Genomic DNA, 63,018 nt, shown 5'->3' with positions numbered 1-63,018 from the left:
CCAAAAAAAAAAAAAAAAGAAAAACACTATAGTCTGCAAGAATGGCACATCAGTCTATCGTTTGATGATTTGGCATCTCAATAAATTGTTGAAGTGTACTTTTCAAACTTTAAAATTACAATTTTCTACCGATATTAAGTTCATCACCACCCTCTATCTCCATTAGGGATATCAACAATTCAAAGCCTCCTAAGAAAGAGAATATTATCAATTTCAAATTTAATAGAGGTTGGAAACTTGGCAGACTTACACAAAAACGGCAACATAAATTTTAATTTTACCTAAGCTGGGAATAGTATATTTTCAAATTCTGTGGGATGTTTGCAGATGTACACAAAATTTCAAAGGTAGGATAGAGAAGTTTGGCTATAAATCATTTTTCAAATTTGAAATGATGAAACTAAGCTACAGTACGTGGAATAACCTCAAATGCAAAAACATGTACCCAGTAAGATGTCACTAGCTTACTTACAGTGAACAATAACTGTGTCTGTAAAAGCCTTCCCAAACTGGCTTGCTGCAAACTTCCAGTCACTAGTGCTGCATATTAAATCAAATTAAAGAAGAAATTGGGTTAAGTGCAGGGAAAGGTTGTGTTTTTGAAAGTGGAAAAAAAAAACAAAGGGTCATCAAAATCAAAGCCAAGAAAAAGTAGAAGTATTCCAACAGTGGGCACTAGCATGTAGAGATAAAAATATATATGAAAGTTAAGAAATAGTTAGATCAAGCGCACACATTAACAAGAAGAAATAAGAATCACCATCCAAAACAATCTCTTTCCACTATCCTCCCACAGCCCAACTCCTCCCCACGCAATCCACACGTCTGCTTCAACAATCATTGTTCCCCCACAAAGACAAAAAGTCCCAAAAGTTACCAAAAAAAATAAAATAAAATAAAATAAAAATAGAAAAGATGAGCAGGATTCCCAAAAGCAGACATAAAAGATATAATAAGAAATAGACTCAAATTTAGTTCGATCCTATACAGCAAAACATTGCACTATAAATGAGTATCATGAATTCATGCAATGATAATATCTATTAGGGTTTATCTCTTTCTCTATACAATAATGTTATGATAATATGAACAAGATCACTGATTCATGATTTTTTTTTTTAAATTTGATAAAATTTCCTCATGTTACATTTTCTACAAAGTTGTTCTGAATGACACTGAGTGTGATAAGTTAATGATTCGTGAATATAAAAAAACTAACAGGAATTGGCATAAGCAACGCGGAAATAGCATGAACCTATAACAAAGGCATACATTAATTGAGGCATTAGTGAAACAGAATGCATATAAACAGCACGAGAATGAACTGAAGAAGGAAACCCAAAATTTACCACAATTAGTCATTATGAAGGTACATGATGCTAATTCCAATGATCATCTCCACCTCCAACTTCACTAATCCCATTCTAGTTCTTCCTCCTCTTTGATCAAAAGGTATTTTAGGAAAAAGATAACTCTGATTATTAATGACATAGCAAACTTCAGCTAAAGATCCGAATTAAGAAATAAAAAATATATATCATCGCATCCTATCCTATCAATCCAAGATTTTTTTATTCAAATCTGTTTAGCTTGGTCAAACCAGTTGCCCTACCCATGTTTATCCATATCCTAACAGAATTATAAAATTATTATCATAATACTTATTTTTCTACCACTCATCAATATAAAACTGAAAATCCAGATGTCTAGCGACACATACGCGTCACCAGCCAACCGTCATACCAATGCCATTGAAAATCCAGAAAACATAAAACATAAGAAAAATAAATAGAGGCCCGACTTCTCCGAACAACTAAATCAACAAGAGGAGAACAAGTATGATCCCATCCACAGTAACAGAATGACAAGCAATCAATCCAGGACCAGTCAAATTCTTCTTCTAATATCATCCAAAATCAAACAAGAAAAAAAAAAATAAAAAAGAAGGATGAAACAGAGAAGATCATAATAAAACCTTCCAAGTATTCCATGGACCATTACGACCAGATGGTCAGCAGAGGAGGAGACCTCCGAAGAGCTGAAATCTCGGGTTCCCTCGACGCAGGATTCCTCCACATAAGCTCCACCATCGCTACCCATTTCTTTTCCTTTGAATCACAACTACGTTCCAGTAACCACTGTCGATCGCAAGAAAAGCAGAATCGCGCAGAGGGAAAGAAAAAAATCACCAGATCGAGAACAGAAGTAGGTTTTATAGCCTTCGGACGGGGCCCCATGAGTGAAAAAGGGGTCTTCTCTGACCTCCGCTTTACATCACAACCTGATAGTAAAAGAAAGGGGCGGCAGCCGGCAAATGTGGAATAATCAAATCTTACAAGTACTTGTTTAGAATGAAAAATATATTTTTTATTTTATGGGCATTTATGTAGAGACCACCTAATTCTTATGTATTTACAAACTATACAACTTAATTTTATTATTTACATTTGTACCGCCTAAATTTTAGATATCGCATCAAATATATCATCTTTTTAATTTTGTAAGTGAAATACATATGAAATCAAATATAGATAAGCTGTTACGGATGTAAAAATTTAAGGTTTGGTGTTAGATATGTAAATGCATGATAATTTGGTTTATTAATTATGTGTGCTAAAAAATTCGTGGTGGTAAAGTATTGGATTAGCGTCTTAGTGGTTCATGAGGATTCAACAGACACTCAGATGAAAGGAAAACAACCTGTGATGATAACAAAATTTTTTACGTGGAAAACTCGTGAAGGAAAAAACCATAGCGTCTGGCCTTGTTGCGAAAATCTACTATTGATTGATGATTACAAAAATCACTTGGCCCACAGACGGAAAAGTGTTACCAGATTTTCAGATTACTACCTCGACTGACGGCGTCTAGAGGATTGGTGGTGATCCATGATAGATGACGGATGTCAACGGAAGTTGAAAGTGAGCGGTGGTCGATGGGGGTCGACGGTAGTTGACGACTTGCGGTGGTCGGCGGTGTTCGATGACGATCGACGGAGGTCAGCGGTGATCTGTAGTGGTCGACGTCGGCCGACGGTGGTCGGTGGTGGTCGCTAACAGTCGGTGGCGGTCGACGACGATTGACGATAGTAGGGATGATTTTGGACTTGAAGTCCTTTTCAAAGCCTCAAGTTTTCTATGCCGCCTCCCTCTGATGTGAGAGGTAAGACTCTATTTATGGTGTTCTGAGTGCAATTAATACAAAAAAATGAACTATTTTGATAGAACAGTCTAAAGAGTTTCCTCGATTAGATGACGTTTGATAGATATTTGAGTGTCATAACGATGTCGGAATTGACCAATCTTGGTTTTGTTGGATTCGAATTGTCGAGATGCCTGATTAGGCTACGAACTCGCTAAATTCGACATTTGTTTGATTTTTCAAATGTGTCCGGAAATCCTCCAAGAGTTGTTTAATGATTTAATCTGGGCTTGATCTAACTCGGATTGGACTAACTTTGACATCATTAGGTTTGTCTCATTGAGTTGGTCAGTTTGACTATAAGTTTGTTGAAATCAGAGCTTTGGATGACTTTTTATCAAGATTTTAATATTTCTTGCTCAAAATATTACCTCGAAATTCATGTCGAATAATGAAAATTTGTTAGTGGCGCATCAATTAAAAATAATTTTAATTTCATCCACAAAGCATAGAAATAAAATAATATTCCAATCTATATGAAGCTTTCAAAAGTACAGAGTCTATTATCACGGACAAAAAGACCCACATCGGCTAGGTGTAAGACCGAAAAATATTATTTAAGTTATGGGCTGTCCATCACACATAAATGCTCTTTTGGGAGGGGTCAGTATGTACTTCATTTTAAGTATGTTTTATTGAACGTGAACAACTAAAATAATTCGTTTTTTATTATTTCCCCCGTAATTGGGACTTCGGAGAGGTGGAGGAAAGGATGCGTGGACGCGTCAGCATACGATTGGACACTTCGCAGCCTGTCGGCTGCCTGTGAAAATTTTGGAGTAATTTATCTTTCCACCCGACGAAATCGTAAATTGACACGTGAAAATTGATCTTAATTAAATTTTAAATAAGTGACCATCATACATACCGTTCGAAATTTTTTAATTAATATATTTAAGATCTAAAATTTTTTAGTTCACTTATATACCACGAAACATTTTCATCCAAAATTTAAACTCATAAAAAAAATTTTAAATTTTGTTTGAGAATAGAGAAAATCTTTTTTGAATTTCGGAAGATGTATATAAAGTATTTCAGATAACATTCTAGAGCACTATTAAATTTAATCAGAATTATTTTATTATTACTATAAATTATTTAAAGTAATTATATATTATTTATTAAATTATCATTAAGGGGAGACAATATTATAGTGTATATATGATAGTAAGAAGTTTTAACAAAATTTAGAAGGGATAATTGCCTCTTCCAAAACTCCCCTTGGCTGGGCCGCTGCTCCAGCGAACCACAAGAAAAATGAGCATACAAACGATTCCATGGTTGCATAAATGAATAATATGTTGGCCCTCAAATTATGAAGCCTTAAGTGGACTCCGCACTTCTTCCCCTATAGAGAAGAATTGAATAGACCAATCAAGTTTACAACTAACTATTTTTCTTGAGATTTGGCTAGAATTATAGAAGATGACCCCCACCAAGTACTGGACTGCCCGTCCTCCCCATCTCATTTTGGGCATCTTCTCCAACTGCAAGCCCGTCATGAAAGAAACATGAAAGAAACACTATCTACAGGAACGGGCCCACACTGAATAATGTGATAGTAGCTCATTTTGAAATTTAATACTTTCTAATAAATCAAACTATTTCATAATTTATCTCCCTCAATAAATCTTTGAAAGATTTATATTCATACCACTTAATTCGTATGCATTTACATATCTACCGGCTAAATTTGAATTTTTTCTTATAGGTCACATTACCTTGAAAATATATGTTATGCATTTTAAAAATTAAATAATAATATTTTTGAAGTGGCATGAAAGACTTGAGTGGGATAAATCTAAAATATAATATAACATTTAAGTTAAATACTTAAAAAAATATTTGACCACTGCCTTCTAATATGTCGTTAAAGATTGCAGAACAAGACTATGAAAATGCATAAGAAATTTACACAGCTACAACAAACAACTAACCAGCTTCCCGGCATCAATTTCCCCACAGCAGCTTTTTGAGACAGCTGAGCTGTAACCGAAAAATTAAGAAACTGCAGCTGCCCCAAACAGACCCTAACTATAGCCTTCTGAATATTATTATTATTGTTTGGAGTACACTCAAACATCAAGAGGTAAGATTTTGTTGCTTGGCTCATAAAATCATAAGCACCATATGCAGCCAACAACGTACAAGCAAAGATAACAGAGATGGCTACCGGCTTCCGCCTCAAACTTACCCTGAACAACAAGAAATAAAACACATACCGCTATCACCCAAATTGATAAAACAAATAAAATCCTCCTCAAACAAAAGTACTTGAAACATTCTATTTTCATTACACCACCTGAAACATTAGCCCTAGTTTTTTTTAATAAATCCCTTGAGCATAGCAATATTAAACCCAAACCAGAATTCTGAACTATCCATAGAATATTAAGCAGACAGAAAAAAATGATGAACTGATTACATCATTGTTAGGCTTGAGTGTACTCCAAACAATAATAACAATTGCCATGAAAATTATAATACACGCTTATCCCTTCATAAAAGCAAAATTAAATTGACTAAAATTTTTAATTATTCCATCCTGAGCACGAAAAAAAATTTTTTTATCAACTCAATCGATAGGAAAAATAGGAAAAACTGCCCGCAGAGAAAGGGAAGAAGCAACCAAGGCCCCAAAGACGCAAACACTTTCTCCCACTAATTTCATTACGTTCATGTTGAGGATATTACACAATCAAATTTAAAGTCAGCTAAACTTACAAATAGCACATAAAAACAAAGTTGATTACAAATAAAAAGTGTATGCAATATTGCTTTTAATCTCTTTCAAATTCACTAAAAAAAATAATAATAGCGCAAAACTGACGGATACTGGTCTACTTAAGAACATCCAGCACCTTTTACATGGTAAATCAAACATATTAAAAAATAACAAGAGTAACAACAACATGCTCACCAAATTAAAGATTACAGACAGCCAAACCACATCAAATGTCTAATAAACATGACATTGCAGGCCAAAGTTTCGTATTATTATTTGGCAATTCACCAGGACCCTTGCAGAATCCTTAGAAACTGGCAGTAACTGCAATTTTTGGGGGGCTTCTATTAGCGATAGAGCGAAGAATTAGAAGAAAAGTACTGACCTCCAAAGCAAAGTAAAAGAAGAGAGATGTGTTGAACAACTTCTACACAGAAGCTTCTAACTGATGGTGTTCGAGATTCCTAAGGACTATCCTCGCAAAGACTTTGGCTTCTAAAGGAGCTGATGCTGAAGCAGCAGCTCCGCGTAAGGCTCTAGTCACCCCAGCTTTCTGCAAGAGACTAGCATGATGCATCGCATGCCTTCCGCCAGGAATAGTGAACTGCATTTTTATTTTTATTTGGGTTAAAAAGCAAGAAAGTACAATAAAAAGATCAAAACATTAACTTTAAAAATTTATAAAGTATTTAAAAAAAAAATTGAGAAACAACAGCAGAATTAGTTTAAAGTTTCAGAGTTCACAATTTATGATAACTAATATGATGCAGGCTTTGCAATGACTTGAATGATTTCATTGTCATTTTTCTGATACATGCCTATAAAATATAAAAAATCATGTTTAAATTTAATATGAAATAAAATTTTAATAAAAGGAGTAATTTTATGTATAACATAAAAAATCTTACATATTTGTAAAATAATCATCCAAATGCTTCTAATACCAGTAAAACTATTGACTACAATTCTTAGTGATTTGGTTGTATTGCACACATAAAAATTAACTTTTGTGGTTCAGTTTATATATCACAAAGTTTAATTAGTGCAATCCGTGCTAACTCAACATTTGTGCTTCACACACACACGCACACACACACTGTATATATATATATATATATATATAAAGATTGATCGTCGATCAACCCCATAGTTTGACTGAGGGGCGGACCCTCCTTTCAGAAGGTGTGCAATCCGATCCTATGCAGGGATCGAACCCCCGACTCGAGGGACTTACACCAAAGGCCACAACCAATGAGCCAGGCTAAGGCGCACACAAAGACGCGCCCGCGCGCCCTCGGAGAAACAGCCTTCTTTAACTAGCCATAAATCCTTACACTCCACCCTGCTATTCAATATAAAGTCAAATAACACCTGGTCCATGACGTTTAAGGTCACACATTGATACCTAAAGTTTAAGGTCACAATTGGGTCCCACACATTCAGACAGATTCTCAAATCATTACACAATGTTGAGTACTAATCTAAAATACCAAAAGTAAATTTAGATTATTATTTTTAGGTCCTTCAAAAAGAAGATAAATTTAGGGTAATAAGTAGACATTATAAACCACAAGCCGGGACCAAGTTACCTTTGATGAACATGCTCATAACAAGCAAGGACAAAAAACAAGAAAAAGAAGAAGACAAATTATGAGAAGAGAAGTCATAAGATTCAAGTTAGACATACAAATGGTCATTAAATCTGCATCCATCAGTCATCTTTACGAAAAAACATGAAAATAATTTCTCTAATTACCTGCACAAGAGCAAAAGCAGCACAGGCTCTAAGTATGCTAGAGGAATTACGAAGCATAACTACAAATCGACCAATCTCTGCACCACTGCAATCAAACAAAAAATTTCAATGATGAGCCTTCTTCAGCTTCATTAGTTTAGCCTTCAACAAATGATAAAGTAGGCACTATTAAAACAAAAGGATCATATTTCTGATAAAGGCGTAAATAGACATAATTCATTGTCAAGTATGTACAAATCTTTATGGAAAAAAAACATGAGCTTAATCATTTAAAAGAAGTGGCATCTAAATACATAGCACACAATTCTAATGCATTTACACATCTCACATCTAAAATTTTCATATTTAAACATATAACCCTCAAATATTTGATATCATATCACTATTACCACTTTTTTAAAGTTAAATACATATTTTCATGCATAGGTGTAAGACACCAAAGTGCTGCGTATGTAAATATGAAAGTTTAAGTGTTTGATAATGTAAACATATAAAAATTGTGTGACAGGTATGTAAATTTCCCTTGAAAGAATTGGATGACGTAGTCAAGCTAAGGGGTCATTAAGAAAAGGAATGCGTACTTAGCAGGCTTAATATAGAAAATTATCTAAACCAACATTAACTGGCATCAGGTCAACAGTGAAAAAAATTAATTAAACACCTTGCTTTTGACACAAGACAAATAGAAACCTGCATCTTAGATGCCCTGCTTCTTGTATGCGAGTCACTTCAAGAACTTGTGCCAAAGCCGTTGGAGCAGAGGACGCAGCGGCCATGGTGAAAAGTTGATGATCTGAAAATGAAAGGACAAATGCTTCTATATGCTTTAGCGCCATCTTCCTCGCACCTTCAAAGCTAACGCTCTTTGAAGTCCCTTCTGATGAAGAACCAATCAATGCAAACTCATCCATCCTACACAAAATATGGAAGTTTTCAGTCATTTTAACAAAATAGCTTCCATACCCCAAGGTCCTTGAGAAATTGATTGATGCAAATTATTGATGTGAAACATTTAGTCTGCAAATAAACTTGATGAAGATAGCCGACCATCAATAATTGAGCCTCTTATCGTGCCTGATAAAATAGTTGCTACTCCTGAACCTAAATTCAAGATCCTGCTTGAGCTTACTGATGAGAATCAAACAGGGAAATCTTCTATTACTAATATTATTGAAATGAAGAAATCAGATTTCCAACAGAAGACTTCTATAAATCTATATAAAATTAAGGAGGACAAGAGATTATTCCTAAAATTATCACGCAATTCAAATAAATCCCTGGTTATTTCAATTTTTCTTAGATTTATTTTGATTTAAATAGAATAAATTATCCTTTTCAACAATGCTGTATTTAAATTTAAAATAGTTTTAGGGTTACATTTCAATTTGGAAAGAGATTAGTTTTCAATTTTGGTCGAAATCCTAATTCTATTAATGGGTATAATGGATGTATATTGATTATTTTTTTAATTAAAATAAATGTCGTCTAATATATTACATTTTTTTTTCTCTCCCCTCTCACTATATCCCTCCAAGTTCTTTAACACAACGTGTTTACAGATCTCCAATGATAGAAAAAAGCAATGCCAATCCTTTTTATTCTACTAAAAATAAACAAAGCATCATTCTTTAGATCATAAAATGCCTAGGGCCTCCGAGAATGATTCCTCGCAGAATTACTTCTTCCTGTACATCATTTAATGCCAACTCTCCTCTCCATATTCTCAATTAAATCAAATTATAATGACAGTTTGTGTCATAGCATCCCTCGTATGAATCAAATCTATAATAATCCATAATAAGAAAAACATTCATTCCTTGAATATACTTATAAAAAGAAAATCTATCCAAGGCTTGGGAACTAAAATGTAACAAGTAATCCCCTACTTCGCTCAACTTGACAAGACTTTAATGCTATAATTTCATGCAAGTATTTAATAAGGATTTGAATAAAATATATTTTCTTATCTCACTAGATTTTTTTCATTATCCCTCTCGTAGAATCTCCTATATAAGAAGAGAGCCACTATATCATGACCCCTTCTTTACCTCAACAAAATAAATTAGCTCTACTGGGAATCAGTAATTCTCTCCTTTAACATATTTTTACTCTGAAGCGTACATCAATCTCAATCTTTCAGTCTTAAATCTAGACTCTCTCTTTTGATTCCAACTCTCACTCTACAAGTTAGATAGCTATTGCCTTGAACATATTTATTAGAACTTCTTATATTATTGGACTGAGAAGATTTTGATTTAGATGCCTTCAACATTAGCTTTATCCCAACCATTGAGGCACAATTTTATAAACCTTTATGCAGAAAAACCAGTGCCTGTTGAAGCTGTCAATAATTTTTTCCTAAAAAAGATACATGCTTCATCTCATTATACATACAGGGAAAATTCATCAGTAAGTATTGAAATAGTTGCCTTCAGATATAATTGACTCTAAATATTTTGGTTGATATCCATCTAATCTATCATTGCAGCCTTAACCAAAAAATTAAGGCTGGTTTTATGAATCCTCATTTTCTACTCAGTTCTATCAAGATGAATATAAGGTGTTGACTCAATTATGCTTAATATTTTCACAATTTTTAGCCCTTGTTGAATTCTAACTCGAAGTTTCCTAAACAGTACATTTTGCACTGCATATGCATGGGTGAATAAAAAGCCCCAGATGAAGCCAACGAATAGGTAAGTATTGTCTTTTCCATTTAAAATTAATTAAAAAAAAAGAAACAGATGAACGGCAGTGATATATTTTCCTTATTTAACATATGAAAAAAGTCTAGAATTATTCTGTTAAAAATGTGACTGCATTGAGTTACAAGAAGAATTGGTACTGGAAATAAATGTCTTGCCTTCCATCAAACATATAAGCAAGTGCCAGTGCAGCCATGAAACGAGCCATTTTTGACCCCGATGATGAACAAAGATGTACAAGAGCGGGAACACCCCCCTCTTCAATTATACGAAGAGCATTGCCAGGATAAAATGCAAGATTCCAAAGTGCTCCAGCAGCAGTTTCGTGAACATCCTGCAAAAGGAAAGCAGATGATCATTATGATACTGATATGTTCAACATGAAACTCTTTTCTTCAAAATACACAAAAATATTAAATGCTTGGTCGAGTAATAGAGATAAGACCTACTACTTGTCCAGTACAAGCGTCAGAGCAATGGCATAGAGGAAACAGCTCATGTCAGGCTGAATAGGTGCATCATAAGAAAGAAATAAAATACAGCCTAAAGGTCTAAAACTAAGATAAGATCATAAAATCATCTGTTTTCAACAATTACCACAAAGCACGACAAGACGAATGTTCTTGAAAAAAGCACATCAAACAGCCATTACTTGTAAAAATAACTGCAAAAATTGAAGCTTACTTCAGCATCCGAGCGTGCCAAAGCAATAAGAGGTGCAACACCACCTTCTCGTCCAATTGCAACACTAAAACAAATATCTTCAATTTAGCAAAATTTATAGTTAAGAAAAACAAAAAAATTATTTCACGGAAGAATAGCAAACGATTACCATAACATAAAAATGAAAACTCTTTTATACACTCAAGAATATAATGCACATAAATGTATATTGTGGTAACTGAGAAACATTCGCGCTTTCTGTCCACATGAAAAGAGAAGTTCACAAGGATGCCTTGTAGAACATCTATAAGAAACCTCAAAATGAATCTAGTGAACATACAACTAGCTCTTCAGAATTATTGAGATGATAATTTCTGTAATAAGAAATCCAAAAAAAAATGTTCTTCTAAACTAAACCTTCAAATAATTTGCATACATTAAAATATTTGAACTAAAAATCCTCTAAGAGTTCAGGAATCATAAGTGATGATACAAATAGTTTTTTAAATAAAAGTTAAGGATTGTCGGTAAGTTGATAGATCAAATGTCATTAATGTTGCCAAACAGTTTGGAAATTCAGGGCTCTGTACGCTAAATTCAATTAGGAAATATGCATTGCATCTACTAAGTAAAAGCTTATTTTATTAAGAACGTTCTGCTTAGTTAAGCATATTCATTTTGAAATTGCTAGTTTACATAATCAGCTAACCATGAAAAAGCAAAAGAAATAATTCAGTAATATAAAAAAGCTTTTTAAGTCTAATATGAGAATTTTCAATCAATAATTTTAAATAGTCAAGTTTAGTCCACAAAAAAAAAAATCGTTTTACATTAAAATAAATGATTTGCAGAAAAGAACAACCTGAACAGAAATAGCATTGTAATTATAAATGATACCTAACTAAATTATGGTCACCATACAAAATCTTGCATTAAAGACAGTATTCCATTGAAATCCTATCAAATCTTTTAATATTTGTTCGTATTCATTGGGGGGGTCGAACACAGCCCCCGCCAAACTGAGCTCAAAACATTAGTAGAGACGTTCGCAAAAATTGGAAATCCTATGAAGGCGGAAATAAATTTATGCAAGAAAATGGCATCAAAGGTAGAGCCTTTGTAAGTATATTTACTAGAAAGCATTTACTCCTGATATCTATGAATAAACATAGGGATTAGAAATGTTGTCTCTTTTTAAGCTTCTTTGTATGATTTCTTGCAATGTAAGTTAATATTACTGGATTGTGACACCCAGTTGATATTATGGCTCCCAAATGAGTAAAATAAATTAGTAGATTGAAATTCATCAACAAAAAAGTTCAAGATAATGAGTAGGAACCACAACGAGTAGAGAATAGGAGCTGAATTCATCTTCAATATTGAGTGAGACAATTTCCGGTTTCAAGTTCAAAAACAATCTTCGCTTCAAATCTGAGTTATCTACATCAGCAATTACTCCCTCTTCAACAAAAGCCTTTCAGCACTACAAAACGTTATGCATCAAATCCTGCTAAATTATTTAGAGCCTACATGAGGGTCAATCATTATTGATCCTTGATTATTTAACATAAAAGCAACCAAAACTGCACAGAACTCATCATCTCAGTTAAACCATTGATCCTGATGCCAATTTTTAAAGGGATGGAACACTGATAACACAAATTGAGTCTAATAAATTAATAGATGAACACCCAAAAACACAAAAGCTTAATCCAAAGTATAAGAGACACTACTAATATGTTCAAAACTCAAATATTATTTTCACTTTTTAAGACAGGTTAAAGCTCAAGAGAATGAGTTTCACAGCTTCAGGAACCTAAAGCAATTCCTCATCACTCATAGCATCAATTATCAGCATGACAGTGTACTAAAAAAATCACTCCTTTAGAATGGATGCAAAAACCCATGAATTGAATTCAAGGAATTAAGAATGATACCTCAAGCAGAGTCCCATTAATCCAATAATAAAAGGCTATGTGAGTTTACCACACAAGTACAATATTACTTCATGAATTGAAGTGTAGTTATATCGACCAAAAAGCAAGAATACTGCCAAAAAGCCCTGAATCTCTGTTGATGAATGTACGCTACAACAAAACCTAATCACTTGCTCTAAATTTGTTTCCCTATAAAAAACACCACAAGCTCTAAATTTTTTGCTCTTTGATATTTAATGGAAATAGAGAACGGCACGTTAGTCACCAAGGGGAAAACGGAACTCCATCAATGGTTTATTACTAGACGTACCAGATTATCAAACCTAATTGAATGAAAACTCTCAAAGTTGAGCTTGCACCTACCTAGACAACATCACACTTTCAAGTTTCCTCTTCGTCCAACAAAGCAGAAATAAAAGCAGAATCTAATCATCATGGCTCTACCTGTCCAGCATCTCAAAACATACTCCACCCCATCCATCACAGATACACAACTCAAACAAATTAAGGGAAGGAAAAAAAAAAACCATAAGCTATCACTACAAATATACAAAGTTATAAGCAAAACGTTTTTTATTTTAATGTGCTTCCCAACATTCAAATGCCACCAAAGGAAAAAAAAACCTCTCGATGCCATTTCATCAGCCTATTAATTCCTGCTTTTGACCGGCATCTATATAATTATATTGACTGACATGCTGCTGCTTCCCGCAATACCCCACCCCTCAACACCAGCCACTAGAAATTCCTCTATAGCAATAGCACAAGCAAGCTCTTTGCAAACGAGACAAAGAAAGAGATGTTCATAAATTCAATAAATCTTTCTATTTTGTAAAGTTTAAAACCAATTTTTCATCATGAAGAAAATAGGCTATCACCCAAGGCAACTATGCCTTTGTTCTCAATTGGTTGATCCACCAAGAAATTTCTTCATGTTTCTAGCAACTCAATGCCACCATCCTCCATCTTCGTTCCTCTATTTCCTTGTTCTTTCTTTCACAGCCGCTGCGCAACCGCTACATCCCTGCATCTACTCCACCATTTCTCCTCCACAACCTCTCCTCTTGTTGTTGGTAACCCATCTTCATTTTTGGGGCCATTTTGACATTTTTATCTTAAAAATTTATTTTATTTTAATTTTTGCATTTCCTATTTTCTTATGAGAATTCAGTTCTCTTTATTTTGAATAAGGGTTTCAATTTAAGGCTATTTTCAAATGGTTAAGAGATCCTGAAAAAAGTATAATGGGAAATGCAAAAGATTTGAAATGGAAATATAGTATTCAAGCGCAGGTTAGAGGGAATAATAAGATTTACATTTATTCAAGCTACTAGGATCAAATGGTAAAAGAACATCCCAACATATATAAAAAGATAAAAGAAGAGATTCCTGCTATTCAAATAAAGCAATCACATCAGAATATTTAGTGCAACAACAATTTGATGATCGAGTTGATAGTGACTACCATTATGGCAATGGGCTTGGTGAAAAAGATTTTTCTTCTCCATTATTTCAAATGTCCAATAGAGGTGGACCTATAGATCAATATATCATGAATGTACAGGATGCCAACCAATGTTTAAAAAGGCAAAATTGGAAACTGGCACGTTTTTTCCCTTAGCGATGCCAAGTCGGAACAAGAGGTAAGCCTTGAAACTAGCGAATTAAAAACACTTAAAATTAAACATAATTCATAAATATGAAAAACCACAAATCTTAATTTCCAATGTTAATAGAAAATAAAATTTTGAAATAAGATTTAAACATTAAGCTTAAAGTACTCACATAGAATCAACATATGCCACACGAATCAAGATTCATAGTAGCAACATCATCATTTTCATCATATTCAAAAGAATCGTCACATGTAATAACTCTATCAGCCTTGAATTTCATATTACCATCATCTTCAAAATCTTCTTCAATCTTCAAATCTTACTTCCTATATCAATTAACATTGAATTCAATATAATTTTAAATAAAATAAAAAATTAATAATACAACCACGTTAAATTACCTTCTAAGTTTTTTAAATCTCCAAACCTACTGTGTTTCTTACTTTTAAATGATTATGGAGTAGAAGTTCCAAATTCCTATGGCCCCTTTCAATGTTAACATTGATATTTTCATTGTCATCAGCATTAAAGATTATTTCTTTATCGTCAAGTCAAATTCTTTCTAATTTTTTGGTGTTATCCATTCATCATAAAAAATACCATTTGTTTTTGTTTTTTTAACTTTAGGTGTATCTTTCAATTCATTATTAAACATAAAATAAAGAAACTTTTTCATTTGACCTATAGTCAATCAATTTCTTCTCTTTATACGCAATTGATTTAATATGCTCCAATTCGAAAGCTAAACAAGTAAAACTAAAAACTTTAACAGCAATGTTTTGACTTCAGGCATGACATCTCCAACCGATTTTCTAGAATAAAATGAAATGCAATTAATAATATATGTTTTGATAGAAAGCATAAATATAAATCATAAACTCACAGATTTAAATTACATGTAAATCAAATTTACCTAGTGAGCGCATCTAATAGCACGCTTAAGTTGCTCCAGTTCCAAACATTCTATTCTTTAAACAAAAATATTTAACTTAATCATTGGCTTTAAGATAATTATGTTTTGATAGAAAGCATAAATATAAATTATAAACTCATAGATTTAAATAACATGTAAATCAAATTTACCTAGTGAGCGCATCTAATAGCACGCTTAAGCTGCTCCAGTTCCAAACATTCTATTCTTTAAACAAAAATCTTTAACTTAATCATTGGCTTTAAGATAATTAACTTCAGAGAGTTTTATTCATGCATGCATATAAACAATCTTAGCCGCTTTATCTATATGAAATTGAGGATTCAAATAATATACAACAACATACAAACATTGATGTAGTTAACAACCCAATTTTTCGTCAATGATTTCCCATATATTTTTACAAGACACCACATTTACTCCTTAAATCTCTTGTTACTTTCTCTTTTGCTTTATTCAGAGCTTCATAAATAAATTTCATAATCGGAGTGCTCTCATTATTTAACTATTCATAAAATCTTCACAAAAGACCTCGTGGTTTTCAGAGCATAATTAACATTATGTCAAAAAGTATCATCTTCTATGATAATTTTCATCACTTATCTTTCCATTATGTTTTGCCCAAAAACTTTTATCTAAAACAAATAGAATTTGAAAGGTTATCCTAGCTCTTTAAATCTTTGCAAAATCAGATAAGTCGAAATAAAATTTGTAATTATTGGTCGAATAAGTTTCTTATCTATATGAATTTTCATTTCAAGTTTAAAACTCAAGAATAAATTTACTTATTATTTTTGTTTTGAGCAAAATAGACTTATGTTGTGACAGTTATCCTTACTCTTCAAGTATTAAATCAAGACACTAGGATCACATGGAGTCAAGTAAAGATGCTTCTTTTTCTCCATTAACATCCACCCTAAAGCCTTACAGCCCGTTTGGGGCAGTGTTTAGGGGGTGGCGCGACTAAGGAACGTGAATCTCTCTCTTCTTCAACGCGGCTGCTTATATGAATAAGCTGAAGAAAACGTGGTTGCGGGTTCGAAGCCGCGACCCGCATTTCTTCGTATACATGTGACAGGGTTGCCCCTCTCCTCTCCCACACTCCTTTCTCTAGTGTGCCTTGCCCAAACACCCCTCTCCTCTCCCGCAATCCTCATCGGGCTACCTCACGATATTTGAGCTAACTCCCCTCTTTCTCACATGCGATTCTCACGGATAGTGTAGTGTATCTCTCTCTCACTTCTCTGGATCAATTGTTGCGGGAAGTTCTCCTCTCCCTCTCCTCTCTGCTCTTCGACTCCATTTGGATATTTTAATCTGTGTGTGTTGGTTCTTCAGGTGATACTTTTTGATTGAAGTTTATCTGAGTTGTGGTTTCTTTGCGCTGTAATTCCTCTGTGTGGTGGTTCCTCTTCGTGTTGGGTAATTTATAGCTTAATTATGTTCTTGTTTTTCATTTTATAAATGTGTATGTGCCCGAGATTTTTGTGGTTTCTTCTGTGTGGTGGTTCTTCTTCGTGTTAAATAATCTTTACCCAAACTATGGTGTGGCTTTTGATTTTGCTAAAGCCTTTGTGCTCGAGAAACTGTGGGTTCTTCTGTGCGGCAGTTCCTCTTTGTGTTGGGTAATTGTTATTTTAATAGTCATTTTGTTAATTTTAGTAATCATGCTACTCATTGTTTAGTGATGTGTCTATCATAATTTGCAATGTTTTGCACTGGATATTTGCTTTCAAGTTTGAAATGTACTTGGTATGAACAGTTTTGTTGCAAATAACATTACAATAAAAGAACAAAATGGGCACTTATCAAGAGGTAGTTGTCGCACAGCTGCTTTCAAGCCGTAAAAAACAAACAGACAACCAACTTATCCGCAACAACTTTCTGTCACAATTGTTGTGCAACAACTTATTAATAAGCTGCGACTGCCCTTAACAGACCCTTAAAGACACTTGCATTATCTATAATAACATGAATAATTAAACTCGCTTTAACTTCAACAATTTGATCAAACAGTTTAAAAACCAATTGTACCTCTTTACAAAGGCAAATGCATCAACAAATTCAAAAGTATCATCTCCTAAAGATTGTTAAAAAGAAAATCTATAATACTTCTTTGTAGGGCTGTCAAAACAGCTTCTTGTTCACGAACAATTCGTGTTCGGCTTTTTAAGAAGTTCTTGTTTGATTTGTTTGTTAAGCAAACGAGCCGAACACAAACAAAGATTGACTGTTCCTGTTCGACTCGTTTTGGATCGAAAAAATAAAATAACATAATATATATATATATATATATATATATAATTTAATTGACTATAAGGCTACAGAAATCTATAATCAATTAAAAGTATTAATTAAAAAAAAAAATAAAAATATATTAATTATATTTAAATGATGTTTGAATATAAATAATAAAATTTAAATCTCACCCCAACCCTTAAAATCCTACTGCTACGTAACTAAGGTTGCAAAACGACTATTTGTTCGCGAACAACTTGTGTTGGGCTCGCTAAGCCGAACACAAACAATTTTTATGTTCGAAAAATAAACAAGCCGAACACGAATAATGATATTTTTTAATGAGCCGAATACGAGCTGAGTCCAAACTCGCTCGTGTTCAGTCTTTTACACCCCTACTTTGTCTAATATTTGACCAACCACTTGACATTATTATAACTTCTATTAATTGAAATTCTATTATCATAAAAGAGTCTTGCAACATCTAAGTATTCTCTATTTAAGGGTTCTTTTGAGAAGTCGAAAGAGGAATTATTTGAGTCATTATTTTCATTAACATCAATATTCAAAATAAATCTATTCACTGGTCACCAGGTTCTACCAAAAGAAAATAAACGACTTCCACTACTAGAATCATCACATTTGAGAACTAAAATAAAAACTAGTCCCAACCATCTCTTCTATATTTTTTTGTGTTGTTTCTTTTGAGGTGAAAAACTTTTTAAATATCCAGCACATTTATTATTGACTTCAACGGACATTTTCTCACATACTCCAACATTTTTATACGTGCAATCTAAGTGATCTTTAAATCTCTTAATACTACCAAAAATTAACTTGTCACAAATTTTACATTTCAAATAAACATATTCCTTCTTTGCACATTCTCCTGACACTTCAATTGAGTTCAAATTTCTAAATTAGATATTTTCTTCTTGCATTGTTGCCCATTCTAATTATAAATTAATAATAATAATAATAAAATGAAAAGATAATGAATATAATAGTATAACATTTATGGAATGGGAAAGTTCACATTTAGAAAAAAGACTACAAATGAAATAATAAAAAATGAAGCACGTGAAACCCTTATAATCAGACCAATACCTCATAGCTCACACTATGCCTATACAAATGAATGAACAAATAATGACATACATAAATTCAATCCCAATGAGTTTAATAAGACTAACGATGATGATGATAAACAAACCTAATTAAATAAATTTACTAAATTTGACTATTGTAGATCACACAAACAGCCAAACAAGACCCAAAATATCTTATGCTTCTTTACAAAAGTTTCAATTCTTATCACAAATGAAAGTTTTGCATCATTATGATAAACACCAAGGTTATTTATGTTGTAAGATAGATATTTGTAAGAAAGTATCAATATCATGCCAAAAAACAAAGAAATTTGAAATGAAGAACGTGTAGAGAAAGCTATAGCAAAAGGATTGGTTAATGAAACCTTTACTGTACTTATTTCAAGCTGTTAAAAATAATCCTTATCAAGATATCATCTAATTTATTACTTTAAAGAATCATTGAACAAAATAAAATTTGATTAAGTTATTGATAAACTCAATCCAGACATTAAACCCTAACTTGACCATTTTAGTGAGCTTAACGTGAAAGATGCAATTGCAGATAAAAGAAGGTTTTTATAGATGTGTAAAATAATGACTTCATAGAAGTATGGGATCAACACTCACACCATTTAAACGGACAAGATCATAATAGTTCATTAAATAGATGATTAGAACGAAACAAGAATGTCTTCATTAAAATATTAAGAAATCATTACCAATACCCTAAATCATTAAAAAAAATTATATTTAATCATCAAACCTCAAAGGCTCAAGGGAAGAACAAGAAGAAGAGGAAGACTCCGTTCGGAGGAGAAGAAGATTGCGTTCAATAGAATCCCTTTGGCAGTCAACGCTACAAGGCTTCGCAAAAGGGCTCAAGACGCGACTTTGAAGCTCGACAGAGAGACCAGCCAAAGCTGGGACACATGAACATGCTTGAGATGACCCTCAATAGAAAACAAAGAGGCGAAGTGAGAGTTGTGATGTTCGAACAGCTTGAGACGATGCTCGACAAAGAACAAATAATAACTCACATGATAGCTGCTGTGCCATAAGAGTATGGGTGTATATTATATAATGCATAATATTATATTAATTCTACTAATAATATAAATATATAATTTTATTTTATTTAAAAAATGAGGTAGCTGCCTAAAATGTCAGAGATAATGTTCCTTGAGGCATATTGCAAGAAAATGTAAGCTTCTTCTGCACCGGTGAGACTTGAGCCTCAAGGTACTACTCTTCTCATGCCTCAAAGTGCACGCCTCAAATGTTTTGTAATCATTGATGCCAACAATGTTGACATGTGGGAAACTAGTGGCTTATCAAATGTCCCCACAAAATTCAAGAGAGGCCAACAAGTGTTTACGTGAATATTGAAAGAATCTTCATTAAGAATACTATTACGCTTAGGGCATGACTGGCAACTTTAAGCATAATCTTGCCAAACGATCATTTTGGACAAAATAAATCCTCAGATGCTATAAATAAGGATTCTGCAGACTTTGGTTGTAAATCCCGTAAATCCTAAACCCTACGAATCAGTGGATTTAACTTCGCGTGGCTTGGCTTTTAACTTTTCTGGTTTCCAACTGTCTCCAACGACCATAAAAAATTCTTAAATCCTTGTGGAAATTGCAAAAAATTTCTATTGGATTTACAAGATCTAGTAAATTCATTGCTAGACAAATTTCTGGATTTAGCCGGTTCAGGATTCAGTAAATCCGGATTTATGGGATTCACTAAATCCTAATACCTTAAATCTCAATTGTTGTCAGACACACCTTTATACGAAAAATTCCCTATCATATATCAACATGTTTTGCTCTCTGTGCCCATGATCAAACCCTTAAATAAGGAACGTGCAGATCCTAAGTGGCTTCCCATTGATCCAATGACAACGAATCCATAGACGAAAATTCAAACAAGCATTTTTTTGGGACGGTTCATAACTCGAGGATTCAACAAGCACATTCATGGAGGCCCTTGGAAGCAGTCACTCAAGATTGAAATGCAATAATTCAAGTCCTCGAATAAGTGTCTGTTTGAGGCAGCTTATTGGGCGCAATGGCGGTTTGAAAACGCCACAATGGCGTTTGGAAAGAAAGTTCTCACGAGCGTTCTCGTACCGTTGATACGCAGTATTAGAGAAAATATGCAAACTTTCACAAGCTCGTCCTGTGTTTAGTTCGTGTTAGGGTGAAAAAGACTTCTCGTGACCCCTCTTTGGTCCCCCTCGCCCTCGCCTTCAACCACCTCTTCTCTCCCTCGCCCTCGCCCTCGCCTTCAGCCCCCTCTTCTCTCCCTCGCCCTCGCCCTCCTAACGAAACCCTAGTTTCCCGCTTGGTATGCACCATTGTTTTCGACCCTTCTCTGATTTTGCTAGATCTGGTTCGACCATTCACTTGTATCTCGTTGCATCTTTGTTTGGATGCACTATTGTTGGTTTCGGAGGTTATAACAGTTTTTATGGAATTTTGGATTGGTGATTTTGCTAGATCTTAAATTTAGAGGCAATTTTTGTTTGGATGTTTTCGATCCTTCTCTGATTTTGCTAGATCTGAAATTTGTATGCAGTTTTTTTTTCACTTATGCTTTCGACCCTTCTCTAATTTTGCTAGATCTGAAATTTGGATGCAATTTTTGTTCAATTGTGCTTTCGACCCTTCTCTGATTTTGCTAAATCTGCAATGTGGATGTAATTTTTGCAAAATGCTTGTGGCATGAATTCATGTATACTTCTCGTTGCGGTTTCTATAGAATTGGTGCAATTACCATTGTGTTAGAATAATCCTATACATGGAATAGCATATATCATTTTTAAAATTTGAGCGCTTTGTATGTTAATATGAAGGTTTAGGCATTAGACATATCGATACATAAGAATATGGTGGCAAGCCATACAAGGATAAAAGTTTTGGTGTAGCAAGAGAATGAAGCCTCATAGCAGTGAGAGACAGTTCTACGGTTGTCGCAGGAGTGTTTCAGGTCGTTGCAGTTTCTTCCGATGAGCCAAAACTTCCACATGTTACACTGCCAGCAGTGATGGAAATCCGATGTTTTCCCAGGTTGATAGTGCAGCTAAAGACAGACGTAGCCAGAGTTTCAAATCAAATATTTTAATATTTCTCATTATAGTTGTACTTGTCTTTATCCTTTTTTTTATCTTTTCTGATACTAACGAGAGTGTGAGAACTGTAAGTCATCTTTTGGAACTCGTATGTGATGATTTTATGTTTCTGTACTATATGCTTATGTACTACCAATAAGCTATTCTGAATAAGCTGCCCTAAACAGTTTTACCAGACAGGGGCAGCAAGGTCATTTATACAGTCATAACTACCAATAAGTTATTCTGAATAAGTTGCTCCAAACAGCAAGCAAAATTATTTTGATAATCTGATAAGATTATCAGATTATCAAAATAATATGTTTATTAGCAGATTATAAATAATCAACAGCTGCCCCAAACAGACCTTAAATTTGAATGACATCTAAAATTTAAATTTAGTTTTAGGGTTAAATTATTTGAAGGAATATTTATGAAAAATTATCGTAATTATAACATGTTGAGGGTTATTTAAAGGTACAAATTAATAAAAAAAGGGCTTTAATTTAGTTCAGAATTTATTTTTTAGTTCTTGAAGCGAAATCGAGAAATACAAGTAGACTTATCAATCAACAAGCCATAGTTTATTGTGGAGTCCTCCCAATACAAATATTCAAGCTTCTTTGAAGGTTTGGGGCTCTGGTTCTTTCTCAATTTTATGATTTTCCCTATTTTCCTCTAGTTTTCATGGAAACTCACCACCCACCCCCTCGCCTGGGATGGCAAGTCTAGCTTGGATCTTTCCGTTGACAGTCCTTGTATAAGGCAACTATTAGGGAATTTTGGCATATGATTGTCATTCCAACAATAAAGGTAACTACGAGATGGTTCTTTTCCTGTCGATTTAGAGAGTTTTGGTAGCGGCCAAAGGCATTTACACCATGACCATATCAGAAATTTTTCCCTAGGTAATTTAAACAATTACTTGTTATATTCTTTTTTAAATCTATATACTCTGCTGATTGTGATCTTTTAAAAATTACTTACATGATGAATTCAATTTGGGGATATCATACCTTAATTGCAAATGTTTGCAATCAAAGTATTGGTCTTACACGGTCGTCATCAAGGTGCTAGTGAAATTGAAGCACTTATAATCACTTTTATACCGAAGAAAAGAAATCAATTAATTACTTTTAAGGATGATCTAATTGCAATATATAATGCACAATAGAAAATTTAAAGAAGACATTTTTAGAAAAATCAAAGTATTGGTCTTACACGGTCGTCATCAAGGTGTTAGTGAAATTGAAGCACTTATAATCACTTTTATATCGAAGAAAAGAAATAAATTAATTACTTTTAAGGATGAGCTAATTGCAATATATTATGCAGAATAGAAAATTTAAAGAAGACATTTTTAGAAAAACGATAAAGTTCATTTAGTTAAAAAGATGTGCTATCAAATAATGAATAGTTTGTACAAAATTTAAATTATACCAACATCACAATTACAAGAGAAAAATAACAATGTTGATTTCTTTGACAAAGGAAAGAACAAGACTACCACAGTCAATAATAGACTAAAAAAGAAAAAAATAGTAACACTTAAAATACTAGAAATTAAAATTGTCAATATAGTCATTATTTAAAAATTTAATTAATATTTTTATTATTTTTATTACTTAGAAAAGAGGAGGAAAATTAAGATAACATTATTAGTACTTGGGATGAAGGAGAAGATAAAGCAGTTAACTATAATGAGAATTCTAATGAAGTCATTCTGTGCAGAGGAGATTTTAAAATTCATAAATAATAACCTTGAATTATTTATTTATGCTGAATTGTAAGTCAATATATTTTTATTTTATTTATGGGTGTACATTGCCTTGTACAACTTTAATGTTTTATTTAGACTTATTATGATCTTCCTTTGACATCCTGCATCGATGTTAACATTTTATTTATTATTTCATATTTTTTATTAATTTAATAGTTAGCTCTTCAGGCCTAAGAGTATCTATGGGACAACTGCAATTTTTTGAAGAGGAAGTTGTGAAGTTGTTGCAGAAGAAACTGCTGTTCAAAAAGCAGCGGTGGCTATTATAATTTTTTTTTTAATTTTAAAAGTCAAACAGTAGCTTTCTGACAATCACCGCACCTAGCCAGTTTAGGTTGTAAAACGCAACTTTTCCCACAACAACCTCTTAAGAAAACAGACAAAAATTCAACTTTGCAATTGGATATGCGGTGCGGTGTGGACTGCACCACACCTCTACCGCCGCCCTAAATGGGCCCCAAGTCTCAAAGCATCAAAAGGCTCACATAAAGAAACATAGTTATGCAAGTGCTCATGACAAAATAAAAATGATAACATAGTAGCAGGTGTATTTCAAAACCAGATGAAAAATCTCAATTTCAATTCTCACTTTTCCAACCCAGCACACACATACAAACTCGAAATACAATAAAAGGGGAAAAAAGGCAACAACATATAAGGTTTCACCATGAATGCATGGATACATTTCAACCATGCCTCTCAACTACCTCTCCTAAGCCCCCATGTCCTATCGTCACCATTCTCACTCTCATCCCCAATAATATCATAAATTAATGTATTCATCTAACTATACTATCCTCACTTTCCCAACTACTTGTTTGACCTTTATATTGATTCATGTTAGTATCCCATATTAATGGTACAAGAAGCCAAAGCTCTTTAGATAGTTACCAGCTGAAATAGAACTACCAAACCAAATCTAAAACCACCATACAATGAATGTAAGAAGAAACCGAAGTTTTGAAAGAATTATTGTCAAATAACAAATGTCCTACATCTTCGGTTTATGTTGCTAGAGACCTAGTAAGATTTCTCCCTCTCATCTATCCATCACCACTACCTTCCTTTATTTATTTCTCCCTAAACACATCAGCCATTGCCTTCATCTTTTTCTCTCACTCACTTAGTTCTACTTATCTACCCGACCAATGTTTCTTTTCTCCACCATTAAGCCAATGTTGTTACTCACAATATTTTCACAATTCTAAGCCCAGACATTTGTATCATACAAAGCTCACTTTATCTATCTTTATTCTCTTTCCACGATGAAGCATACACATTCAAGCAGCCAAAAGAGAAAGGTTTGAAAGTTAAAGAAATTGATATGGTACTTATCCAAATCCTACAATACCAATCTCATTTCAGCAACTTTATTTATATTTCTGTAATCTTAGTTGTGGCGGGAATGAGGTGTTCAATTTTTTAAGTCCTGGTCCCATCAAATGCACTTCTAGTTGATTCTATCGCTTATCCAAACTAATTTCGCAATGCCTTTTCTTCAAATGAGTGCTTCCTTTGCAGGCTTCTTTATAAGAAATATTAGATTTAACTTATCTTAAAATAATTAGGTTTTTTTCACACTTTGTTGTTAGATTTACAACTTCCAAGTTTATTTGGTCTTCCTACAATAATATAAAGATTCCTCTATTTAAAGATCCCTTATACACGAAGTTTTCATTATAAATGATTGTGATGATATGAAATTATTTATTGTCCAACTCTAGACTCCAAGCTTTCTCCTTTCTTCCTTATCTTCTTTTTCCACTCCATCTCTTCTTTAAATTGCCCCTCTACATCATTTTGACATCATAGCCACCAATCCCCTATCATGTATTGTCTATTGACTTCTAATTCATAATGAGTCTCAACAATTATATGCAACTATTTGCAACAACACTCCTCATATGACTATTATTTGATGTTTGCAACAAGTTAAGGACCCTCCACAGCCAAAGCAACAAACTGAAACTACCTACACCTAATGTCATTCATCATGTACATTCTACAACCTATTGTACCCAAACACAACTCACCTTCCAATTGTGCGTCTTTATAGCAAATTTTTTCACTTACCACAAACTTCGGTCATGTTAAGCATAGAAGAATCACATCTGAAGTTGCGAACTCCCACTGAAGCCTCCACCCATTACTCTTGCAACCTACATCATCAATCTTGTTACATTCTATGACCAATAGCAACCAAACACAACTAGCCTCCAATCACATCTTATTGCAAGCTACTTAAACCGTTACAATGTTCGCTCACATCAACTCTTAATTCATACCGCACACCACAATAATGATGGCCAACCTTCAAATGCATGTTGCTACCTTCACTCAAAATTACATGTTCATCTACAAATATCATTTGTTCCCGCCAATTTTAAATACTATACCAGATCCTCATTGTTTCCTCTAAGGTTTCAATTTCTTGTCCCTTCATCGTTCCCAATAGCCAACTATTGCTTATGATTGGTTCTTATTTAATGCCCCACTATCATAGAGGCCATATACGTACTATTGTTCCAGCAATCACTTCCCACATCACCCCATATTCCAAGCCTATCATTATGATATATCACATATAACTAATTGCATGTAACACAATCAAACTCCTCGCCCGATCGCATCCCAATCCACTAGGCTCATTTCCTGCTCACCAAGTAGCACCAAAAACACCTCTAGCTTTGAATTAATCTCCTACTATTAACTTGCAAGTGAAACGTCCCAACCACAATGTATAATTACAATCCAATGCTCAACACTTGCCTATGGAGTCTCACCACTTGAACCGCATCATCATCCTATTTTGCACCAGATAACACAAATGTCTTACAAATCCACGGCCTTGTAGTTGCCGCCTCCATAGTCTTGCACATGCAACCTCACCTTGCCCCCACATACCTCATGAATGCACCTATGACTTCACGCATAGTTCCACCACTAATAGTTTTACTGGCAAGCGCTTCTATCAAACTATTTTCCACCATGTAAATGGCTCAAAAGTGTCTTAAATAAGAAAGAATTTTTTAGAGTTTTGATATCCTTCTAAAAAGTTTGCATTGTTGCAATAATCAACATAGTTCTCAAATCTCACAAATTTATGACTCATTACCATTATGATAAAATTTCCAAGATTAGTTTAGAGATTATCACAAAGAGCAACAGCAACTGTGATGATTATCATTATCATATACATGTAAATTCACATTATTTAAGTTCAATAATAGATCTCCTTGACATTGAAGCTCATATCAGACTAATATACATGCAAATTTATGACTTATAATAATGACACAGGTATTATCATACTCAACTTTAATAATTTACATAATCTGACTGTGAACCATATCATGGTTTACATAAACATAATCAATATTGGTCACAACTTCAATAAAGCCAGCAAAAAGCTTAAGGTTAAATGAAAGAGAGTTCGATAAACTCAGCGTTATGAGCAAAAGAAAACATATTTGTGGCACTCTGCAATTTGTGCATGCAACATAATAGTTCCTTCCACGAGCAACACCCGACAACAGATGAATATCCATAAGTAGGTGATAACAATAAATGTGAAGTTAAAGAAAAGGGACTACAAGTGTACTTCAGTCTAACCTTGAGACCCCATTTTTTTTTTTTATAGTGAATGGTAATGAGTCCAATATTATGTACCAGTATGTACCATTTATGAAGACTATTACTGCTAATGAGATGGTTTATACTGCACCATAGAATGACCTACCTCTTCCATGATGTGCTACCAAGAAACCATTTCATTTAATCCAGTCCTAAAATAATTCTCAACTATTAGCATTTATCTTATTCCATGCATGTATTTTTTATCATGCACATCTATATAATCCCAGAAGGCCTCATAAAAGTTGCATGTGGCCCAATTCCCGCAACTTGATTGTGGTCTTCAGCAACCATCTTTCAAGAGAAGGTTCTCCCAATTCTGTGTGAATTGGATGGTATTTCTGATTTGTCATTGCATTTGTAGATTACTATTTGTTTAGATTATTTTTATAGTATTGCAAATGTTTCCTCTTTATAGGTATCCTTTATACCCAAAAATTATTGATGATTGTAACGAAATGAAATCACTTTGTCTCAACCCCTAGCCTCTAATTTTCTCCTTTCAACCTCTCTCATCTTTCTCCCACTCTCTCTTCACATGTAGTGGTTGATTCTCATTCAATTCTCTTGAAGGGAGGTTGCTGAAGACCACAATCAGGCGGAGGAATTGGCTCACATGCATTTTTATAATATTGCAAATGCTTCCTCTTTACAGGTATCGTTTATACTCTAAAACTATTGATGATTTTAATGAAATGAAATCACTTCCTTTCAAAACCTAGTCTCCAATTTTGCACCTTTCAACCACCCTCTTCTTCCTCCCACTCTCTCTTCACAAGTAATGGTTGATTCTCATTCAATGGCCGCTTCCCTGAATGATTTCCTCTGATCCCAACGGCACCACATGAGCTTATGATTATGTGTATCTGACACGTTCAATAACATAATTTAATCAAGTACTAAACTTCGAGCATTACTGAACAAGTCATCTCCTTGTTCGAGTGTAAGTCTCCCTTATATATTGCTTCTTTCATTTGGTTGAACCTGTGCTTCAATCTAATTGTCTAATTACTTTCTTTAGGATGAAATTTCAGGAGTTCGTGCGTCCTTCATAATTCTTAAATTTTAGTAGTTATTTCTATTAAAAGACAGACATTACATGGATTGGATATTTTTAAACTTTACATCAAAAGTTGTAAATAAATGCTTTAGCATTAATAATTTGTTTTCCTGTGAAAGTTCAAACTAGGTACCATCGGTTAATCATATTAAATATGCCTTGCATGCAAGGTGTGCATTATAAATCATACAAAAACAACAACAAAAAAGAACAAGTCTTTATCCCACTAAGTAGGGTCGGCTACATGAATCCTTTTCTCCATTGCGACCTATAGAGTGGCGTATTTTTATTAATTGTAATAAATTAAGATCATTTTTTATACAATATGCCCTAGTTCTTTCATAATTACCTCTGGCTTTCATAACATAAGTCGAATCTAAAACATCTACTCTCCTAACCAGATCATAAGATGATCAGCGTTTAATGTGACCAAACCATCTAAGACGACTCTCTCTAGTCTTGTCTGCTACTGGAACTACACCAACCCTTTCACGGATACATTGCTCCGCATTTTATCTCTCGAGTGTCAAGCCACTCATCCACCTAAGCATTCTCATCTCAGCAACACTTAGTTTTATGATTTTCTTTTAAAGGCCAATATTCCGCATCATAAAACATTGCAAGTCTCATCATTATCTTATAAAATTTTCCTTTAAATCTAAGCGGTACGTTTCTATCACACAATAGGCCCGATGCATACCTCCACTTCAACCAACCAACTAGAATTCTACTAACAACATCCACATCTATATTACCATCACTTTGAACAATAGAGCTGAAATATCTAAAATGTTCACACCTTTTAATGACTTGATCACCCATAGTTCCATCTCTACCACTAGATCTATTACTATAAAAATTACATTCCATGCCTTCAGTTTTAGATCTACTCAAGCAAAGACCTTTAAACTCTAACGCGGACCTACATAATTCAAGTTTTCCCTTTTTTTCTCTAGTCTTATCTAAAAGAAGGATATGATCAGCGAAAAGTATACACCAAGGTACATCATCCCGTAAATGTCCAGTAAGACCACCCAAACCTAAAGCAAAAAAAATATGGGTTTAAAGTTGATCCCTGATGTAATCCAACTAAAATAAGAAATATTTGGTCAATCCTTCTTCTATTTGAATATAAGTAACAACACTAGCATACATATCTTTAATGACTTGAATATAAGTACTTGAATATAAGTCATATTTAACACCTTTCTTTTTTAGAACTCTCCAAAGAACTTCTCTTGAAATCTTACCGTAAGTTTTTTCTAGATCAATAAAAATAATATGTAGATCAACCTTACTCTCTTTGTCCCTCTCCATCAAGCCTTTCAATAAATGAATAGCTTTCATAATAGACTTGTCTGAAATAAGTCCAAACTGATTAAGAAAAATCTTTGTATAATCATGAACCCTAAAAAACTCTACATCAATTATGCATAATAACAATCATCCTAAAAAACCTGTAAACCTAATTTAATAAATTTTGTAGTTTCTTGTTTACGCTACTTATGTTATAGCTATTTCAATTATGAAAAAATTACTTTCAATTCATTACAATAAAAAACAAGATCAATAACTTATCTCTATTTTTAAATATAGCAAAAATCAAAACAATAAAGATTTATGAAAGATGATCAAATAGGGAATAAAGCCTTACATTTGTCAGCACTTGGGGTTTCAATATTTAACAAGGGATTAATGATGCTTTCGTGAAGATAGAATCCAGTGAATGCGAGGTAGTGATTCCCAAGTAGATGTATCAATAAATTTTATATCGAGTCAATTAACAGAGGGTTTTCACTTCATCAACTAATCAAATAGCACAATCACCTTAAAAAAAAAAGTAAAAATAAAAAATATAAGCTTTTAAATATTAAGCATTATGCTTAATTATTTGCAACTAGCAAAAGGACAATAAAAGCATAATATAGCTAAATACAATAGATTTAAGAGATTCCAACAAATTTCAATTTACATTAGCATATAACTAATCGTAAAAATACACAAATTTCATATTTACGGAGAAATTAGGACATCAAGAACTCATATGACAAACATACATAAAAAGAAATACATATGTACACACACACAATATATATATATATATATGCCAATACTATTCAAAGAGTATTATCGTCTAAAAAGTGCTAGAAATCCTTAGCAAAAAAAAAAGAGTCATTAGGGATGTCAATTTAGATCAGCAGGTCGGGTTCGGGTCCGACCCATAAATGACCCAACCTTAATAGGGTCAACCTAAACTGTACCCAAATAATAAACAGGTCAAAAACTAAGACCCAAGCCCAACCTGAACCTGAGCTTGACCCGCTAACACGAACCTGACCCGAAATTTCGTGCTTACTCGTGTCATGTTTAGTTTTTTGGGTTCAACCGAACCCGATCCGAATAATAAACGGGTCGAATTCTCTGGCTTGGACCTGATTCAAAAAATATTTGGGTCAACCCTAATCCAGATTTTTCAAGTCGAGTTCAAGACTGGTTGGCTTGTCGGGTCAAATTTTGACACCCCTGGATGTCGTATGAAATTTTTTTTATGGTATCCAAGAGTATACAAGTGTCATCAATTGGAGATAACCAACTAGAAGTCTATGACTCAAGTGAGCTGTAATTAATATTGTATATCTGACAAAGAACGGTATTAATGCCCATTGTAAATCATGAGATATAGATGAGATGATATTGGAAAAAAAATATGCATAAAGAAATGTCAATTCACACCACACAAAAGAAAAAATCAATTTAAATAATAAGAAAAAGAAATAAAATACGGAGTAACATATTTTATCTTTAAACAAAAAAGCTTAAAATTCACAAGTTTCTACTTACATTCAGAAATTTATTTATTTAAGCTTTTAATAACAAATCATTAAACAACTCAAAAAAAAATCCAATAACAAAAAGCCGCTGCCCAAGACAAATTCTTTTAAATGAATTACTAGAATTATATATATTTTTTGAAATGTACAAAATGCGTCTACATGTATGTGAGATACTTATTCTAGTTTGGACATAATTAAACACTAGTAATTGATACCTAGAACATAACCTAAACTTTATGGTTGGAAGATAAATCTTAATAAACTACAGCATGACCTTTAAATTTTGAAGTGCAGCCATCAAGCCATAGTTTCAAAGCATTTAAGAGAAGCTCCGGTTAAGAACACAAAAATGTGAGTTCCAATTATTGATGATTCCAGGTTATTTATGAATGCCAAGAGCTTGTCAACTTTACACAAGCATGATGAAATCAGAAACAAGGAATAACAAGATTGATCATCATTCAGAATCATAGGGTGGAAAAGCAGCAGTTAGCATTACCTATTGGCTTCTGACACTGACAATCCCCACAAAGCTCCAGCAGCCCTTTCTTGTAGGCCATGAGAGGCATTTGCACAGGCATTGGCAAGGGTAACCTGAATAATAAAAGCAAAATAGAAGAGTGTTGCTTAAAGAAATAAAAGGTTTCATCAAGGAGAATGACGGAAATTCTTCAAGTGAAAATAAGCACTCCCATGGCCTTAATAAGAAAAAGAAATGATGCTTAATTGGAAGTGATGAATAGGTCAACAAAATGGTCTTCCAACCCCCAAAAAAGCATTAAACTCATAGTACTCGGTCTTTTGCTTTAAGTACATATGCCAAACAACAGATAAAAACCCAAAAAGAAAAGATTAGTTTAAGCTCAAAAATAAGTATGATAGATAATAACATTAATCTAGTTCAGCCTGTTATTGAAAGCTCCTACAAGCAAGAGCAGATGGAAGCACTGCTGCTAGAAATGTGCATATAGATGACTTAGCGATAAAGAACTAGTTTTAAAAATCAGATAGACTCAAAAATAAAAGAGGATAGATCCATATAAGACAAATAAAAGAATAACATACAGGAATTCCAATATTATTGTATGCATGAAAGAAGAGCAAGAACGTATTATAAGGCTCCACATAGAATCTACAGGTTCATTGCGGAGATAAAGAGCAGCATTCATTACGTCCCGATGTGTGGAATGCCTTGTCATTTCAATAATACAGTAAGGTAAATAAAATTTTAGCATTTTCAAGGCTAAAAACATGACAAAAGATGACCAAGTCAAAACTAAGCTTCAATTGAATCTACAGAAACGTACTTAAATTTAACTGGCACAATGTTTCATTGAAAAAAGATTAACTACCAACGAGCTTGTAGCAAAGCAGTTTAGGCATCTGTTTATTATGGTGAAATTTAAAAAGAGCACTTCAATTATTACATATCCAGCTGATCCTCATATTTCCATAAGAAGTTTTGCGCATTCCGAATATTGAGATATGTCCATTTTTAAACAAGGTAAAAGAGATCACCTTTTCATTGAAAGATCACTAAAACCAGGATAAATAAGCAGGTATCAAAAAATGGCTACTTCACACTAGTGATAAATAAGCAGAACTAACCTCCAGCGTAACTATTTTAAATAAGAGATCCTAGCCATCCTTATTCTCATCCAAAATCTAGATTAACTACCAACAAGATTAACTGGCACAATGGTTCATTGAAAAAAGATTAACTACCAAAGACATTGTAGCAAAGCAGTTTAGGCATCTGTTTATTATGGTGAAATTTAAAAAGAGCACTTCATTTATTACATATCCAGCTGATCCTCGTACTTCCATAAGAAGTTTTGCGTACTCCGAAATATTTAGATATGTCAATTTTTAAACAAGGTAAAAGAGATCACCTTTCCATTGAAAGATCACTAAAACCAGGATGGATAAGCAGGTATCACACACAATGGCTACTTCACACTAGTGATAAATAAGCAGAACAAACCTCCTGCATAACCATTTTAAATAAGAGATCCTAGTCATCCTTATTCTCATCCAAAATCTAGATATGCCACTGCCACATCTCAAGGAACCCCCTTCCAGCCTCCATTCCAATTGGCAAGCCCGCTGAAATGTGAGCGATGTAGGGCTTATATCATTATCTTAAAATATTCTACTCCAGCAACTAATATCATTTTTGTCACTTCTCTTACTGCATCTGCCTTCTATTGTAGCCCGATAAGGTTCTTCTACAGCATCTGCATGCTTCCACCACCATGCCTCCATTTGTGAATGCAGAATTTTTCAAATATTTACTCTTATATTGCGAACTATGTGGAACTTACACTCTGTTTCCACTTTACTGTGATCAAGGGAGTTGTGATCCTTTCCTTCTTCTATTGTGAGAATGCAGGAATCTTGGCTTCTTTTCAAATTCTAAGGTAATAAAACGCGGGAATTGCCTTGTAGCTATCATGGCTGATCTTTTTGTGAATCATTGCACTATCATGAATTTTAAATTTTTGATTTCTTTCAATAAAACGCAGGAATTGCATTTAATTTATTTCAATAGTTGTTTAATACTTTGACTGATATTTAGCTCAAATTCAACATAATCTGGTTTTCAACAAATGCACAAGTGTATTGATTTCAATCTGTTGTGTCACTTTCTTAGTCCTAAATTTATATTCATTATATCTAGTAAAGAGCTATTGAATTTTCATTTCTATCAATTCTCAACATATTTTTTATTGTAATTAAAAGTAACAAGCAATTGTTAAAATTAATGTGACCCACGAAGTTTTGAATTCATGTTGCATACTTTTGTGCATTCCATAGTAGGTCAGCTTTAAAAAAATCAAAATCCTAAGGCATCCTGCATAAGCTTGATATCAAGAGTTTTTAAAATGACTCGTAAGGTCTTCTAAATGCAGGATATAATATCAAAGTGACTTAGTGGCAAAATTAAACATTGATATTAAGTAAAATCTAGAAAACTATGATTCAATGCAATTTTAATGAGACTAATATGAGGTTAATAAAGATATATTGCATTTGATATGAGGTAATTTTGAGATGTTTTCAAATTAAATAAATATTTTAGAAGAAATATTTGAAAGATATATGGTTAATTCCTACAGAGTTGAATTTTTAAATAGTTGAACTCGATCAACTAATTTGGCAAGCAATATTCATTTTTCATTAATAATAAAGATACTTTATATAGTCAATTTAAAGAGTTAAACAAGGTGATTATAATGTATTTGAAAATTTTATAAGATTAAAAGATTTAGTAGCAAAATATTATTTATTTATAGATTACAATATTATCAATAAAAGTTTTATTTAAAATTTTAGGCAGAAAATTAAAGATGAACTAAGTTATGAGTTGGCAAAAAACAGTAAATGAGGACACATAAAAGCTTTACTTCTTGAGAAAAGATCATAATTATCTTCCTGTTAAGACCATTATAATGTTGGATTTTTTTTTAGGAAAAATAATTAGCGTCATATCTAAAGCCTGATAAGCAAACACAAATACAAGAATCATCTATACTTAGATTTGATATTATTAGCAAACATGTAATTCATTAATATTATTTATATGATGAAATCAATATAGAAAAAATATTGAAAAAAACCTAAAAATGATTTTATTCAACAGGAATTTGCATCAGAGTTATAGTAGAATATATTCATGAACTATACCCTATACTGGAGCACAAAAGTCTAAATCCAAAATTGAAAGTAATTTTGAAGTGCACATTTATAGAACAAAAGTTTAATTAAAACTTTAATCTAAAATTGATTTTAAAATAAGAGTCATACATCTAAATGTTGATAAATAAATTGAAGAATCTTTACATAATGAAGAAACAATCAAAATTATCCTTCATCTACGAATCAAATTGAGATTAATTTTACTTTTATTTCTTGGTTTGATAGATTTACAAATTCCTAAATAAAATTATGAAGAAAGTAAATTGTTCTACAAATCTGAAGATTTATTAATGATAATTACTTCAAGAATATAAAAAAATTAAAATTTCATCTATCCTATTGAATCAATCGATAAATAATTAATAATACTTATCATTTATATTAAATTTTTTAAAATATGTTCTATATCTATATAATAAATACATTTTAAATAAGAGTCCATTTGGAGCAACCGCAGATTTTTTTGTAAAAATGGTTGTAGAACTGTGGTGAGGAAAATAATTCTTAAGAAAGTTGTTGTAAAATTTATATACATTTTCTTTTTTCACAATTCCAGATAGCAACTTTCTCACTTTAACAGATTTGGTTGCAACACTAGTTTCACATTATATCAATTTCGAAAAAAAAGGGAAAAAAAACAATTCCCCAAAAGCCAAACAAGTATCTGGCGACAGTCTGAAATGCAAAGCAGGTAAAAAATTACCCTAGGCAAACCCTAAGCCAAATATATGAATGTGGTTTGTTATTTGACAAAAAAAAATACGAGTTCAATTTTTTTCTAATCTTCTACGCATCTAGGCATTAGCATAATATATTAACTAAGAAACAAATTAATATTCTAAACTTTTTTCCATACATCACATTGACATGCATCATCCATAAGCAACATGCAAAAGACTAATTGAAGATTAATTTGTATTGTAGAAAGTGAAGAGCTAGATACCTCAAACAATCAACCAAATCAACTATTGTTTTCACTTGCTCACTCAGCTTGCCTATTTATACCCTTTTTTTTTTGGGGTGAATCACGTTGTAAAGAGAAAAAGCTATAATTCATCGACTAAATATGATGATAGCCAAAATAATATTGAAAATATAAGACAAGAACACATGTTGGATAAGTCAATAATATATATCTTTAAGAAAATAAAAATATGGTTTAAATCAATTATATAAATATTAAATACATAAAATCAAATTTATATAGTAATTGATTTTATTCTTCTGCCAAATATGAAAAAAACATTCTAAAAAGAGTAATTTAAATAAAATTAATCGTCAAATGCATAGTTTACTTCTTTGTTTGAAAAATAAAAGCCCCAAACTAATCTTCAAGTCTCCACAGTTCCTCCATTCTCATCACAACTATTCCACTTAACTCGCAACTAAGGTTTAAAAAGGTGAATCAAAAACTAAGGCATTTTGTCTTAGTAAAACGAGGTATAAGCCTCAAAATAAATCGAGGCTTAAGCCTTAAACCTCAAAAATAAAAAAAAAAGATCATAAAATTAAAATTAATTCATAAAAATATCATAAATCATCAAAAGATTTATTATTATGAAAAATCATAAAATCACATAATAAAAAAAGAAAATCTCAATCATAAATTTAATCTAAAATGAAACATATGTTCGAACCATGAACAAACTTTATTCACACCATAATCAAACAAAGATCAACATGGTTCAAACATGTTCAAACATATGTTTTAACAGCGATAACAATACATGCATTCAAAACACATTCTAACACATGTTCAAATAAATATTTAAGCCGTGACCACAACATGCATGTTTAATACATGTCTTTTCTTGTTACTTTTTAATAAGATACAGAAAAAAATTGCTTGACACATGCATGGCACATGTATGCATGTCACATCATGTCATATCTAGCATGTATCAAACCTTAGATACTATGACATTAAAAGGAATTGATGCCTCATGCAGAAATATCTTATTTAGTATTTGATCTTTGAATAAAACGTTAATTCAATTACTCCTAAAATGTCTTTTCTACTATCCTATTGTGATTTGTATCCTCGAACATGTCAATGAAATACTCCTTTTTGAAAAGAAATGGTACTTGCATTATGGTTGCTCTTGTTAAAATTTAAAAGAAAAAAGAAAAGTGGAAATGAAACAAGCAATTAGAAAAAAAAGGCTATTTTTGCACTATGTTACGTATGTTATATAAGAAGAGTTGCCTCCACAACATTCAGACAAAAAGAACACTCCTTGGGTCTTCTACGAATAAAGCTTGAATAAGAGGAAGAATCTTTCCTTAGTGGAAGAATGGAAAAGTTAAAATTTATTATTTTTATTTTATTTTCTCCTGTTTGGAGAATCAAAATTATTGTCTTCTCATTCTTTTCTCCTTCATCAAAAAATCAAGATTTTTTTTAATTTTCTCCGACAAAAATCAAGATTTTTTTTTAATTTTCTCTGACAAAAAGTTCCATGAGGAGTTTTTTTTTTCCCCCCCGGTTTACTGCTTTCACACGAGTAGAACTGGAATATAATTTCTCAGAATTTTACACGCTAATTTTGCATAATATAATTCCAATGATTGAGTACTACTACAGCAACTACCATAATGGATGTAGAACTTCAGGAGGAAAAACTGGGAGCAATTGAAACAGTCTTAAAAAAAAGTCGAGTCTCAAAGACATGACAGTATATAACCCATCATTCTCATATCCTTTTAGATTCATAATCTCGTGCTGTAAGCACAAAGAATGAAACCCATTAATTATATGTACTTTGAAAAGCCAAACTTAAAGGATTGGCTTCCCCTAAAATAAAATAGAGAACGCGAGAAAAAAATTAGGAAAAAATAATATATAAAACACACCATAGTAGATTTTTTGCCCAAAAAAATTCTATTGTTAATGGTGCCAAGTTTTGAATTAAAATAAAACTTCCGATTACCAAAGATCAAGTCAAGAACCCCCAAGGTTTTGACTCAGGAAACATTTTTGGAATTACTCTAACCTCTATCCATCAAATTCAAATCAAATTAGAGTGAATTTTACCATGAAATTGATAATTTCTTAAAATAATTTTGGATGAGTTCCTATCACCAAGCATCAAATTCTAAATAATTTTGGAATGATCCTAAAAATTAAGCTTACATATTTAAAAGCATCAAAAAGTCTTTCAACTAAAAAAATCTAGAATGATCTAATCATTACCTCTAGAGTAGAAACATGATAGATTTAAAGTATGAATATTGATTGAGACATTCGAAGACATTCTTTTAGAGAGATCTGCATGATAAAAAAAATGCATATTACCTTGGCAGCTTCCTCTCCTTAAGGGGGGCACTCCAAAGCAATGCCAACTAGGGTATCAAAACTTTTCAAGGTTGAACCAACGAATATATCCACAGAAACCCAAATCATTGCAGTATTAGTAAAACTATTCTCTAGAGAAAAAGCCAACTAAAGAACAAGCACAAGAAAAAACTCAAGAAATTAAGGCAAACTACAAATAAAAAAACCCTCAGAAGGACAATATTCCCATACAAGCAACAAGTTGACAGCTCTTCACCAAAAGAATACTAGCTCATCAAGCATACAAAAGTCACTTGATTATGTTTACAACTACTATGTAACCATCAAGTTAATTCAGCCTAAACAATTGTCAAATCAAATCACTATTATGAAAAATTGCCTAGCAAAGTAGTACCAGCAATTAGTTAATTAAAAAAATAATAGTGCAGCAAGAGAGCCAAGAAATTGAGTTACTCCAACCATGTGGTACGCAAAACCCCTCAGTACACATCCAAACAAAAGAAACACAAAAAGAAAAAAGAAGCTATAATAAAGAACAATCCAGAAAGATCGCGTACATACATGAAATCTAAAATGGTTGGGTCAATCAAACCCTTCTTCAATCAATTAATCATCTAAAATCCCTCATTTTAGTGATGGAAGACCTCATCATCATATTCTGAACTATCCCGACATAAGTCAAACAAATCCTCCTAAGAGTAGGTCAAGTTACTCTAAAACAATATCCAATTCTTGAGCCCACATTTTTAGCTAGTTTTTCGAATCTTCAAGCTCAAAATTTTCCTTAGCATAAACAAATTTGAACTAAAGCTTTTCAAAAGTTTCAATCAATTTTTTATCTACAGAGTTAACCCACTTTGTTAGTAGCTCTAGTGACTTTATTAAAACTGAATACATGGAATGTATTTTTAGTAGTAGTAGCACTAGTGACAGAAGTGTAACTTTGGGTGATCGAATTATTAAAAGGTGTGAACGATTTAGATATCTCGGGTATGTTGTTCAAAGCGATGGTGATATAGATGGGGATGTTAATAGTAGAACTCAAGTTGGTTGGTTGAAGTGGAGGAATGCTTCAAGCCTTTTCTGTGATAGAAAAGTACCGCTTAGATTGAAAGGAAAATTTTATAAGACGGTGGTGAGACCTACAATGCTCTATGGCGTTGAATGTTGGCCTTTAAAAGAGAAGCACAATACTAAGTTAAGTGTTGCCGAGATGAGAATGATTACGTGGATGAGTGGCTTTACACTTAGAGACAAAATGCGAAATGATTATATCTGTGATAGGGTTGGTGTAGCTCCTGTGACAAAAAATTAGAGAAAGCCGTCTTAGATGGTTTGGTCACATTAAGTGTTGACCATTTGATGATCCGATTAGAAGAGTAGAAGTTTTAGATTCGACTTATGTTAAGAAAGTTAAGAAAGGTGACTTAGGAAGACTTGAGCTTATTGTATAAAAAATTATCTTAATTTATTAGAACTAAATGAAAATATGACACTAAATAGGACACAATGGAGAAAAAGGATTCATGTAGCCGACTCCACGTAGTGGGATTAAGGCTTTGTTGTTGTTGTTGTTGTTGTTGTTGTAGAGTTAACCCGCTTTGTAGACAACTCCACTCGTAAGAAAAATTATGAGGAATTCATCTCTATTTTGAAGATTAACTTGAACCCTTATTATCAAATATTAGTGCAAGGGCCCGCTTGGTAGCTCAAGGCCACAAAATATATGGTAAAGAGACGAATATCATCAATCATTAATTTTACAAGTATCTCACAATCCTCAGAGTGAATGCCCATGCCCGTATACATAAACAATTCTCTCAAATTGTTTTTGCAAAAAGAAAATTCCTACAAATTCTTAATTGTCAATCTTAGTCATTTCAATATCTCAACTTAATAACACATTAAGTTAAGTCAATCGCATCCTTATCCATCTTTAGCTCTTCTTAAAAGGAATCATTCTCTACCTTGACAATAAATTAAAACTGGCTGATTACTAATCAAACCTCAATACAAGTAAAGGACGAACTTAATAGCTCAAGACTATAGAACGCATGACAATGGGGCTAATATTCTTAGTCTTTAATTTTAACAGTATCTCATAGTCTTGGAGCAAATTTTCGTGCCAATATCCATCGATAATTTGTTACGTCGGTGCCAAGCCTAAGGGTAATTTTTAGTCTTTGTGCGGTTAAAAGCAATTTAGTCATATGTCATTCATTATTATTTAGTATGAATAGAGCAAAATAGGTTTATGGTTATGATTATGCATGAGATTGTGTCTGGAGTCTTAAGTTTAGGGTTTAAGAGAAATTTCCTACCTCTCGAATTGTAGAAATTGAGAGATAGTCTACTACTCAAATTATGTGTGCTTATCTTTATGTACTTGGATTTTATTTCTTGAGGAAAAATGCGTCAAACTCTATCAAATTGGTAACAAAGAGTTGGATTATGGAAAGCAAAGATGGAATCGCCACAATCCACAGAGGCCTAACTTACCAACTCACAAGTTGAGTAGTATGGGGCATCTAAAATGATTGATCTAATAGCAACTACTTTGAGGTCTCAGCATCAACTTAAGAAAGTTGGTCTTTATTTATACATGGCCAGACAAAGTCGAAACTATCATTACCAACAAAACAAATAAGACAATATCCTCCCTCCCTTTATCCCCGTAATGAAGCCAATAATCTCACTTCATTCCAGCAGAAAAACTAAAAAGAAAAAATAGTTAGTTCATCCTAACTTAAAAAAAACTAAATTAAAAAAAAATAATAAACGATGGAATGCCTTTCACTTCAATGAATCAAGAAATGGAGAGAACCCTGTAATATAAGTTAGAGTAATCTATGTCGGCACTAGCAACAAATAATTTAGAAATCAATTATAATGGGGAAGATGAGTGTCAAAACACTCTCAAATTGATCCACAAAAAATTAGATCTCTCCCTAAGAGAAAGTATTAGGGCGCACCTAATAGAATGAGGCCTTGAATGCAAACTTCTCCAAGCTTTAAAAATATTCGTCGTTCAATCAAACCCAACATTAATAATGGCCCTAGACTCCATTGTGGCATACACAAAAAGACTAGTGAAAACCATATTGCATTACATCACTCCAAACAAAAACAAAATGAACAGCTCAAACCTTAGAACTTAGGCAATACGTTGAAAAGGAGGATGGGAAAGAAGTTTCCACTATCTAGGTTGATAAAGCAAAATGATGAATTTTGCACAAGCATCTTGAATGTCATAAATGCTTGACCGTTTTGAAATAATGCAAACTTTATGTTATTTCACAGTATTCCACCAAAGCAAGGTGCATAGAAAAACCATAATTGTGTGGCCGTATTTTTCTGAAAATAATAAATAAGCAAATGGCTTGGGAATGGCATTCATACTAGGAAAGCAAAAATAAATAAATAAATAAATAACATCTGGAATAAAAGTAGAAAAAACATGAAATAAAGTACCACCAAAAATTAAAATTCAATTAGTAGAAATAAGTAATAGCATAACACAACATGACACCGAATCAAACACAAAGATAAAAAGAACAAAAAGGATAAAAACAACATAATCACCTATATGGTCCTAGAATCATAAGCATGGCCGTCAAGAAGCCACAAGCTTTGTGAGCCCTAAACTCTGATAAAAGATGGCTTTCTGCATGGAAGTGAGAAAAGAAAATAGGTTGTTGGCAACACACACTATATGATTAATCTTATCTCATCAATCTATGCTAAGGCAACCTACTATGACGATCACATCGCTGAAATATTAATATTAAATTAGTTGTAGTTAAGTGAAAGTAAATGTCCCTTAACTCTTCTTTCAATTGATTCACTACAGGATGAGATGCAAACCAGTTTGTCACTCATGAGCATTAATGTTCTTCATCTTCTCTCAGGCTATTCCCTTGATATGTCAATAAAAATTCTACATTTTCAAGAAGTTCCTTCAATTAAAAGAGATCTAGCAGCGAATCTCCTGTCTTTCTCTTTCATCCTCAAATTGTGTATAGAGGTTAACAACTTGAGTAATAATCATTCACTTTGGCAAGATGGCGCTTCCAACACACAAAGGGGAATCCCCAACATATTTGCCATCACAATCGAGATTTTGTTTGCCCTCTAGCTAACAGACAAAAGAAAAATTAGCTCTCAAATTGTAGCACTCTCCGTTTCAACTCTCAAATAGGTGGTTGACAATGTCCTATGAGGAGCTGACAACCTTCACGTTCATCAAGGTGTTGAGCACTTTGTATTAGAGAGTTACCTTCATTATCACATCAAAGAAGAAACCCTTTATCCAAAAGAAAAATCTCTAAGACTAATAGCAAATCAGCAATAGTATCTTTTAAAAACGTAATATTGGTCGCAATCGCAACCTCCTTTGTGGTATTATTGAGGACACAGAACTCATGCTCGATGGAAATCATCACCGCCGCTAATAATGAAGCCATAAAGGGTAGTGTTGCAATGGGGATCTAATAAGATAGCACTTCTTCCTTACCATCCTCATTGAAGAAGAAAATTAAAAATTAACATTAGCAGTAAGGGCAAGGCTTGAATAAACCAAAATTATTTTCTAAATTTCATTCAACATCAATAAAATACTGTAATGTTATAATGTAGAGTCCACAAATAACATAACAATTAATGACACATAAGAAACTAGAATTTCCAAAACAAACACTAGAGATGCAATGCAAAAGAGCACTTGAGTAACAAAATAAAATCTGCTCACAATACACAAACTAATTAAAAACTATGATTGCCCATCAAAAGAATTTCAGCTCTTCAAAAGAATAATAACAAGTTCGTGCACAAAATAAACCATTCAATCAAGCTGTAAAATTAAAACCAATAAGAATGTATTTATGAAAGTGATTTGATAAATCAACATTCTATCATGCACCGACAGAATAGATTAATTACTTTATATTTTAGTTCCCACTAAAAACAAACAACCAAGTAGTTTATGTACAAATTTAGCATTTATGTGATAGAAAACAACAAACAACAGCAAGCCTTTATCATACAAAGTGATTTCGGCTACATGAATCCTTTTTCTCCATTGTGTCCCATTTACCGCCAAATTTTCATTTAATTCTAATAAATTAAGATTATCTTTTTATACAATATGCCCACGTCTTCTTAGGTCTACCTCAATCTTTCTTAACATAAGTCGAATCTAAAATATCTATTCTCATAATCGGATCATCAGTCAGTCGACGTTTAATGTGGCCAAACCATCTTAGATGACTCTCTAATCTTGATTGCCATTGGAGCTACACCAACACTTTCACGGATACATTCGTTTCGCATTTTGTCTCTAAATGCCAAACCACTCATCCACCTAATCATTCTCATCTTAGCAACATTTAACTTAGTTTCATGCTTCTCTTTTAAAAGCCAACACATTTTGCCATAAAGCATTGCAGGCCTCACCGTCATCTTATAATTTTTTTTTTAAGTCTAAGAGGTACTTTTCTATCACACAATACGCCCGATACATTCCTCCACTTCAACCAAACAACTTGAATTCTACAAATAGCATCCCCATAAATATCACCATCACTTTGAACAATAGACCCGTGAAATTTAAAACATTCACGATTTGATCACCCATAATTACATCTCTGCAACTAGATCTACTACTACAAAAATTACATGTCATGTATGCAATTTTAAGTCTACTCAAACGAAGGCCTATAGACTCTAATGTAAACCTCCATAATTCAAGATCTTCCTAAACTTTTTTCTAGTCTTATCCACAAGGTACATCCTCCTATAAATGCCTAGTAAGAGCATCCATAACTAAAGAAAAAAGATATAGGCTTAAAGTCAATCCCTGATTCAATCAAACTAAAATAAGAAAATGCTTGGTCAATCTACCTTATGTTCGAACACAAGTAACAGCTCTAGCAATTCATATCTTGAATGACTTGAAAATAAGTCATATCAACACATTTTTTTGTACAACTATCCAAAGAACTTCTCTTGGAACCTTATTGTAAGCTTTTTAAATCAATAAAAATCATATGTAGATCCTTCTCACTCTCTCTGTGCTTCTTGATCGAACCTCTTAGTAAACTAGTCGCATAAATCCAAACTAATTATGAGAAATATTTGTAACACGCCTTAACTTATGTTTAATTACTCTCTCCCACAACTGTAATATATGACACATTAACTTAATTCCTGTAAAATTTGCACACTCTTGTGCATTCTCTTGATTCTTAAAAAATGGGGACAAAAATACTCTTTCTCCACTCATCGGGCATCTTTTAGGTTTTAAAATAATATTGAAGAGTTTAGTAAATTCAAAAACTCTCAAATCTCCTTAAAATTTCCACACTTCAATTGGAATATCATCAGGTCCGACTGATTTTCCACTATTGGTTTTTTTAAAGCCTCCTCAACTTCCTTTTTACAAATGTGAAAATAAAAATAATAAAATTTATTATTACTAACAATGATAAGATCATAAAAGTCGATCGTATTTTAGAAAATTTATTGAGAAGTTTATTAAAATATCTCACCCACCTATGTTGAATATCTTCCTCCAAGAAAAGTACTTTTTGACTTTCATCTTTAATACACCCAACCTGAATTAAATCTTTAATTTTCTATTTTCTTTGTTTACTAGTTTATGCATATATTTTTCAGCCTCTTCAGTATCTAATATATTAAAAATATCACTAAAAACATAATTCATAGCATCATAAATTATTCTCTTAGACTCTCTACGAGCCACCTTATAATTTTTCTAGTTCTCTAAGCTCTTACATTTAAACCAATTTTTATAACAAATATTTTTTATATTTTATCTTTTCTAGCACATTATTATTCCACCGCCAACTATTTTATTTATTAAATTTTTCCTTTTGATTCTCCAAGAACATCTGGTGTCACTTGTTTAATAGTGTTTGTTACTTCATCACATAAAATGAATTTCTTCATAAACAACCCAAATCTTGAAATCTTGAAGTTTACTCATGAACATAAACTATTTATGTCATTTATGTGACCTCATCTAATTCTATGATAATGTTTTATCATATCTTTTATCTTCCTACTCCTCATCTTATAATCTAAAACTAATAATTGGTGTTGAGAACTTAGAATGACCTTACAATCGTTGTAATCTTGACGATCACTTTTTCTCGTAAGAAATAATCAATTTGCATTTTATTAGATCTATTCTTATAAGTAATGATATATTCATCTCTTTTCTTAAATAGTATTAACAATAACAAAATGATTGACTAAAACAAAATTTAATATGGCTCTACCTACTTCATCAATCACTCCAAAGTTGTAGCCACCATGAATATTTCTAAAATCTTCTACCACTCTACTAACATGTTCATTTAAATCTTCCAATAAAAATTTTGTTCTTCAAGAGGTATCATTTGTATTAACTCTTCTAGATCATTTCAAAAACTTTTTTGAATCTATATCTAAACCTATTTGATGAACATAAGCACTTATAACATTAAAAATCACAGTATCAACAATAACCTTTAACGTTGTGATTCTATCTCCAATTCTATTAATTTTTACAACATTATCTTTCAAACTTTTATGAATAATTATATCATCATTTCTAGTGTGACTTGTATCTGAATATCAAATATAAAAACTAAGCTATCAATCTCATTAGCCTTTTCTACAACTCGTGTAGATTCTTGAATGCATAAATATTTCTCCTCATGAATCATAATATTTACTAATTTCATTAGTTTACCTGTGAAAGTACATATATTCTAATATTCTATCCTAAGATTACTTTCATTAACAACTTATTTGCCCACATACATCTATAATATAGGAATCATTGCTTATTTCATACTACATCTGGGGTCGGTGTAGCGGCCCTTCCATATTTATCACTGTATTAAGACCATACAACACGACACTTCTAAGAACGCCTAAAATTTACACAATGTTTTGAAGGATTCATGTCAAAATTTTTTGACAAAAATTTTACAATTGTTGTTGAATACCTATCTCAACTCTCCGTTTTTCGCATTTGGAGCTTGAGACCCGATAATGGCAGTGTTTTATATGGTATAAAACAAATTACTTTCTAATTTTATTATTATTTATCAAATCAATATATGATATGAAGGTTATAATGTCATAGTTACCGAAAAACCTATATTTGGGTCACAAAGATAGCCTCTAAAATGTTGCAAAATGGTTCAATATATCAACCCTTCCTTAAACCCTATATTGGCGAGGGCCCAATATAATTAATTACATTTATTTTAATTCATGTTGGGCATAAAAGCAATCAAAAAATTCCCCAATAATAGTGCATTTAAACCACTAGCCCACACGTGACTTGAAAAAATCAAAGAGCAAAACTAGCATCAGCATGAAATTTGTTGTTTTATGTTATCCACCATGATAACAACATTTTTAACCATAACAAAAATCATAATATACAAAAAGGTCCTAGTATTTCATTAATTTCAAAAAAAATCAATTTATGGAGCAGTGAAATGAAGTGGTAAGATAATGCCTAATTTCCCTCTGTTTCTTCCTTGTTTCCAGTGAATGTGGAAGGTTATCCCAGCTATATGTTATTGTTGTTTATGTTTGCCAATATAATAACTATCATTTTAACCATAACTAATATTATAATCTATAACAAGATCCTAGTTGTCCATATGTTTCTAAGAAGTCCAATTTTCAAAGTAGTGAATTGAAGTGATGCTGACTTAATTGCCCCCGCAATCTTCCTTGTCTCAGATAGATGTAGAAGGTTAGCCTTGCTATAATAGGTCATTTGGCTCTGCCTGGATAAATCTAATTAGGAAAAGAGATAGATAGGGGGGTGGCTTAAGACTTAGGAGGAGGTTGGGTATGGATCTTTAATAGGAAGAGGGCGTACTAGTTGTTAAATTTGAATTAAGATAAGGAATGCATATGCTTATGAGAAAGAAAAGATAGAAATGCAATTGAGGGTTCAAAGAAGAGAGAAAATAAGGAAAAAGAAAATCTTATATATTCAACAAATGACCATTGATCATCCATTACATCTTAAGACATTTAGACTTAAGAGTCTACATTAAAAGCCAAAAATAAAAGTAAATTATTGGAAGTATAGCAAATGATTGAATGAATTAATGACATAACATTAACATAAAAAAAGATAACAACGTAAACATGAAATGACTAAAACTCTCATCAAGTCATTGTAGCAATTCTCTTACATCATTCCTCTGACAACTATTCTCTAAAGAGTTCAAAAGAGGGAACAAGCCGACAATAGTGAAAATGGTGATAGAAATATCATATGTACATTACATGATACAATAAAACAGGTAATGATCTATAGAGGTATATGAAGGCTTTGGATTTGAACATCACCATGTAACATACAATTGTCTTCTCATTTCAAGGAAGGATTCTATACAATAATTTTGGGTAATGACAATATATAACATGGCAGATAACAATAGCAGCATGAACTAAGGGCGTAAACAGGTCAATTCAAGCTTGAGTTAGGAATAACATGAGCTAGATTTGCCTATTCAATGACAAGCTCAAACTTGGGCTCAAGTACATACGAAAAACCCCATCTCAGAACGTTAAAAAAACATCAAACACAAGCTTGAGTTGAGCTCAAGCCAAAGTTGCAACAAGAACTCAGAAAAAAAATAGAGATGGAATCGGCGAGGGCTCATTGGGTAATGATAGCACCAACAACGTTGAGGAAAGTCATAACAAAAGCTTGTTGAAGAGTTCCGATAAAAGCACATTGGAGAAGATATCAATGACGCAAATGATAGAGAAGTTCTGACGAGAGCTAGCTAGTGAAGGTAATGAAGAGACCCACGAGAGGCAATAATGGCGTGAACTCGTTGGAGTCAGCATTAATGGGACTAACAATGGAAGTTTGTTAGAGAAGGCATCAACGAGTCCAACAAAGATGGAAGAAGATATGGAGTTTGTGACAATGGTGGCTACCTTCTAATCCAGAATTAACCAAAAATAGGAAGAAAAAAACAAGATGAAATTTAAGCCATTGAGCCAAGCCTCACCAAGCTCACACTCGATCTCCTTTAATAAACAAGATGATTTTTAAGTTCAAGCTTGTGCTAGCAACTTGATAAGCTCATTAATGAATCAAGTACAGCCAAACTCGGCTCACATCCCTAAAAAAACTCAACCAACAATAATCATTTTGAAATAAAAAGCCTTTGAGAACTGGGAAACATCATGTAAATTATATTGCAATCAAGTAAGCAACATCACTAGGTGGCTACTTAGACTCAATAGCATGCCAAAACACAACATTATGCTTAAGCTCAATCACTGAATCGAACATAGTCTCATGCACTAAATTAAACTCAAGATTGCTCCAAAGAATGCTCAACATTAACATATGTCTCATCTCTAAAACACAACATCACGATAATCCTCAATCGAGCATATCCAACCAACTAAGGTCTTTATAAAAGGTACTACACATTTCTGAGCTAGTGAAATTTATGATGAATATGATTCAAGTGAAGTTGTTGGATCTAAGAAAGAATTAATGAAGCCTATTACAATATAGGAACACAAGCACACTAGCGTAAAAGCACAACATTCAAACCTATTTAAGATAAAAGTTCTCAATCAAGCCATGCATCTTAAAAAAACACTTGCGGAAGAAAAATTAAAAAAAGGTCACAAAAACATAAACATCCACAATACTTGTCACAAGTTTAAAAAATAAGGAGACCATTAATTCCAAAACAACCATGACATCTCACACGTTAAAAAGTAACTATGGCACCATTAACATACAATTTTTCGCTTAATATGCTGGCAAAATCATGATCATTTGAGATGATAATAGTAATGAATACAACATAGACAATAAATGTAAGCACAACTAAAAAAATTTCTAATAAAAAGTATTTAAATTTTGTTTTTTTTTATCCCATTGTGGCAGTTTCAACCAGTTTCCCAATTCCTATTAAACTTTGGCAATTTCTGCAAAGCTTCAATTGTTTCACCTGAGGTTTGAACTCGTCAGCAAAATTTGATAATATCCATAAAAATTTTCCAACATTTCAAGGAATCATCGAAATTTATCAAATTCACAGTAACCAAAAATTTTATAAAGCTTTCAACCTAAGCCAACCCAGAAATCCTTAAAATATGAGAACTAAAAAAAATCTCGATATAAACACCATATTTAATAGGACCTAGAAAGCCTTTCCTAAATTAAAAACAGAATATCGTTGTTCATTATAAGTGTTAAAAATCATTCCTACACTTCAATTTGAACCATAAGAGATCTAATAGTACTGCATAACTGATGTGACGCTTCAAGCTATCAATATTATGTAAATTTCTACCATGCATGGCAAGCATCACCAGATCAAGCCCTTGGCAATCACAGGACAACTCCCCACTGGCTAATAGTTATGTATTTTCCCTTCAGTATGTAAATTTAAATCCAAATCTCTCTGAATCAAACATAAAAAATTGGATACAACAACTTGAATCATCACATCATCTTTCAAACACACCTACAAACCAGCAGTGCAAGATGGAAAAGAAGGTGCAAGTACAAGATATTTAGAAAGAGGCAACTTAGCTTGTTTTATTAAGCTCAATCTATGGAGTAGAAGTGTAAAACAGCATCAAGAGAGCAATGGAGCCCCGTGTGAACAATTAGCAACACTGGCTAGATAATAGTGCACTGCCAGTAAGCCATGGAGTTGCAATAAGAAATGTTGTTATGGCATATTATTATTCATGCATGTAAAGTTTTATATATAGCAGTAACATGTAGCATACCATCGAGGCTATTTTAAAGTATTTCCATATTGTGATGTTATATATATTCTACTTCATAAAGAGGACCTCATTTGTATCAAAACACTAATTGGAGTACGAAATATAGATTGTAGCTTGCCTCACAAGCATTGGAAATGGCAAGTGTTGCTTGAATGACAGCTGAAGCATCATTCAAAGAGATTTTGCAAGGCAGTCGAATTCCTAACTTCTACCTCGCTCTATTTCTTTCTCATTCCTTCATCTCTCTCTCTCTCTCTCTCTCTCTCTCTCTCTTGCTGTCCTCAACAATTGGTTCTGATTTTCAAATTAGGGGCGACTGTTACACATTTTCTCACACATTAATTGAAACCTCGACAACAAAAGGCAAGGTTAGATCTAGCAGCTGCATTTCAAGGATAAGATGATTAATGTACTTGATCTTCTCGTTAAAAACTTTCTTGTCCCTCGGATTTATGACATTCATAAACCTATAGTAATATTCAACGAATTTTTACATGGGGCTATACATATTTTTTTTTTTTCTTTTGCATCAGCTGGGCTTCACAAAATCAATTTTCCGACAATATAAAATTCTAAAAAAATTTCTATCAGCCTTTTTTATAGTTTTTCTCCCTTTGCACTGAAATCAGCTTAAGAATTTCCTTGAGATCCTCCTTTTGCATTTCTGCAGACTAAAAGTTATTTATTGCTTTTCATTGCGCTGTTTTATTTTTTGAGTGCAAAAAGTAGTTGAAATCCTCCATTTACTTTCTATGATTGTTTCTAAAGCTGGCCAGTATATTAGTCTTCATATATCGCGCATTGCATCACCTAGGGTTTGGACAACCCAGATCATTCCAGTTATGTGAACTGTGTCACATTAATTTCTAGATTTTAGAAGGTTGCCCCCTAATTCTACAACAAAAATAAACAGCTACAATAAGAGAAAGCATTAAACAACATAAATAGATAATGCAAATGCTAAGGTACACATATCGAACAAAATAGACTAAGTGAAACAAATACCAGTGCTTCAACACCCCCAGCCGCAGCAATTGCCTCTCGATTTCTATCATCAAAAGATAAATTCCACAGAGCGCCAGCAGCTTCTTGCCTTTAATTAAGTGAAAACTATCAATAAATAGAAAAGAAATAATGAAGCAATTTAAGATAAACATATGGCTACATACATTAATAATGAAACCTCAACCATAGGACATACAAAATAAAAATGCATGCAGAGCAAACTGCAGCCATTTTTTGTGTGGAAAAGGGTTTACATAGTATAGTATTGTCTGCAGCCCATTATTTGTGGCTGCATGCACAGATGGAGAAAATTTTGGTTCTGCAAATCTTACATTAAACTCAGCTCACAATACTATGAATCAACATGCAAACTCAGCCAGAAGTCTAGAACATAAGAAATCATAGCTTGGGGAAAAAAATATTACCTTACACCTTCGTTAGGAGAACAAGTTAGTTGCACTAGTGCATCGACAGCACCTGCCTCTTGACCGACTGCAGCATTGTTGCTATTGCTATCCCCGTGAGCAGCCAAATTAGCTAAGGCACGAGCGGCCTGTAAGTGAAAGAGTATTCAACATTAATCAAGTTGCCAAAATAGAGTGTCCAAATACAAATACCAATTACATGCCAAAAAAAATTAGTTTACAAATGTCTAAGAGATTAAAACTAGATAGCAAATACGCTTAAATTGCTTAAATCCTTGTGTCTAAACATCTTATTTGTAAATATTACACATGTACATCCAACTTAAATATACAGGAGACCTAATATATGCTCCCGAAATGTCATTAATTATGTTTCCCGGCAAGGAAGCTAACATAAAGCATACAACAATAAAAATAACAAGAGCAGCAAGCCTTCATCCCTCTAAGTGGGGTCGGCTACATAAATCCTTTTTCTCTATTGTGTCTAAGTGTCATATTTTCATTTAATCCTAATAAATTAAGATCTTTTATACCATATGCCCAAGTCAACCTCAGATAAAGCATAAAAGCTTTGAAATTTATTAAGGCAAAATATCAAGCCATAAGCACCTTGCAAATAATATGAATCAGATTACACCTTTAAACAGTGTTTCCTTATTGGAGGGAGGGATTAACCTGGTTCAACAGAAATAAAGCTAGTATTGAACTTATCATAAAAGCATCCTCACGTAACTTTGGTAGTCAACAAAACTGTTGTAAAAGTATATATAATCGCCAAAAAGGAAAAAAGATTTGCAATGACTGGTTGATGAAACCTGCTCTTGCACTCCTTCAACCCTGCATGACCTTGCAAGCATCACCAAAGCATGCACGCCACCTGCCATTGCTACTTCCATGCTACATTGGTCATCCGCAGCAAGATTTGCTAGTGCACCAGCAGCACGCTCCTTAAAAAAAATGACACAGCATAAAATCAGTACAGAAATCAAACAAAAGTATTTGCACACATGATACATATATTTAGCTATCCAAGCACACATTAAAAAAAATTATAGCATTCATACAAGCACTCCATCTGTCCCGGTTGGCCATTTAAAGATGAGATCTACCAGAGCTTTAACACCACCAGCTTCAGCGATGGCAGTCTGAAAAATGCAACATCTTCTAAATTTATAGAATCAATCGGCAAGAAAACTAAACAAAGGTTCAACACAGTTAGGCATCCTCTGGCATGTAAACCTTGTGCTCTTCTCCAACTGAAAGATTCCAGAGCCCTCCAGCAGCTTCTTCAGCAACCAGCCTGTTTGTGGACCTTGCTAGGCTAGCAAGGATACTGATACCACCTTCATCAGCAACTGCTTTTGCAACTTTGGCATTAACTGACAAGTTTGCAATAGCCTGCAAAACCAACAGATAAAAGAAATCACATTCAAGAAAACGAAGCTCTCTATCGACCTATGAGTAAGAAATATCAATGCAAAGCCTTACCTTCGCAGCTTCAGACTGTACACCTTCCCTGCATGACCTCGCAAGTCCCAAAAGCAATGGAATGCCCCCATTTTTCATGACAGCCTCCGCCCTTGCTGGATCCACTGTAGCGTTCTCGTCATCAATTACCACGAAAGCAGCAAGCCCAGCTGCCGCTCTCTCTTGTACATCTTCCTGAGAACTATTCACCAAACTCAACAATAATGCAGCCCCCTGCCTCAACCAAAAATCATCCGTGCCAGTAGGATTCATCTCGGCTATGCGAAGCAAAGACTGCGATAGTATCCATTCCACCCAGCTTATGATGTCATTCAAGTGCTTATCCTTGTTTCCCTGAGACCTCCAATTCCCAGTGACCTCAGTTTCGTTCCCTACAGAATTAGAAAATAAAGACGTAATCCTCTTCGAAACATCAGTGAAGAGAGTGAGGACTATCTTTGCCTTGGCATGGCTAGAGCTCAGCGGGTTAAGATTGACCTCCTCCTCTAATGCCAGGCAGTTGAGAGCGCACAAAACTTTCAAATTCTTAGAGGAGGAGAAAATTCTAAACAGAGCACTTGAGGGAACATCAGTCCTAGAAACATCCAATCCAACAAGGTTTGGAAGCTTGCTCCAGGAAGTGACAGCTGATGCCCATTTCAAATTCCGGGAACCTGCTATTGACAGAAACTTTAGGCATTCCAACTTGCCAAGGGCGGTCTCATCGATGCTCCCACAGTCAATAAGCGCAATCTCCTCCAGCCGGGAGCAGTGCCTCGCCAAGGCGCCGATAGCGAGGCCATCAATCTCCCTGACACCCGAAAGGCGCAACCTTCTCAATCTCGAGCAGCACATGGCCACATGGCGGATGGCATCGCTGCTGATCTTCTCACACGGATCGGGCCCAATCTGCAGGCTCTCGAGCGCCTCATGCCGAGCAGCAATCACTGATAGCGTAGCATCTGTAATGTCACGGCAATAATCCCCGGCAATCTCCCGCAAGTCACGGGCGTGAAGATTTATAATGGCAGCGGCCGACTCCGATCCCCGGAATCGGAGACGACGGAGGCTCGTGCAACGGGAGGCGAGAACGCTCGCAGTATCAGCGTCGCATCGATGAGCGCGGAGGTCAAGCGAATTCCAGAGGCACGGTGACGAGCCAAGGAGGCGCCAAGTACGACAGGTGGAAGAGAGGCAGGCTCGGTCGCGGTAGCTGAGACAAGAGAAGAGCTGGACAACAGTGTCATCGGGGAGGCGAGTCCACTCCACCTCGTGACAGCCTGAAATTTCACCACCAGGACGGCATATCTCGTACTCCTCCGCTGTCTCCGGGAACACCGGCGAGGATATAATGACCTTATCTTTGTCTTTTGACTGCGAACCCCGCCTCCTCACTCGCCGGCTCATCTCTCTAACCCTAAGAGCCTTAAGACGATCTTGGGATACTATTTGGAAAGAAATCCTAGGTGTGGAAAATTTTGCGCACCGGTGGTCGTGCCAGGACAGCAGGAAAGCATATCGATTAATTCGATCTAGGGTTTTTAGTAGGAGATCGGACCAAACAATCGGCAAAGCCGAGCCTGGTGGCGATGTCGGCGGTAGGGATTTGAGAGGAGGCGGGAAGATATGCCCTCAGGCAATCAGTCGATGCCTTCTTTCGCTTGTATAGCGTTCTGCCCTTCCGCCGCTTCCAGTTCTTCGTGATTGTGATCTACGGACAGAAGGCACTAATTATACGTGCTTCAAGCGGCGAGGGTTGTGAGTTGTGGGTTGTCTACTATATTGGACGGATGAATTGGCGGTGAAATAGGCTATGCCTATTTTATTTGGGTAGCTAATCCCAATCCTGGGAGAAAATTTTAATTTTATTAATACATCGTCGTGTGGATATTATTTTTAAGGTTATTGAAGTGAAACTGTGAAGATTATTTAAGGTTATTGAAGGGTTATTAGGAGGTTACTGCGGGTATTAATACAGAGAGTTATTGAAGTGGAATCGCAGAGGTTATTAGGGGGTTATTGTTGTGGAACCGTGGAGGTTATTGGCGTTATTGGAGTGGAACTGTAGAGATTATCGAGGGATTATTGAGAAATTATTTAGTGGTTATTGCGGTGTGATTGGAATTAATGTCACAATAACCTCTTAATAACATCTGTTGTTTCACTCCAATAACCTCATTTATTCCACTTCAATAACCTCCACAGTTCCACATTAATATTTTCTTAGGTGGGTCCGATAAAGCGCACATGACGGTATATTATTGGAGTCCGCACGCAAAGTTGCTTTCAGACTCCGGATGTAAAATTTTCTTCACTCTAAGACACTTCTTAGGGGGTGGTGCAATTTCTTATCGCATTTCCGTTCATTTTTTTATCACATTTTTGACATGTTTACACCACCACAACACTTATTAACTAGTTTTTTTTATGTTTTGCCTCTTAAGCGGCTTTTTGTGTTTTGTTAATAGTTTTTTTTTTTTTTTTAACTGAGATATCATCACTTCGCTCACTCGCCCTCTCTCTTCTATCTCCTTGAGTTATAGTGTGTTTGTAATTGTATTGTCCTAAGTGGATCATGTGCATGAGTCTGAGGGATCTGAGGTATTTTTAACTCAAATTTAATCTTAGATCTTTTTCTTAACTTCAGTCCTTTGCGTATTAGGTACATTCAATAGTTCTTTCTGCCCTTTTTTGTTGTTTTTTTCTTTATCTATTTTGTGATTGTGTTGTACATCAAATATACGTTAACATGAATCTTGAGGAAATTTAACAGGCTAAGAGACAAATGTGCAATCAAGGATGGCCCACAGAAGGAAGGTCAAATGTCACATCACGTGAAGGCTAAAGATGTGTTTGATTTAGTATAGCTCCTTTGGTTTGGGACCAGAAGCCGACTAACAAAGGTAGTCTGAACCAAAGACCAAGGTCTATTGAGTCGAGAGAATGCATCAGCCCAACTCTTGTCCCAACATCACTAGCCGCCTCACAAGAGCCTCCAAGACCCTCAGGAGGCTGAAGGCTCTCCCCACAATACATTTCACGAACACACTAAAGGGACATTTCAAGGGGTGAGCTATATGTTGGACTACAGTGATTCACCCTATGCCTGATAGTCTGGTCTCATCCTGAAAATAGAGACTCCTGATATAGGGGTCGACAGTCGACAACATGATTAAAGCAACTGAACAGCAAATTTCGGATGACCGAAGGAGCAGACTAACAACCCCAAATTATCAAAGTAGGTCAAATGAGCCTTTTAGATCCAAGGGCCACAGATCTTAGCCGACCGAACGATAGGGTAGCCGAGTCATAAGCTCATTCTTGTAAATTACCAAAATACCTTGTAACACCCTCTTTAAAGCAGGGGCAACTAAGTAATTATGCCCACGGTGCTTTCCTCTTCTATAAATAGAGGGTTATTTCTATAGTAAAGGGCAAATTAATTAGTCATCATGGAAAAAATTCACTAATGTGCTCTCTCTCTCTCTCTCTCTCTTATTTTATCTTATATTCCTTGGTTGTGAATCACAAGAAAACTTTGGATATATCTGCCAAAAAAGTGTAGTGAGCGTAGATCATATCAACAATAAGAAGAAGAGCACAACAAGGAGAATAAACTCATCAAAGAGAATTCACAAACATGGAGTGTACTAGGGAGTTTATGCAGCAACAAGTTCAGTAGTTGAAGGACTAAATGATGGGCTAGACATTGAAGGCCCTTAAAGAAGTAGTAGCAAGGGAAAGGGAGCAAAACTCCCATGAGGAAGTGTCGATGCACAACATCTGAATAGTGACTCAAGAACCCGATCAAGTATGAGACTCCCAATACCAAGAGATTATTGGGTCTGGGCCGCTAGATAAATAGTGGTTCGAGAAAATGGAGGCCCCCACCATTTGGAGAATGCCTTCTCCCAATAGATTTTAGTTTTTAAACTTATAGAAGCTCAATATATTGTCACTAGAATCCTACAATGGTCAGACGAATCCATCGGTCATGTCTCCTCCTTTGAGTCAACTGTCTACATGATGAGGATCACCAACGCTTTGATGTGTTATCTCTTTTTCACCACGCTGAGGGAGTTGGACCTCTAGTGATTCAATTGATTGTATACTAGAGTAATGGCCTCTTCCACTAACTTCAAGAGTATGTTCATGACACAGTTTTTCAGTTCCCAAAAGCCACAAAAGGTTCACAGACCCTGCCTTAGATCATGCAGAGGCAAAATGAGAGTCCCTACTCATTTTTCACGCTATTCCAGAAGAAGATGATGGAATTTTTGGATCTAGAACAACATTCTCACACTTCTCCCTAGCTTAAGGGCTGAAGAAGGGACCCTTCTTATATGCTATGCACCTCCAACAACCAAAGACCCTAGCCAAATTGATGGAGTTGGCCAATATTCACATTTTGGCTGAAGAGTACTACTTGAAACCCGCGTTTGCCAGGGAAAAATTAGATACTAATCATCTGAAAAGGAGAACCCCAAGAGATGATAGATGATGGTTGAGGGAAATCTCTCCTCTTTTTGCTTGGCCACTATACTAAGATAACTAACTCCCTCGGGACAATGGAGGCCAACGGGAACAACAGTCGAGGTCAAGCAAGATACATTGACTAACAAAGCTTGTTAACATGAGCAACAATTAAATGATTGTGAGGCACCGAAGGCCACTCTATTGAGAGTCTTCATGATGGAGTTGTTGGAGGCAATCCAAACTAAAGAATACTTTAAGAAGGCGTCATCCATGTGAGTTGAAGCTTGTCTTCAGGACACGAAGAAGTATAGCGCTTACCACAAAGACCATGGCCATGATAAGAAGCAACGCAAATACCTCCTGAGCTTGGTTAAAGAATTTATAAGAACTATAAAGCTTGAGGAGTTCGTAGCAGCTGGAGCAGTGACCAAGAGGCATGGAAAGGCTCTGGTAGAAGAAATACGGAATGAGCTAGTTACAGTAAAAACTATCCACATCACTAGATTTGTACCAACAAATTTTGGAGGAGGTTGAAATTCATAGCGGTGAGCCAGTTAGAAGAGGCTATAGTTAGGAGAACTTTGTGCAGCCACTTTCCCTCTGAAGCACAACACCCATCCATTAACCGCATTCACCTAGGCAGACCTACCATGATGGGGAACCCTTACAATGATATCATCAGCTTGACAAAAATAATTGAAATTATCATATAGATATCATTCATGTCAACACTTACAGTTCTGTGAAAATCCTGCTCAAGATAGTTTTCAATAAAATTAAGCTCCCAATTGACAAGCTAGTGGCATCGACCTCACTTACTCTATGATTTTTTTTGACGAGAGAAATGAAGACTTGGGAGTAATTGCACTACCAGCCTTCTAGGAAGAAGGTAAATAGCAATTCTTCTTCATGGAAGACTTCTTGGTGTATACTCGATAACAAAATTAGAACGTCATCTTCAGCTAGCCCTTGTTGAATGACTGACAAGACTGTGGTCTCAACGTACCATGTGATACTGAAGTTTCCTAGCTATAGAGGATCATAACAATTTGAGGAAACTTGGTGCAGTCACAGACTTATTACTTTTAGAAGGTCGGGAGTGTGGACTAGGAGTTGCTTGACCTGCAACACCAGCATGAAAGATGTTTTGAGACAAGCAAGACTACACTTGAGATCCATATAATCGAAGGAAGGTATGGTAACTCTTTTTAATAAGTGAAAATTTTGATGCACGGCCCAAAGATTTGTTGATTAAGAGCCTTTGGGAGAAGTAGAGATGTCAGATATTTTTCTCAATGTCGCTTGACACCAACTGAATGTGAATCCGACATCCTGACCAATGAAGCGGAAAATCAGGTCCTCAGAAATTACTCTGGTCAGACAGATTTGGATGGAGTTCCTAAAAATGAAGGAGGCAAGCCACATCCAGGATACAATACTCGATAAGGGTCTCCAACATGTTCTTGGTGTAGAAGGCGAATGACAAGTGGAGGGTGTATGTGAACTTCACCAACTTGAATCTTGTCTGCTCGAAGGACAGGTATTTACGTTTAAGGATCGATGCGTTGATGGATTTAATGGTCGGTCACACTATAAAGAGCTTTATAAATGCTTTCTCTAGCTACCACCAAATAAAAATGCACCCTGCTGATGTAGAGAAGACAATCTTTATAGCTAGTGAGGGTATGTATTGCTATCATATAATGCCTTTTGGGCTTAAAAACATTAGGGCTGCTTATCGACATCATATGGATGTAAATTTCTCTAAGCAAAAAAATGAAAAATATTGACGTGTACATGGATTACGTGTTAGATTAAATTCAGTCGGTTGAATAATACATAAATAAATCAAAAGAAACATTTGAAACCCTCTAAAAATATAATATGAGACTAAATCCACTACAATATACTTTCATAGCATCCACAATCAATCCTCAGCTACCTTTTTACCCATGAGGGATTAAAAGCCAATCCAAAAAAAGTACAAGCACTACACAATATGTCTTCCCCAAAAAAATTAAAAGAAGTCGAAAAGTTGATCGGTTGGATAGAGAGTCTAAGCCGGTTCATTTTAAAGTTGGGCGACAAATGCACAACGTTCTTAAAAATGCTCAGAAAGCCAAAGAACTTCAAATGTTTGACCAAATATGAGCAAGCGTTTGTTAAACTAAAAGATTCCTTGGCATCACTGCCACTACTCTAAAGTCTGAAGCCAAATGAAGAACTATCTCTATACTTAGGAGTTGAATTGGAGGCTCAACTTGGTATTAGTTTGAGAGTTGGGAAAGAAATTCCTAGTCTACTACACCAGTCAGGTTCTCAGAGGTGTCGAGATCAAGTATCCAATTATGAAAAAACAAACCTATAATTTTATTGTGTTCACTCATAGACTCTGGCCCTACTTTCAAATGCATCTAATCTGAGTTATCATTGACCACTTGCTGAAGTTCATTATCACTTGACCGGAGCATTCTGATCAACTCCTCAAATGGGCAGTGGACTTATATGAGTTCAACATTATCACAACCCGACCTGATATAACCGATATAACCGATATAAACAAATAGATTATACCAAGTCAAGTGTGAAATATATTATTAGCCCAAGATCTATTTGGAAGGAATTTCTGTTATCTTCTAATTTTCATTATATAGAGCCACTAAATCACCAATAACAGTATAAAAATAAAACTAAAGATCATTATTATTTCATTTTCCTTATGCACATCAAAACTATTTACATCCAAAAGGTTTATATACATTGATCATGATTTTTTAATAATCCTAACAAAACATATAGATTTATTATGATCATAAAATATATATATTAAAATATACAGCAAGAATGTAAAACAAAAATTTAATCCGTAAATTTTAAATAATTTTTATAACTCTGTTATAAGCCCAATTTACAAATCATATTCACCTAAATATAAAAAAATGATGAATTTTAATTACTATAATTTTTTCATATTTTTATGATAAAAATAAATACGAAAAAATAATGTTACTGGTACAATTGTAATTTCTTAAGAATGTGCATGGCGGATATAAATTTATTTTTGGAGTCATATAAGATTCTTTTTTCAAACCATTTTCGCAAAGTGTTCAAAACATGATAATCTATCTCATGAATATTTTTTCATGATTTTTGGAGGTCTAGATCTCAAGGTATAGAAGATTTTATGTAAAATTTATATGTTAATATAAATAATTCTCATAATTACATGCATTCCTAAGGTACACTTTTTTTATATAAAATTACACTTAAATAACTTCCAGAATCTTCAAATTTCTTATACATTTTCTAAACCATGAGGAAGAAAAATAAAACAGAGAAAGAGATGAAGAGAAGAAAGAAAAGTAAGGATTTGGAGGCCACATCTCATTTCTTGTGTGACGGGCTAGTTGAGAAAATTAACAAACTCAAGATAGGCTACCGTTGCCCTACACTAGATTTCAATGATTTCGTCATTTGCATATTTTCAAAACTTTCAGTTGCCCAAAACTTACAAAATTGATGATATCTTTGTATTTTGAAAACTTTTACCGTGTAACTTTTAATATAATCTTGTTCTAGTTATTCTACATATTTTGACATATACACATTGAATTTTCACTACATATTTTTAAAATTTTAGACAAAATTCCTAATTCAAGTTATATTAAATTTTATAAAAAATTAATTAAAATCATGTATATTATGAACTCTTAACATAAATAAGATATACAAGCTTAATATGCAATTTCTATTTTGATTGGTGCGTATAGATTGATTATATTATTACATATTGTGGATCTTCTTATTTTGTTGTACATGAATGTTTTACATATACATTGTGATGTTGAGTATATTACAATTGCTTGAAAATGCTATGGTATTGTGAAATATGTGTATGCAAGAAAGGTTGGATACTATGATTTAGGTTAGCAAAGATATGCTACCTTAAGTAGGAGGGTGGGTTGACGGAGTTTGCCTTAAATGGGTTAGTGGTGTAAACTCTATACATATTGGGAGTTATAAGAGGGGAATATGATATGATATAAGTGTCGTCGGACTGATGTGCACTTTACACCTGAACGACTATTCAGATAGGTTTTAGTGACATGATATGATATGATACTGTACATGTTTTATTATAAATTATACAAGAAAAAAAATCATATATGATTAGTCAAATCACATAATTTTTATAGAATATGTGTGTTGATAGTTATATTTGATTATATGAATTTTATACCTTACTACTATTGTTATTTGATACAATATTGCACGTACATATTTTACAGTATACATATGCAAGTTTACTGACCCATGAACCTACTTGTTTAGTATATATGATATGATTATGATGCAATGATGCATATTGTTTTATTTACATGCACTGATATCAGTTGTAGGTTTCTTATAACTTATTGAGTTGTTCGCTTAATCATGTTGCTTTTGCATATTTTCAAAGAATGGCAAGGATCAAGTGGAGTGAGCTGACGACATTGGCTAATAGAGTTATATGTTAATATATGTATTTTGTGATCATTATAAATATGGACAATTTATTATGATTACTAGAAAATACTGATCAATGTATATAGATTGTTTTGAAAGTAAATATTTTTTATGTATATAAGAAAAATGAAACGCTAATGATCTTTAACTTTATTTTTACACTATTATTGGTGACTTTGTACCTCTATGTTATGAAAAAATAAAAGATAAAATAAATTCCTTCTAAATAGTTCCTAAGTTAAGTAATATGTTGCACACATGATTTAGTAGAATCTATTAATTTATATGGGTTCTATCAGGTCAGGTCGTGAGAAACATTTCTTATGTCCTCTAGACAACAATCAAGGCACAAACAGTGACAAAATTTCTAGATGATTTTCTAAGTCATGCAAATTGAATGAAGAACCACGACTGATAGTCAAACCTAGGTCTTGTACATTGATAGAGCCCTCAACTAGACGAGAGCAGAGATTGGATTTCTTTGAGTAGCCCAACTAGAGAGCATCTCCACCATTCATTCACCATAGAATTTGAAGTCACCGACAATTAGGCAGAGTAAGAAGCTCTTATTGTTGGCCTGCATCTAGCTTACAAAATAGGTGTCCAACATCTTGACATAAAATTGGACTCTCAGCTGGTGGTAAATTATTCAAATTGAAAATTTTGAAGCGAGATATGAGATAATGATAAAATACCTAAATAAATCTAAAATAGAGAGTTGGAACTTCATCAAATTTAAAATTGTAAAAATTTTCGGGGAAGATAATCAGGTGGTTGATCTCATATCCAAGTGCATTGACTTGTGGCAGGGAATGCCTCAAAGATTACTTCCCTTGACAATCGAAGAATTTGAAGTTATGGAGGTGGAGGCTAAAGAAACAAAAATGTTGTATGGATCCTTACATCCACTTCTTGAAGACCAAAAAATATCGCTAAAGAAGTCACATACCCATGGAGGTTCAAGTGCTTAGAGGCTCAATAACTTCTTATCGAAGGAAAACTTTTCCAAAATTCGATGTCGGCACTATTTTTGGTGTAGGGTTTGCCCG

General features: G+C 33.8%; 2 protein-coding genes across 5 annotated transcripts in view; both read right to left on the bottom strand.

Annotated features, from left to right (window-relative positions):
• LOC110028622 (putative lipase YOR059C) overlaps positions 1–2,303 on the bottom strand; it is a 20,428-nt gene extending 18,125 nt beyond the window's left edge. Inside the window, exons 1-2 of one of the 3 annotated variants that reach the window (XM_020730541.1) lie at positions 1,976–2,303; positions 473–540 (exon numbers count right to left, since the gene is read on the bottom strand). In XM_020730541.1, coding sequence (XP_020586200.1) covers positions 473–540; positions 1,976–2,100 — 193 coding nt within the window. In that variant the 5' untranslated portion in view covers positions 2,101–2,303. Of the gene's footprint in view, positions 1–472; positions 541–1,272; positions 1,318–1,349; positions 1,449–1,975 lie in introns of those variants that run through there. The other 2 variants (XM_020730543.1, XM_020730542.1) reach the window with 2 other exon arrangements.
• Positions 2,304–5,950: 3,647 nt separating this feature from the next.
• LOC110028621 (protein ARABIDILLO 1-like) lies at positions 5,951–54,764 on the bottom strand. 2 transcript variants are annotated; one of them, XM_020730540.1, is made up of 12 exons: positions 53,009–54,394; positions 52,760–52,918; positions 52,585–52,665; positions 52,336–52,467; positions 51,521–51,648; positions 51,096–51,183; positions 31,785–31,879; positions 11,072–11,135; positions 10,546–10,721; positions 8,373–8,594; positions 7,683–7,767; positions 5,951–6,530 (listed from the first exon to the last, which is right to left on the bottom strand). In XM_020730540.1, the coding sequence occupies exons 1-12, from the start codon at positions 54,392–54,394 to the stop codon at positions 6,354–6,356; spliced, it is 2,793 nt and encodes a 930-aa protein (XP_020586199.1). In that variant the 3' UTR covers positions 5,951–6,353. The 2 variants fall into 2 exon arrangements, 1 of the variants encoding a protein (XP_020586199.1); XR_002294442.1 differs by having other exon boundaries at positions 6,447–6,530; positions 8,344–8,594; positions 53,009–54,764.
• Positions 54,765–63,018: the final 8,254 nt, after the last annotated feature.

The sequence above is a fragment of the Phalaenopsis equestris genome, unplaced genomic scaffold (assembly GCF_001263595.1).
Source record: "Phalaenopsis equestris unplaced genomic scaffold, ASM126359v1 Scaffold000517, whole genome shotgun sequence".
NCBI classification, from domain to species: Eukaryota; Viridiplantae; Streptophyta; class Magnoliopsida; order Asparagales; family Orchidaceae; genus Phalaenopsis; species Phalaenopsis equestris.
The sequence above is the reverse complement of the archived record's forward strand: the minus strand, read 5'-3'. Positions and strand labels throughout refer to the sequence as shown.

Bases quoted from the DNA above. Each gene is read 5' to 3' on its own strand.
- LOC110028621 (XM_020730540.1), bottom strand. From the start codon at position 54,394: ATGAGCCGGCGAGTGAGGAGGCGGGGTTCGCAGTCAAAAGACAAAGAT. The intron at 52,666-52,759 runs GTTTACATGCCA...TGCATTTTTCAG, and splicing joins CAGTTGGAGAAGAGCACAAG to ACTGCCATCGCTGAAGCTGG. The intron at 7,768-8,372 runs GTTTCTATTTGT...GTTTGATTGCAG, and splicing joins GCAGGGCATCTAAGATGCAG to TGGTGCAGAGATTGGTCGAT.